At 39.4% G+C, this 72,089-nt stretch overlaps 3 protein-coding genes across 3 annotated transcripts; 2 read left to right on the plus strand and 1 right to left on the minus strand.

Annotated features, from left to right (window-relative positions):
- The first annotated feature begins 395 nt into the window (after positions 1 to 395).
- Positions 396 to 7,929, plus strand: LOC134666167 (very long chain fatty acid elongase 7-like). The gene is made up of 5 exons (XM_063523321.1): positions 396 to 510; positions 2,765 to 2,955; positions 4,045 to 4,119; positions 6,426 to 6,722; positions 7,678 to 7,929. The coding sequence occupies exons 1-5, from the start codon at positions 489 to 491 to the stop codon at positions 7,927 to 7,929; spliced, it is 837 nt and encodes a 278-aa protein (XP_063379391.1). The 5' UTR covers positions 396 to 488.
- A 1,114-nt stretch (positions 7,930 to 9,043) lies between these two features.
- Positions 9,044 to 27,065, plus strand: LOC134665689 (very long chain fatty acid elongase 2-like). The gene is made up of 5 exons (XM_063522642.1): positions 9,044 to 9,196; positions 20,408 to 20,598; positions 23,729 to 23,803; positions 25,612 to 25,908; positions 26,701 to 27,065. Exons 1-5 carry the CDS (start codon positions 9,142 to 9,144, stop codon positions 26,974 to 26,976), a joined length of 894 nt encoding a protein of 297 aa, XP_063378712.1. The 5' UTR covers positions 9,044 to 9,141; the 3' UTR covers positions 26,977 to 27,065.
- Positions 27,066 to 48,358: 21,293 nt separating this feature from the next.
- LOC134666278 (cytochrome P450 4V2-like) lies at positions 48,359 to 54,828 on the minus strand. Its single transcript, XM_063523432.1, has 8 exons — positions 54,723 to 54,828; positions 52,717 to 52,902; positions 51,897 to 52,093; positions 51,325 to 51,379; positions 50,742 to 50,934; positions 50,316 to 50,467; positions 49,511 to 49,690; positions 48,359 to 48,579 (listed from the first exon to the last, which is right to left on the minus strand). The coding sequence occupies exons 1-8, from the start codon at positions 54,769 to 54,771 to the stop codon at positions 48,410 to 48,412; spliced, it is 1,182 nt and encodes a 393-aa protein (XP_063379502.1). The 5' UTR covers positions 54,772 to 54,828; the 3' UTR covers positions 48,359 to 48,409.
- Positions 54,829 to 72,089: the final 17,261 nt, after the last annotated feature.

The raw sequence follows: 72,089 nt of genomic DNA on the forward strand, positions 1-72,089 counted from the left end.
AGTTAAACATTTGGGAGGATCGCTCCGCTCCCTATTTGGCTAGTCAGACTGAGAAAAGTCTACAGCGATTTTACAGCCCACGCAGTGTAAGTGTCATTTTAAACGTACATTTTTATGAAATGATGACGTGAAAATAACACTTGCACTGGGCTATCAAAATCGCTGCAGACCGTTCTTTGTCTAACTCTATCGAAGTTAAAATTTAATATTATTCTGATGTCAGCGTACGTTAAAATTCGTCTACCAGCCTAATTAATTATCAGACAAGGGGTCAACTCACTTTAGTTTTAAATACGCATATTAATTGCGTAGACAACAAATTCTGTGCGTACACCTAAATATATTACCTACTTAATTATATATGTAATAGATTTGGCATTCGGGCGTATAAAACGCCGTGCGGTGGTGGTGCCCAGATCAAGTTCAGACTTTGAAATAGTGTTATGTGTTAAAAAGCACTGGAAATTGTGCTATACATACACCATAACATGGATTGGTTTAAAGGAGCTGGTAAGTGAAGATTAATATGTAGTAAAGTACCTAAATAGACATTTCTCTAGACGTCTAGATTTTCTAGACGTTTCAGAAACCCTAGTGTAAATTTCACTCAATAGACGAGCGTTCGCGTTTCCGTTATGTCTATTTATAGTGTTCTGTACAAAACTTTGTTCACGGAACACTTATGGGATCACTTCGGTCTTGCAAATCAGTTAAATGCGTTTTTCTCAGAGACCGTATGACATAGATACCTAAAATTTGGAGCAGTTGTAGTAATTAGCACCACTAATTGATATATTACCTATAGAATCCTTCGCTTTGTTCAGGATTATATAGGGTTTCTGCTCGAGAATTCTCGAGGCGGGAAATCTCGAGAAATTTGTCCTAAGTCGAGACGGGAAAAAAATTCTCTATGCCTCGAGAACTCGAGTAATAAATCTCTTGTGATAAGTAAAAAGAAAACGCGTATAACACGTGGTGTGAATATAGTGTATTTCTTTACGTAGTTAAATTAATGTAAACAATGTTTTTTTTTTTACATTTTCAGGTACTTAAACAATTTATTAGGTAGTTAACCAACCAAATAAAAAACTGCCTTGATCCGTCCCCTAGCGTTCTGGCTTCAATCGATTTTCATGTTTTGAAACTTTTGAACTATCGTGACATTCATGACGTGTGTTTTTACTGAAAAATGTTATTATTATTTTTTTACTATTACTTATGAAAGCAAAATAATATAAAATATCGTATATGATTTGTTAATTGTTACATATTTGCCGTGATTTATTTTTCAAAATTGTTTCTCAATACATAACTTTTTATTACGACGTCAAGATCTCGTATCTTCTTTCTAATGCAAAAGTGAATTGCCTGCAGGACCTAGGATGTAACTATTAACAAAAACCTCAAAACTAAATTACTATTGATAAATTAAATCATCTCGATATATTCCTCTTAGCAAAATATCTCAATTGTAGCAGCTTCATTGTTACGTTCAGTAAGTATTTATTAAGAGCCCTTCAACGTGCACACTAGCGCCACAGCTAAATAATCGTGATTATTTAAATTTAACGAAATATATTGAAAAAAGGGGGCCGCTACGTACTGTATTGTGAATTTAAGTACCTTTTGAATACATTAAACTAGTTTTTATGTTGCTGGTTTCGTCGATCTGGGACCTCAAAACAAAAACGGCCGTTTTAACTTTAGACGCATAGATTGACGACAACCAGCAGTCGACAGTCCAGCAACATAAAAACTAGTCTGATGTATTCAAAAGGTACTTAAATACACAATACAGTAAGTAGCGGCCCCCTTTTTTCAATATCTTTCGTTAAATTGAAATAATCACGATTATTTAGCTGTGGCGCTAGTATGCACGTTGAAGGGCTCTTAATATTACGTAGTAAAACTTCTGTAAGTTTGTCACATCAAGTTAAATGTATTAAGATATACACTAGGTATATTAGCATATCACATCGCCGTCGCGCACGCCTGCACCTATAGTAGTATAGTTTTTGTTTGTTGTTTAATTTGTGATTATTGAAAAGAGCATTATGGTGACTAAAAATTTACCATACGTTTGATTATTGATTTCACCTACGATTCGCGTGAGTCTTATTTGTAAAAAAGCAAAAAAATGAAAATAACATGGTGTTTTTTACAACTTTCAAAATTTCTCGAGATACTCGAGAAACTCGAGAAATCCTGGTCGAGAATTCCCGTGCCTCGAGAAATCAAAAAGGCCGAGAAACCAGAAACCCTAGGATTATATGTACGCACTTGCCGTAAATATGTCATTAAGGCCCTGGTCTCCTATTTTATGCTGTACGCGGCGTCTGGCGTCAGCGTCAACGTTTTTGAACAAAAAAGACGCTGACGTCGACGTCTAAAACAGACCACAACAGTACATCTCTATAGTATTTAAGCATCGTGACGCAGACGCTGTAAGCGGCCGATGGCGTTTATAGGAGACCAGGGCCTTAGCTCCCTTGTGACACAATCTACTATTAATTACCTACATAAATATGTAGCTACTAAATAGGTTCCGTACCCAAAGGGTAAAAACGGGACCCTATTACCAAGACTCCGCTGTCCGTCTCTCTGTCTGTCACCAGGCTATATCTCATGAACCGTGATAGCTAGGCAGTTGAAATTTTCACAGATGATGTGATGATGTATTTCTATTGCCGCTATAACAACAAATACTAAGAACAGAATATAATAAATATTTACCATTTCTCATGTACTAATGTTGTTTTTTCAGTGCCCTACGTAGACGACTGGTTTTTAATGGGCACACCGTGGACACTATTCGCGATATGGATCGTCTACATCACTTTTGTACTCAAATGGGGCCCTGCCTACATGTCCACAAGACCAGCTTACAAACTGAAAAACACTTTAGCCTTATATAATTTATTTCAAGTTGGTCTGTCTTGTTACATCGTTTATATGGTAAGTCATCATCATCATCTCAGCCATAAGACGTCCACTGCTGAACATAGGCCTCCCCCTTGGACCTCCATTCGTACCGGTTGGAAGCGACCCGCATCCAGCGTCTTCCGGCGGCCTTAACAAGGTCGTCCGTCCATCTTGTGGGTGTGAGTCCTACGCTGCGCTTGCTAGTTCGTGGTCTCCACTCGAGCACTTTTCGACCCCATCGGCCATCTTCTCTGCGCGCAATGTGGCCTGCCCATTGCCACTTCAGCTTGCTAATCCGGTGGGCTATGTCGGTGACTTTAGTTCGTTTACGGATCTCCTCATTTCTGATTCGATCACGCAGAGAAACTCCGAGCATAGCCCTCTCCATAGCTCGTTGAGCGACTTTGAATATTGACATGAGGCCGATAGTGAAAGACCACGTTATATGATAAGTAGTAAAATGTATAATTATGTAATGTGTGTTATGTAACCTGTATTCAGGAGAAACGGTGGGCGCTTATAGCATTTAGTAACTGGAGATGTCATCGCTGTCATTTTCTTTACGAAACAGTCTGTCGATTTATGCGGGGGAGGGACGTCAAATGTATTGCTATTTCTACATGATTTGTACGTAACGTACAAATAGCCATGTCAGTCCATACAAAAGTTTGTACAATTGTGCAAGTTTTTCGGCAGAGGGGTAAGCTCTCAATGGCCACTCCAGTTATTAAATGCTCTAAGGGTGGGCGATTATATTTTGGAATATAATGTACACTGTTAACTTTACTTAACCCCCTCGTTATCAAATGTAATGTGTGTAAATGTATCTTGTTTATGTATGTATGTAGGTATGTAATTTGGCCACGAAGAGGGTAAGTAAAGTTTTGCCAACAAGGTCTATAAATTAAAGGAGAGAAGAGAGAGGAATTAAGGACTCTAGCTTGTAATATTTTTACCCACGGAGTTCACACAATGGTTTTTCATCACCACTGGCAAATAAACTCACTGGATTTCTATCCCCAGGCATTACACCCGCCTGGAAAGAGTACACATTACACATCACTCTGCCTATTTAGAAAGAATTTTCTATTTATTACAATAAATAAAATATTTTATTCACAGGGTACATATATAATGAGCAAAGAAGGCTTGGTGAGCTCGCATTGTGCGATTGAAGCGAAAGAATCTCAATCTTACGTAAGTTATTCCGTACCTGTTTTTAGCCTAAGTTATTAAATATTCGTAAGGTCGACTGGGATAAATGCAACTATGGGGTTATTGCGTCCATTTCAGTTCTTTTTTTAAACAGTGTAAATAATAAAAGCCGGGACCTTTTATCTAATGATAAAAGCTCGAGCTACTTGGAAATAAATCTTAACATATAGGGGGGCGTTTCAACCAATTGTATTCAAGATATAATACCGTATCATAACGTTTATTAAATCCCGGCTGATCTTACGATTTTTTATTAGAGTACCCACTTAACACACTATACTCAAATTACAATAAAAATATATCCTCATAGCAGGCGTGGCTCACTCCGCGATTTCGTCGCTTTGCACAGATAGCTAAAAGTACATCCGTTCCACACCAATTTTGGTGGCTAGCCATACGCCGCGCGTGGCGTCCTGATCGTTACAGAGGGGCTACCGCGAAAACAGAAATTCGCAAATTGCGGGGATCTTTCTCTTTTACTCCAAATGAATGCGCAATTAGAGTGACAGAGAAAAATTTCCGCAATTTGCGAAATTCGATTTTCGCGGTTAATACGTGACGTGTGCCCAGACGTGTGAGTGCCCGGGCGCAGAAACTCACTCTCTAGAGTGAGTTTTCTGTACCTAGTAGGGGAGACCGAGGTGAGTTTTGACAGATGAGAGTTGTGACATTGTCGATTTTTTAAAATCTAATGACTGTTAGCGAGCTCGCAACAGTATGTGTTTGTTAGCTCGTAACTTGAACTAACAAACGCGCGCTATTGCGACCTTGTTTTTAGTTAATAGATTCCAAAAAATCAACGATGTCACAACTTACCTCGGTCTCCCCTACTATTATTTATTCTGTGCTCATAGGTCAATCTTGTAAGGATTGGTGTATAACCTTCATTGTCTTTCACTGCTTGCCTATATTATTACGAGTGGATCGCCAACTTTGCAATACGCGTTTGCGTTAAGTCTCAATTTGTATGGGATTTTTGAGTTTACAAAAGGTTCCGCTTGGCGCGCTGTTCAAAATGAGACTTTACGCAAACGCGTACGTCACGTGACGCTATCGAATGAACACTAGAGTTTCTGAACTCTTTTAATGCCAGTACGGTTACCATCAGTTTGTCACTGACATAAACGCCGTCGAGAACGTAATTTACTTTCTATACATCCCGTTTGCACTAATATGCGAGTGCGAGCGAGATGTATAGAAAGTAAATTACGTTCTCGACGGCGTTTATGTCAGTGACAAACTGATGGTAACCGTACAGGCCTATCGTGCGCGGCGCGTCATCGTGAATCTTGTTGATATAATGGCTCCTCTACACGATGGACCAACGCCGGCCACTCCAAGGGACGCATTTATGCGTTAGAGGGAGCAAGTGATATTGCTATCTCATTCTACCGCATGGCTGCGTCCCTTGGAGTGGCGGGCGTTGGCCCATCGTGTAGAGCAGCGGTTCTCAAACTTATTTGGTGACGGAACCCTTTTGGAAAGCGAAATATTTGACGGAACCCCAAATTAAAAAATTTCGTTCGTCACTGTGGACCAGATATACCTATAGAAGTGCTGGTTTTTTTTTCTTATTATTACATGTATTTTCGCGGAATCCCAACAGAGGATTTGCGGAACCCTAGGGTTCCGCGGAACACACTTTGAAAATGGCTGGTGTAGAGGAGCCATAATATTTGACTGTATAGCCGCGCGCGTCATTAGAGTTAGACCAAGAAAAGTCTGCAGCGGATTTGATAGCCCACGGAGTGCAAGTGTCATTTATACGTCATAATTTCATAGAAGTTTGACGTTTAAAATAACACGTGCAGTGCGTGGGCTATCAAATCCGCTGCAGACTTTTCATGGACTGACTCTAATGACGCGCGCGGCTATACAGTCAAATATTATGGCTCCTCTACGCCAGCCATTTTCAAAGTGTGTTCCGCGGAACCCTAATAGGGTTCCGCAAATCCTCTGTTGGGACTCTAGACGTCTTTGGCTTGGCGGTCAAAGAGTTAGATTATGTCGCATAGTATGTAAATTTATTCACACAATAGGGTATTTTTCTACTAGTCAAATCAGTTACTTTTTTACAATTGCCAAAACGATTTGCTAATATGGAATTTATATGAAACATTACATCGTGACATCATTTACCACTCACCTACTTTTTATATTTCTATCCGATTTATTAAATAGAACTTGTGTTTAAAAATAACTCCTATCTGTGTTTTTCTAAATCTGGTGCTTTATTTCATGCATGGTGTAAAATAATTTATTATAAATACAGTATATTTCTATTTCAGATGGTGCGCGGCGTCTACATATACTTTCTAGCAAAGATATCCGAACTGCTTGACACCGTATTCTTCGTACTACGAAAGAAGATGAACCAAGTATCCTTCTTACACGTATACCACCATTCCCTCATGGCGATTTCTACGTGGTTTGCCTTGAAATATAATCCTACGGACGTCCTTATATTCTTGGGGACGCTGAACTCTTTCGTGCATGTTATCATGTATGGGTATTATGGGTTGTCGGCGTATCCTAGTATGACGAAATATTTGTGGTGGAAGAAGTATATCACGTCGTTTCAGTTGGTGAGTATCTTAACACGAAATCATTGTTTTAAATACGGAACCCTAAAAAGTAACTATCGGCGCGATTCGGGAAATGAATTAGAGATTAACTAGATACAATATAGTAAAGATATGTGACGTCCCACGTACCTTACGCTGGGCTCGATTCGGATTTTGAAATACACATCTATTAGACTTCTTTTAGACATCACCAAGATACGATAACGATATGTTTAAGATCTAACCTGTCAAATTTTACATTTGCGTGATTCTGGAGATACTCTTGAACGATTTTCACAGGATATGACATAGAGATCTAATTCACATCTAATAGATATCTTACTCTATCTAACGTAAAAGTGACATTGGTTGCCCGAATTGCGCTGCAAAAGAGAACTAGTTGATATCTAACGTATCTAGAATGGATCTAGTACGTGTCGTCTTTTGTGAATATCTTGAAGTTCGAATACGGCAGGCTTACGCTATTATTAACGTCGCTCCAATATTATAGCGGCGCTATGCGACGTAAGCATCAGTCGCCATAAGGTACCCTTTTGCCATGGAACGTCACATATCTTTACTATTTCATATCTAGTGAATCTCTAATTCATTTCCCGAATCGAGCCGTATGTACCTAGGTCGTTATACTATACTAACTGAATTAATAACTTAAACACTAAACACCTACAAGCATGCGTTGCCCCCTAGCATAATGGTATAATAATATACTCCGCCTGGTACTCTCTTCCCGTCTTTTCGTGTTCACGTGACTGACACAAGCCTACGTCAAACCACAAGTTATTTTTAAAAGTCGTTGAATAAATGTTGGTCAGTATGAGGAGTACAGCCTACAGTTTAATTTTTTGCTCATATTACAGGCCACACCCGGTATAGAGTGATTAAAATGTACATATAATTTGTAATTAAAATCAAGTATGATTCTGTGTGAATTATTCAAATTATCGTCTTGTTTCAGATACAATTTGGATGTATAACCCTACATGCTTTCATCAGCACCTTCGTTTCGAACTGCAAGACCTCATTCGTTCTGCTAATAACAATTTTCTTCAATTTAGGATTAATGATATACCTTTTCCGAGATTTTTACATAAAATCATATGTCAAAAATGAATGTAGCAAAAAAGGTCTAGATATTAGGAGACTTAGTCATAGTTTTATAACATCTTTAAATGAGCTAAGCCGGTCTGATGAAACGAAATCTATTTGATGACTCCCAAGCCAAGCCTGTATATTCATGTACGTACATTCCTACAAAAATATCAAAATAAAAATTGAGAAAAACTTAAAATTTGCTTTTTATTATTAAGGTGGTGGTACTAGTGCTCGACGTCCTAATGCCCAATAGAACACCCTGCTGTCACCTCTATTGACAATGACTTAAGGACAGGAGTGGTCATTCCTCCATACAAACGTACTCCTCGTTTTCCTCCGTGGTTTTTGAAGCTAGAGCAATGATTTTTTCAACATAGATTAATATTGTCAATATCTGTGTCGGACCGTTTTGCTTTTTTTGATATTTTTGTTTTTTAAGGCGCTAGAGCCCTTCAAAAATGGCCAAAATGGCCTAATTGACTATTCCGCAATGAGAGGCGTGGCATTCAAAACTGATATCAATTAGCCAAAAAAGCAAAACGGTCCGACACAGATAATTTCATAATCATTTAGATTTCCAAATTTGGTTACGATTGGTTAAGTTTTGGAGGAGGAAACAGAGGAGTACGAAACCTCGATTTTTGAGATTTTTACGCAGGATTTTTCGCCTTGTCCTTATCGCACTAATTTTAGGTGCCGCTTCCGTTAGCGAGACGGGTATATTTACCTAAAATATTTAAAGCTCAGCTCCTGTTTTGTCTTAAGTTTCAAGATGACGTATACTGGGACCGCGTCGAGCACCAGTACCACCACCTTACACACAGTTCCACTGCGTATATTTTTATGTATATCGAAATTTAGTAACTTTTTTAACCACTCTCCGGTGTCTGATTCATTTGGAGTAAGTACATCCGTATTTTGTACACATTCTAGTGCAAATAATTATCATGCACAGTCAGCTTGGTCCAACTCTCTGGTATTTTTCCAGACGAAATAAAATTATACCCATCGTTTTAAACAGCCTTGTTTTTTCACTCACTAAGATTTTTTATTATTGATTTGACGCATTAAATTCCTAAGCTTTTTCCGACACAAATCACCGAGTACAAAGTTCGGCAAACTTAATTGAGATCATTGTAAATATGCGTTAGCATGACATTGAACAATTTTAATAGGTCGTAATATGCTCAAACCTGTTTTAGGTAAGTATTTACGGATATAATAATGATTTGACCCGTCATTCGGACGCGAGAAGCGTTATAGTGCGGTCGGCGTCAAGGATATCAAAGGATTGCAATTTTTATAATATAAATTATAGTAATAAGTGATGGAAAATAGAACGGACAGCCCTTCCAATGTGGCGTGGTATTCTAAAGGAGTTGGTGAGTGATATAATAAAGATTTAACTTTTTATAGGGCTCACAGTTAGACCAGTAGACTGCAAAGATTTTAATAGCACCCTCAGTGCATGTGTTATTTACCTACGTCATAATTTCATAGAAGGTTGAAGGAATAACACTTGCACTGCGAGTGCTATCAAAATCAATGAAGTCTTTTCTTGGTCTAACTCTAGATATAATATGGCAAAAATTACCAACCTACATTATCTTTTTGTATCTTTTCTTATGGTAACATTCCATTTCTAAACGCAGCTGCATTACTGTCAATTTTACTGTGGAAATTGACAATGACAGCGACGCGTTCAGTACCGGTAGTGCAGCTGCGGTTAGAAATGGAATGTTACCATTATGCTGAATGTTTGGATGAGGCTAAATTGTGTATTTTTTAATCTGGTTCATTAAACAGTTAATATACTCAAATGCAAATCAGTAATTGGAATAAGCCAGAGCTTTCTAGTTTTCGCTAGAGTGGATTAATTGCATGAATATTTTGTAATTTAGACATGTTTAGATAAATTATGAATGAGAAAATATAGAACAATGAAAATAAAGGTAACTTTAATTCATAAAACTGTATTTTAAAATAATATATCTAAATATGGAAACTACTGTAGTGCCTCTCACCTAACTGGCTTATTCGAATTAAGGATGACACACGTTAGACCAGGCCGTGTCCGGATCGGAGCTTCCGGCGCACCGTTTTCTATGAAAAGTATCACGTGATGCCATGTCATAGAAAAGTAAGCCCCGGAAGCTCCGGCCCGGACACGGCCTGGTCTAAAGGCTCCTCTTCACGTTGGGCCAACACCAACACCAACGAGGGACGCATTTATGCGTTAAAGGGAGCAAGTGATATTGATACCTCATTCTACCGCATGGCTGCGTCCCTCGTTGGCGTTGGCGTTGGCCCAACGTGAAGAGGAGCCTTAACGTGTGTCATCCTTTATCGTGCATTTCGTTGGTACTTGTCCAAGACGCGCTATAACTAAATTAAATGATTTAAATATCGTTCATGTCACTACGTTCATCTTAGTATGTTTACAGAGCCAAAGTAAACTCGACGTCGTAAACTAAATCAATATCAATAAAATTATTGTTCGTGCATACAAATCCTTTATCTACGTTCTAAAACCAGGTATTCTTGAAGTTATTTTATGAGTGTTGTAAAAATTGTGTGATCTGAGAGTTCCAGAACCTTCGCAAAACTGACATACATTGTAAATTGTAATGTAATGTATGTATGTAATGTTGTAATGTGTGTGACTAGGTACAGTGTCGTTCAAAAGTGCAAGGATAGGATAGTTGTCAACTCGACCGTAATGCCTTAATATTACGAGATATTACGGTTGAGATATGTCCATTCACTTTTGAACGCCAGTGTACATCATCATAGGAATAGGGTTCGAAACCAACACATCCGTGGTAGCCTAGGAATAAGAGACGTCGCGGCTAAGCTCCAAGAAAGTCGGCTGAGGTGGTTTGGCCATGTCAAAAGGCCGCAATACGTAGGCAATAGAGCCCTTAGCTTCGCCTTACCAGCCCAAACAGGGGTAAACCAAGGCAGCGGTGGCGTAACGTCATCGCCAAAGATATAAACGCCTGTTAGCGGAAACCGATGTCCAGGATAGAGCGAAGTGGAAGCAGAAAAGTAGGAAAGCGGACCCTCACAGTATGGGACAATTAAACGCTAGGAGGATGATGATGATGACGTAGGTACATCATCATCATCATAATTAGAGCATGGCTCTTGTCGATGGAGTACGCGCCAGTTTTCGCGGTTCTCGGCCAGGTTCTTTAGGTCCCTGTAAGACACATTTGCTTTTGCTTTAAGTTGTTGTGTATAACTTGCTCGTGGTTTTCCGCTTCGTCTAATATATGACTTAAGCACTTATAAATAAATAACTATATAATTATTTTAATGATGTGGGTCGACCGGGGTGATTGAATCTGAAGGTCCTTTTGTAGATAATCAATATACTAATGTACCTACCTCATTCCCTTGCCTCTCATACGTCAAACCTTGCCAAGCAAAATGAAATTTTATTTCGTCAGCACAAAGTTCAAATTAGAATGGAACAGGAGACCTTTTTATAGGTCTCTGGGCGGCTAGAGGTTAAGGTACATCCACAATACAGTTGACTTTTATGGAGCAATACTGTGAAACACCGTAACATTATTTTCCATCGTATTCACCACAACTGATGAACTGCGGGCGCAGCATGGTTCCATTTTGATCGCCTGTCACTATGCCCGTCACTTTCGCAATTGCATAATTTTATTGTTAGAACGTGACAAGCTGGTGACAACGATAAAAAAGCTACCATGCTACCGCCGCTGGCCTAGGTTTGACTTGACATGAAAAACAGCTAAAACTTAAAATAGACAAGATTCTTCTTTTTCGCGTTATCCCAGAATTTTGCCACGGTGGATGAGCCTGGGGTCCGCTTGGCAACTAATCCCAGGAATTAACGAAGGCACTAGTTTGTACGAAAGCGGATGCCGTCTTACCTTCCCTTGCGTAGGGGAAACTAGGCTTTATTAGAATTAGTCCGGTTTCCTCACGATGTTTTCCTTCACCGAAAAGAAACTTCAATATTTATCAATACATAAGCGCCGAAAAACTCATTGGTACGAGCCGGGGTTTGAACCCGCGACCTCCGGATTGAAAGTCGCACGCTCTTGCCGTTAGGCCACCAGCGTTTCAAAAACTCAAAATAGACAAACATTACAATAAATTCTAAAATGTACACATATAGGTAGGTACTTATACTTATCGTACTTATGTAGGTAACGTTTTTGGGCCCGATTCGCATTTTGAAATAGACATCTATTAGATATCTTTTAGACATCACCAAGATACGATAACGATATGTTTAAGATCTAACCTGTCAAATTTGACATTTGCGCGATTCTGGAGATACTCTTGAACGATTTCCACAGGATATGACAGAGATCCAATTCACATCTAATAGATATCGTACTCTATCTAACGTAAAAGTGACATTGGTTGCCCGAATTGCCCTGCGAAAGAGAACTAGTTGATATCTAAATTATAACGTATATATGTAGAATGGATCTAGTAGGTACGTGTTGTCGTCTCTTGTGAATATCTTGAAGATCGAATACGGCAGTTTATCTTATTTAAGTAAAAATAGAAATACTTTGTATTCCAATCTGATGCTGGCCTTGAAGTATTTTTACACTAGTTATGTATGTGGGTCCATGCGTAGATGCGGGTTAAGGATGACTCACGCTAGACCGGGCCGGGGCCGAACCGAGGCGTCCGTGTCATTTTGGTGATCACGTGGGGTTGATCTCGGACTGTCTAGAACACAAAATGACTAGTGTAATATTTTGCCTATATCCCTTTTAGTCTACATCGCAAACGGTCTAGAACACAAAATGACTACAATTATTTAGACCTTTATTTAGCTACATTTCGTCGGTTTATCTTTACGTTAGCGATGTCGACGGAGCCCCGCTGCCGCGGGGCTCCTATTTCTGTGCTGTTTGGCCTTCGGCCATTTGAAGAAACCTAACGAACCTAACCTACCTATATGTGGTGATTTTGTGTTCTAGACCGTTTGCGATGTAGACTAAAAGGGATATAGGCAAAATATTACAATAGTCATTTTGTGTTCTAGACAGTCCGAGATCAAAGCATCACGTGGTTCTTTTCATAGATAACGAAGCGCCAAAAAAACACCAAAAAATGTTGACATGATAATTACGTCAAACTCAAGCAAATATGGAACTTGTAGTGTGTATTTAGGCTTCCGCGTGTAAATCGACCACAACTTAAGTATTGGAGGCTTCTAGAGTGAACTTTGTACTTGTAGCGACATGTTTGCTATCTCCGAGGATATAGTCAAGTCAAATAATTATAGTTTGCTCTCGGTCACACCAACCCGCAGTATTGTATGTGTGGCAGAGAGCATACTACTAATTAGCACGCAGAAAGTGTTTGATTTTACTAAAGTCACACTGCTCACTGATCATTTGTACTTAGACCTTATTATAAAGAATATAAGGTTCATCTATGGTTGAGTTATGGGTATGGTTTGTACAGTCGCCATCAGATATGTCAGAGCGGCCGAGGTGCTTAAAAATATCTGAACACGCACAGAACAGGGGCGTGTTCAGATATTTGTGAGCACCGTGGCCGCTCTGATATATGTGATGGATGCTGTACCAGATCAAGACTGTTGACGTACAATTTTAAACTTTATTGCTATTTATATAAGGTTCAAGGTTAATAGTGTTGGTACTAAGACGGCAAATAACGTGGTAGATGTATATTTGCAGAGGTACTTACGAGTACCTACGTGAATAATTTAGACAAATAGTCTTTATTAGGTCTTTTTGCGTTAATTATTTTGGTTTACGTGACAAAATAGGTAATTACCTCTTTTTCTAGACTCTTCTCATAGACATTTAAGGTGATGCTAATGCCCAATAGATAACACCTTGCTGTCACCTCTATTGACAATGACTTAAGTTTCAAGATGACATGTTCTTAACTGGGTCCGTATCGAGTATCGAGCACCAGTACTTTTACCTTACACCCATTATGGTTTGCGGAAAATACAAGTAATAATGACATTACTTTACATTACTTTTACGTAATGACATTACTAATGTCATATTAGTATCTCGCGGTTGGTGTAAATGTAATCGTTTTGAGATGTATAAACCAAACCGGTTATTTTAGTCTGTGCTAGGGGGTGTTAAAACTACTTAAAACCATATCAATATTAAATTAGATGTCTGGCGATAAGTGTCATAATAGCTACAAGTGCGGAAAGTAGGAAATTCGAAACAAATGGTGATAAATTAAAACACGACCGAAGGAAGTGTTTTAAATCGACACGAGTCGACAATCGCACGTGTATCTTACAAAGTTTTACAGTACATATGGCCCTTTATATTTTTGACATAAGCACGGAAAGTGCTTATTTCCGCGCTAGTGCGGGAAAGTAGCACCATATGTACTGTAAAATAATAGTTTCGTACATCGTGACAAGTTTAAAATTGTAAATATTATAATATAAAATTACACAATTACGTAACTAACTATAATAATTTCGCCTCCGTTGACTAATACTATTATCAATGTACGAATGTGGTAGTAGGTGTTAATAAGACAGTGTAGGTTGATGAACTGTACATACTTAAAAAAACCGGGCAAGTGCGAGTCGGACTCGCGCACGAAGGGTTCCGTACCATAAAGCAAAAAAAAACGAAAAAAAAATGCGAAAAGAAAACGGTCACCCATCCAAGTACCGACCACGCCCGACGTTGCTTAACTTTGGTCAAAATCACGTTTGCTGTATGGGAGCCCCACTTAAATCTTTATTTTATTCTGTTTTTAGTATTTGTTGTTATAGCGGCAACAGAAATACATCATCTGTGAAAATTTCAACTGTCTAGCTATCACGGTTCGTGAGATACAGCCTGGTGACAGACAGACGGACGGACGGACAGCGAAGTCTTAGTAATAGGGTCCCGTTTTACCCTTTGGGTACGGAACCCTAAAAATGATTAAATAAATATATAACCTACCTAATAAATACCTAGACCCTCCGGCCCGATCAAATATTACATATTATACGTTACGTATAGATAGGTACGGTATGGATTAGATATGTTAGTGTCATATCATATCTAAATCATATCGTATTTAGACGTAAAATTTGACGTAGCTGTGTTAACACGTTGATTGCCACATCACGCGACGTCGCGTGATGCAGTCCATTACCCTGTGCAGGCGCGGATCCACCGTTGTGGGCACGGTGGGCATGCCCACAACCCTAATAGGGTGCCCGATTGATTCCCCGAGTAGAATTACGCCGATTTTTGTTTCGCAGACGCTTTGGCAGAGGAACATTTGACAGAATTTCATTAGGTATAAAATAAATACGCAGAGTAGGTAGTCAGTTGATCGATAGGTAAGCAGACGATAAGTACGTAGAATGATCGTTGACTTTGGTAAACGTCAAAATTGCCCGAGTAAATTAACCATTGGCTGAAACACGGTAGGTACCTATACCTATATACCTATGAAGGTACTTAGTTAAATAGAACTACCTGTCATAAGTATTTAGTATCAGCTGACAACTCAAATTATTAGTGATACAGAATATAAACAGCATTTTTTTAAATTGTTAACTTATGGAGTCTTTTAATTGTCTTTGACTGTCATAAGTTTTAGAGCGCAGGTCTATATGGACATGGAAAGGGCTCCATAGACCTTACAAAAAATCGCATGCCATTTTTGGTAAAATTCCGACTACTTAAGTGTAGGGGCAAGTGCTCTACATGTAGACATTTTCCAGATTTTGGCCTTATTTTGTTCATAAAACATAAAATTCATAAACTATTGACAATGTCATAAACTTATTTATTTCTTTTGAATAATTATTAAGTATATAGTCTATAATTGCAGACTAGTTTTGTCACGTTAGCTAAATAGGAAGGAATAGGAATAGATATAAAATAAATGTTAAAATTGATATTTTTGTCCATAGGTACAACTACTGTTTGTATAGCCAGGGTTTGTACCTATGGACAATATTCTTGGTACAACTTTTCAGCAATTATTATGGACTTGATATTGTCTCCAGGGTCTACAAAGACCTCGGAATCATCGTTTAGTATGCAAAGCTTTAGTTTAGACGAATAAAGCTTGATTTTTTCGTTAGTCAGGGTGTCCTAACTTCGCTTCACTTCGGAGTTTTAAGCCCAGATGAAGATTGATACCCGGCCTTTTTGCGAGATTGTTAACAAAACATTCACAATTTTTTGTTAACAATATCGCAAAAAGGCCGATTTTCACAATATGCGATATTGATAACAAAAAATTTCGCGCTCGCTGCGCTCGCGTTTCTTTTTTGGTTCTTTAGATGACCCTGTATCTACATATTAGCTTGATTGGTAAATGAATAGAGTACGACCAAGAAAAGTCTGCAATGATTTTAATAGGCATACGCAGTGCAAGACATAATTTCATAGAAGTTTTGAAGATTAAAATAACACTTGCTCTGCGAGTGCTATCAAAATTGTTATTGTAAATAAATTAAAAACGCAAACTTATTTCCCCGTACTGAATATGCTGTGTGCAGAATTGACTGTAAGGGGCCCCGAGCCTCGCACTGCCTAGGGCCACATGCTTAATCCGGCCCTGGCTGATGCGTCCCTTGTAGTGGCCGGCGTTGGCCCATCGTGTAGAGGAGCCATAAGCAAATGCATTTTTTTAAGTTCACGATGGTAGTCTATCTATCGTTAGTAGTTCTTTAAATACCGGCAGGGTCCACAGGCAAAACCGTCCACAATACTTATATTTAGTGTGATTGAGTGCCACTTGACAAAAACTTTAAAAACAAGTGCGAGTTGGACTCGCCCGCCGAGGGTTCCGTACTTTTTAGTATTTGTTGTTATAGCGGCAACAGAAATACATCCCCTATGAAAATTTCAACTGTCTAGCTATCACGGTTCGTGAGATACAGCCTGGTGAAGTGGTGACAGACAGACGGACGGACGGACAGAAGAGTCTTAGTAATAGGGTCCCGTTTTACCCTTTGTTTTAACGTTACTCGACTGAAGGTTCATCGAGCATGAAAAGATTACTCTACCAAATTGGTCTGCTAATTTACACAGAAGCGATCTGAATGATATGTGAATCAAGAGTCTACCAAAAGTTAGTCGACCAAAAGTTACATCTACGAATAATTGACTCTGCGAAACCATTTTCGGCGAAACGTTGTAAGCGAATCGACGATTTGCTAAAAATTGGTCGGAGAATTATTAGGCTAGGTACCCCAGCTGAATACAGAGCCCTAATTATTTGCAAGAATTATATATTTACTTACAGGGGCAATTATTTCTAGCTTAATAGTTTTTAGCTTTTTAGCGTAGTAATCTATCTAAGTGTGTATAAGTAGACTGAAATAAATCGCTTGCGATCCCTCTGCGAATTTATTGGTCGGGGATCATCAGGTACCCTCGACTCGCACTTGGCTGATTTTGGAGTGGCTGTGACCACAACCTTTTTTGAGGGCTGGATCCGCGCCTGACCCTGTGGCCGATGACGCGATGTCGCGTGATAAACCCTTACAATTTTGTTCGCGCCGCAAAATAAGTAGTGGCCGTAACGTATTGGCTTATGGCATTAGTTTTGGTCACTAGAGAAGGGAATTTACCTATTCGACATTCGTTGGCCATCTCGGTATGTTGGCCATTTTTGGCTTGGCAATCAACGTGTTAAAGTTCGAAACGGGCCGACAGTAAGCTCAATACGGCTTGTGTTGTGAATACCTACTAGCGAAAAACAGGCTTCGATTAGTTTTATTTTTAGTTGATATGGTATTTTCCTATGAAATGTATCAAAGTGACGCGTATCTATAGATAGATTCTATGGTTTAACCACCAACGTCAATGATATAAAAACTTGTTGTTTTGTTGACGATAGATAATTTACCATGGGTTATTCACCAGCAATTATTTAATTTTAATGACCGCTAGTCGCGCGTTGTTTTTACTAAGTCCACATAGAATTCAACAACGCTAACATTTCACTGACTTGTTTAGCCTCGCTAATCTTCACGTACAGATGTAGTGTATAACTGTTTTCCATTGTATTTTCTCGAAAACGAAATTTGTCATGCTACTTCAGTCAACCTCAGTCCTTTTTGTATCGAGACTGACTGAAATAACAAGACACGTTCGCACGTTTCCGTGAAAATACGATGGAAAATAATTATACACTACACCCCTTATTCATAAACGTTTACTAAAGTTGACAAGCCGATAATAATCGTTTGTCCCTCTCCATCATACCAATACGTCGGAAAGGGACAAACGATTATTATAGGCTTGTCAACTTTAGTAAACGTTTATAAATAAGAGGGTACATCTGTAACTCGGCGGGCGACTTGTGGATAGCTTGGACGGACTTTACACGATAACGAACCGCGACAGCCGTAGCGATAAATATACGACAACTGTCACATATACAGTGTGTTATCTGTAACAGGAGCAATAAATTAAACTGTAGGATGACTCCTCAAACTGACCAACATGTAGTGTGCGATAAGCCACGCACACTCTTACGTATAGCCTTATTATTATATGTACGCTAGCACTTAGGAACATTATCCAGAATAAAGACATACTTATAACCGATTGGTTGTCTTAATTAACGTCCCACATCACATGGCGACCCTGCCAGTGCGGCCTTGTGCTGCACAATCGAGATTTCGTACTCGACTGTTTCCTCCTCCAAAACTTAACCAATCCTAACCAAACCTGGAAATCTAAATGATTATGAAATTACCTGTGTCGGACCGTTTTGCTTTTTTGGCTAATTGATATCAGTTTTGAATACTACACCTCTCATTGCGGCAAAGTCAATTAGGCCATTTTGGCCATTTTTGAAGGTCTATAGCGCCTTAAAAAACAAAAATATCAAAAAAAGCAAAACGGTCCGACACAGATATTGACAAAATTAGTCTGTGTTGAAAATAATCATTGCTCTAGCATTAAAAGTATCAAAACCCACGGAGGAAACAGTCGAGTATGTTTGTATGGAGAAATGACCGCTCCTGACCTGTTGGCTCTTAAGTTGTCTCAAAAATTTAACAACGTTGTATTGACATCGGTACGAGTAAATACTTATACTAGATTGAAATGGAAACTTTACTATGAACTGGTTATGAACCGGTTTTGAAATAATTCACGTTATTACACTTATTACTGATATAATAGTAGGTACTATTACTTATGATGCAACTTAGCAAAATAGGCTGTTAATAATAGTGCATATTTGTTAATGATATACATAGTTAACTTTTAAGTTAATTAATTGTTTAATGAGATCATGAAGACCAATCGGTAATTAAAAACGAATAATGACTATACTAATTTTCATACTTTCTATTTTTGTAACGGCAATTGAAACCGTTATGTATTCGACCAAGATACATAATTTTATTAATAAATGTTATTTTAGCCAATAGAGTAAGTTTAGTAAACTTAAGTGAATAGAGGTGACAGAAAGGTGTCATCTAATTGGGCATTAGCATGTCAAGCACTAGTACGTTTACCTAACAGAAAATGCACATGTACTTACTTATTATACAAAATGGGGAAGTCTACAAGGAAAACCAACTTCTTGTAAAAAAAACTTTAGAAGAAGTTTTAAGGTGACTTGATAAGAAACTGGTAGGTCTGATCAGTGGCGGAGCGTCAAAATAACTCAATTCCCATCGGTTTACCTCATTGCGCTTTTACGATAGTTCTATTAGAAAAGGAATGCCAAATGAGTTCCAGCTTGCCTAAATACTAACATAATAGGGTATTTGACTGTATTTAAAATAAATTATTTCACACCATGCAAGAAATAAAGCACCAGATTAGAAGATTAATAGAGTAACGTAGACAGCAGTTATTTTTAGGCACAATTTCTATTTTAAAACCCGTACAATACTATAAAGAGTAGGTGAGTTGACCGTGACGTCATATGCTAGTGTTTCATATAAATCCCATAGGAGCAAAGTCGTTGTGATAGTTCCTATTTATTGACGCGCCGCTTAGATATTTTTAGCATGATACAGTGGGGTCAATAACTTGAATACAAATATAACTAAGGCATGTGACCTTTAATCCGGTATGTTTATGTCAAAATTAAGCTCGTTTCTCTTTTTAGTTCTTAATTTGTGTGTACGAAAATATTCAGGTTTTTGGTTCCTACCTGATTATTTTAAACTTAGCTAACCGCCGATTTAAAGTACGAAAAAAATACAAAATGATATTTTATAATATGTTGTTTATATTTTTGCGGTAACTACCGTACCCAAACGGCAAAAACGAGACCATATTACCTATTACTGACTCCACTGTCAGTCCGTCTGTCTGTAACCAGGCTGTATCTCATGAACCCTGATAGGCAGTTGAATGTTTCACAGAATTTGTGAAAATCATCTGATGATGTTTCTGTTGCCGCTACAAAAACAAATATTCAAAACAGAACAAAAAAAGAATATAATAAATATTTAAGCGGGGCTCCTATAGGTACAACGAACTTGATATTTTTGCCTTTTTTGCGCAAAGGATAACTTACGTTAGACCGGGCCGGAGCTCCCTTGGCCGGTTTTTTTTACATACGTCACAATAATAATTAATTTGTTTCATTTTCAGTGGACTACGTAGACAACTGGTTTCTGATGAGCTCCCCATGGCCAGTGATAGCAATATGGCTGGCGTACATCGCGTTCGTACTCAAATTGGGCCCTTCCTACATGTCGAAGCGGCCCGCTTACCAACTCAAGAACACATTACTTTTATACAATATAGCTCAAGTGGTGCTGTCTGCCTATATTTTTAACTATGTAAGTATTTTTTTGTCACTCTTCTGTCGAATTACTAACTAGATGTCGCTGTAACGTGCGTGAAAAATCCTACTTCGCGGTGTTAAGGTTTTTGTCCAAGAAACATGATATCAATGGGGTTGGCCGTTCATTTGGCTGGCATTACAAATGGCGCTAGGCCCTTCCCTAATTGTGACAAATTCTAGAAAACTAGAAACAGTAAAAACCTATGCTGGCGCCATATATGCAAACCTCTGACAGTTTCCAACCCCAGTGATCTCTGACCGATACATAATATTATCAAGCTTTTATAACAGTTGTACCTGTTCGATTTGCTATATTATTGTGTCTAGACACAATCGTCTAGACGATGACCATGACAGCAAGGATCGACCATGTAATAGTTAACTCATTACCTTATTCGTAATGTGCCGTAGACTAAATATAGGAAGACATTTGAAAATTTATGCTAAAAAACCTGCCAAATGAGAATCAGACTCGCGCAAAAAGTGTTCCGTACCAGGCGTGTCTCACTCCGCGATTTCGTCACCTTGCTACAGGTAGCTAAAAGTACATCCGTTCCACCCCAATTTTGGGGTTTGCCATAAGCCGCGCGTGGCGCTGTCGCCACCTAGCGGCCATATCTGTCCTGATGGTACCAGACGCGTTTTGTTAGAGAGTGAGTCTTCTGTACCTAGTACTATTATTTATTCTGTGCCATTACGCAATAAAATCATTTTGTACTAAAAATCCATTTGTATTATGTGACTGTTTGTGTTCTAAATAAATAAAAAAAAAAAAAATTCTGTTGTATGGGCCATTTAAATATTTATTTTTTTCTGTTTTTAAGTAGTCTTTAATCTTTTATGATTTTACGTCACATTATACACAGACACTGAAGCTTAGCTTTGCAGAATGCAATACTATGCAAATGCATGCTCCGACACGCGTTTGGCCGGTTTTTCTAACCGATATCTCTTTTTCCGGTAGAGTCAAAGAACAAGGTTTTATTTTATTAAGTCAGTAGGAAATACCAATAATAAATATTTAGATAACCGGTTTCGATGCGGTACTAATTTAAATTCAACAAGGTTAATGGGTTAAGAGAACATTTTAATTAATATATTTTTAATAGTAAATTAGATATTGTTATGTTAATTAACAGACATCGTAAATTTTATAGCATTTATGGTGCAGCGGAAAGGTGTTAACGGAATTGGTATAAACAATTTCAACCCTTATGATTAAATAGCGTTAATAACGTTAGAATATAATAGAATAGAATAATGTTAACGTTAATGTTAACTTTACCATTTTACTTGGAATTATCTATAGCAATTCCGTTAACACCACACCGCTGCACCAAAAATGCCGAATTTTCTGTACAGGGTATTTAATTTAGTACTGTTTAACCGATTTGGGGCAATTAAGGAAAATAAGAAGTCACAGCGGTACGATAACGATCTGTCTGTAAGAAAAAGTAAGTAAGTAAGGGCAAATCGCCTAGCGTGGTACGGATATGTGATGCGGAGGGATGAAAGCCATGTGACGAGAAAGGTACCTATTACCAGGGGTGCGGAACTCCTGACTTCGGCTAAACTCGGCTCCGCTCGGCTCAGCATTGCTCCGAGCAATTATTAGGGTTGGCACCACTTGACTTCCTTTTGCGAGCACGACCACAGATAAGAAAATCACTTGAGTTTTGACAACCCTAAATAACCGAAAGGGATAGTGCCATGTATTAGAAAGGGATAGCATGATTCGACCCTGAACCGCTGTCAAACTCCGGTTTTGTAGGAAGTTTCCTTTCTGTACGGTAGTACTATTATTTATTCTGTGGTATTACGAACTGGAGGGAAGGAAGAGGGAAGGAGAACCGAGGAAAAGGTGGATGGACTGTGTGAGAGATGATATGAAACGAAAATCGAACGCAAATGATGAAATGACGAACGACAGAGAGGTGTGGAAGAGAATGACTTGCTGCGCCGATCCCAAGTGAATGGGACGAGGGCAAGAGAATGATGGTGATGTGTCAAAAGTGACTTTCTGGTTGAAGTAATGTCACTTTTGACACTGACAGATCGGTTTACTACCGCTGTGACTTCTTATTAAGCATTGTTCGAATCGGATCGTATAGAAAACACGTACCTAGATATGATTAGATTTTTTTATATTATTATTATAAAAAATAAGAGTCTAAAAAATTGGCACAACAAAATATCAATTAATTCTTATCATTAAATTTATGATATAAAAAACTAATAAAAAAAGTTACTTTTTCGTAAATCCGATGTTATCCAACAAACTAAATTAACGAGCTTAATCTCCTTCCGATCTCCTGATACATTAATAGATTGTAAGTCTAATGTTAAAATTAGATGGCCAATTAGTACAGTCGCCATCAGATATATCGGAGCGGCCGAGGTGCTCAAAAATATCTAAAAACACACTCTAGCGCCTTGATATTTTGATAATAGAGACGTGTTCAGATACTTGTGAGCACCTTGGCCGCTTTGATATATCTTGTGGCGACTGTACATACCACCTATACAGTTACATAATATGTAATAGAGCAATTAGACGTTCCGAATAACGTTTTTGTAGGGATTAATTTGTTTACTTGCCATGGTATTTCGACGCCGAATTGGGATACGCAAAAAAGGCAGTCTAGCTAATTTATATTAAAATGATACGGCTACCTACTGAAAATAAATGAATATAGGTACCTAAATGACATGACATGTTTTCGTGATTTTCTATTAACTTAAAAATTTGATATTCTGGTTGATATCTGCTTGCAAATACAGTGTAGGTACCTACAATTTTGTATCCGTGTGTTTTTTTTTTACTAAAACGTGAAATTCGGATAAATACAAAAATTTTACCTCAGCCCCCTCTTAAAGCGATTCGGCTTAATATGCTATGACACCCTATACGGGTATCACCAGTTTTTTTGACATTGACAGATACGCTCGCGTCTACGTAAATTACTTTCTATACATCTCGCTTGCACTAATATGCGAGTACGAGCGAGATGCATAGAAAGTAAGTTACTTAGACGCGAGCGTATCTGTCAATGTCAAAACTGGTGGTAGTGGTTCTGATCTACCTTCGTAATAATAAGTAAATAATGATTTTATATTATTTGCAGGGCGTAGATATTTTAAGAAGCTGGGGACTTGTGAGCACGCAGTGTGCCACCGAAGGAAAGGATTCACAGCATTATGTAAGTTCTATATTTTTTCTTTATATTTTTTTTTAATTGTTCGGCCATTAGCTGAAAATATCTTCAGTAATATTTTCAACACAAGAAAAAACAACAAACAAGAAACAAAATGAAAAACAAAATGAAATGGAAAACAAGATGGAAGGACGTAGTGCTAAAAGATATGATTGAGTGCAAAGTGTCCGAAAACGACGTCGAGGATCAGGCGAAGTGGGAGCAACTAACACGGAAAGCTGACGCCATCACCATGTGAGATATATAGCTAGGAAGAGAGAGAGAGAGAGACAGAGAGATCTTCAGTAAAATTTTGTCGAAACGTAACGAAACAAAAACATGAAAAAAAAAATCGGCCCTTTTATTTAGTCGTGTAAATTTCACTGTTAGGGATATTTTCCGAAAGTGGTCGTTTAGTCGTTATTTCTTATTTATACATGTATGGTATATGTTGACTTACCTCCATCTTTATAAACATTTTGTTACATTTCATTAAAGACGTGTCAATAGCGGCTTGGCCCACAGATCACCAGATCGCCGGACGATACCATGTCAGTTAAACGCAAAAGCTGACAGTTCCGAACAACTGACAGGCTGATATCATCCGGCGAACTGGTAATTATTACGTGTTGGTTCATCATTGTTCCTCCCAAATGTCTGGAACATCATTGTTCCGTGATGGGAACGATAAAAAACCGGGCAAGTGCGAGTCGGACTCGCGCACGAAGGGTTCCGTACCATAATGCAAAAAAAAAAAGCAAAAAGAAAACGGTCACCCATCCAAGTACTGACCCCTCCCGACGTTGCTTAACTTTGGTCAAAAATCACGTTTGTTGTATGGGAGCCCCATTTAAATCTTTATTTTATTCTGTTTTTAGTATTTGTTGTTATAGCGGCAACAGAAATACATCATCTGTGAAAATTTCAACTGTCTAGCTATCACGGTTCGTGAGATACAGCCTGGTGACAGACGGACGGACGGACGGACAGCGAAGTCTTAGTAATAGGGTCCCGTTTTACCCTTTGGGTACGGAACCCTAAAAACGATTATCAACTCTTTGTTAGACTTAAAGGATTTATTTGTGTGAATAACGCCATTATAATTTTCACATGGTTTGTTTTTTAACACTAATAAAAACATGTAATTAAGAGTCATAAAAAGGTCACATTGTTATAACCCATGCTGAGAAATACGAGAGGAAATATATTTACATTGTGTTAACAACTACTTATTACAAGATAATTATATTGCAGGTTGTATATTTTATTTAATAACATTCAAGTGAAGACAGTATGAACGAAGTCACGTGACCGCTTTTCCATACAAACTTAGTCCCCATATTCTTCTCTGAAACTTTTTAGAAAACATATTAACGCAATTTTATGTATATTTACCATATTCTGCCCTTCCGTTTATTTTTAATATTATTACAAGAGTTAGGAGCTTCTAAAAATCTACGTTTTTTTTTACTTCTTCTGGTTCAAAAATCGAAAAAGTCGAACAAAGTCGAAGCTCGGCTATAGTTAATATACATGCAAAAAATCGTGAAAAAATATTATCTATAAACGTTAATATCCAGGAAGGAAAATGGAGACTACGTTTGAATGTTAAAGCAGATTTTTTACCACTATCGTCTTAAAGGATGGCTCACTTTAGACCGGGCCGTGTCCGACCCGGAGCTTCCGGCGCGTCGTTTTCTATGGAAAGCATCACGTGATAGTCTGTCATGTCATTGAAAAGCGCCGGAAGCTCCGGCCCGGACATTGCCCGATCTAACGCGAGCCATCCTTAAATCATACGTTTTTTTTTTCAGATTTTACGCGGAGCCTACATATACTTCCTAGCCAAAGTATCAGAACTTCTCGACACAGTATTCTTCGTTCTCCGAAAGAAGACGAACCAAGTGACATTCCTCCACGTATACCATCACTCTCTAATGATGCTGAGTACCTGGTGTGCCATCAAATATAATCCGACAGATGCTGTGGTGTTTTTGGGGACTATTAACTCTCTGGTACATGTGGTCATGTATGGGTATTATGGGTTGTCGGCGTACCCTAGCCTAGCGAAGTATTTGTGGTGGAAGAAGTATATAACGTCGTTTCAGCTGGTGAGTATTATTTTTGGAAACGGTTTTATATTCCTTTATAACAGGGGGTCTCCAAACTTTTTTACCTGAGGGCCATATTGCCCCTCAGAAACTTTCGCGCGGGCCACCGTCGGTTTTCACGCCGGTGGAGGGTGTCTGGTTGCTGCTGTTAGGAACAGTTCCACTCTCAATGAATGCTAAACCCCTGGAACCTGGCTCCCGCGGGCCGGACAGTGGGCACTCACTTTGGGTGTCGGCGGGCCGGATCGGAACGCGTCGCGGCACGGATTTGGCCCGCGGGCCGGAGGGGCGGAGCCCTGCTTTATAATAAATGAATAATCGCTAGCTGGCATCCCCAGAGTAGTCGCCGCAGGGGCAAAGAGATGTCAGGATGCATGGATGCATTTTAGTGGGATTAGCGGGATCTTGTTCAGCCAAGGGAGGATTGGAAAGGGAGAGGGGAGGCCTTTGTCCAGAAGTAGGACACAAATAGGCTAAAAAAACAAATTTCTAATATTCCCAGTTATTTCTGGTCCTGTTCTTAAAATTAAGACTGAAACCCCCACTATAGCCTAACCAGTTCAAAAATTGTACTTGCAGTTGGTCACAACAAAGCCTAAGATTTATTAAGATTTACTAAGATATTTTTTTCACAAAATCAAAATTGTAATTAGTATTTAAATCCTAAATAGATTGAATCATTTATTTAATTCTGAATATCTACTTATATCCTAAATTGTGTAAGAGGTGCCCATGACCAGGATTTTTTAAAAGATTTTCGACATTTTTTAACAGGTTTTTTTTTCTTTTCAGATCCAATTTGGACTCATCACCATACAAGTCAGCCTAAGCGCCTTAGTTTCAAATTGCAAGACATCATACGTCCTGTTATTCACCATATTCTTCAACTTGGGTCTGATGATATATCTGTTCCGTGATTTTTACATTAAGGCATATACTGTAAAGAAAGTTACTGTAAAATCAAATGAGAAAAAAGAAGTGGCTGAAGACAAAAAAGGCTCCAAAGGTTACATAACTTCGATAATTAATGATGGTTCTGATCAAACAATTAAAATTAAAGGCATGTGACGATAATATAGAGATTATTTTAGTTTAATATTATTTATTGATAAGAATTAATTAAGTATGTACTTAATAAATTGTGATACTAAGCCTTTTTCAAGCTTTTTATTTGCTATATCTTAGTTAGTACAGTCACCTGCAATAGTATGTTACACGACGAAGGCCGCAAAAATATCTGACACGATCTTATTTGTAGACTCATAAGAGCGTTACATATTTTTGGGGCCTTCGAAGAGTAACATTTTATTGCTGGTGACTGTACAAGTGTACACACTACAAAATACAGATTATACCTTTGTCCTAAAAACAAGACAATTTCATGCAGAGCTTGGTCTGACTCTAAGAAAAATTCAGGAATTTTTAAAATTTCAATTTTTTTATGAAATATTTTTAAGAAAAGTGACAGAGTAGGTATAACGATGCTTTTAATGTTACCTATTTTATCCTACCCACCCGTTACCTACTCGTATTTTATATAATAAACAAATAAAAAATTAAAAAAAAACTGACAAAATGCATGTCTGATTACGGCTTTACCGATGGTTGATGGACCCTCATACAATATTACGATCTCTTCTTCTTCCTCGCGTTATCCCGGCATTTCGCCACGGCTCATGAGAGCCTGGGGTCCGCTTGACAACTAATCCCATGATTTGACGTAGACACTAGTTTTTACGAAAGCGACTGCCATCTGACCTTCCAACCCAGAGGGTAAATTAGGCCTTATTGGGTTTAGTCCGGTTTCCTCACGATGTTTTCCTTCACCGAAAAGCGACTGGTAAATATCAAATGATATTTCGTACATAAGTTCCGAAAAACTCATTGGTACGAGCCGGGGTTTGAACCCGCGACCTCCAGATTGCAAGTCGCACGCTCTCACCGCTAGGCCACCAGCGCTTTTTTCATACAATACAATATTACGATATGAATATGTAATACCAGTAACCCTAGAGTTTTCATTCAATAGCGTGACGTGATGTACGCTTTTGCGTTAAGTCTAATTTTGTATGGAATTTTGAGTTTCCAAAAAGTTCCGCTTGGCGCCCTGTTCATAATTGCAAAATTTTAGAATGTCTATTATCTAAATCTGCCTTGATTGAAATTCATTTACTTATGTATATTTTAACTAGCAATAATTAATCCCCGAATTTCATAAATTGTATAATTTTAGCTGAGCCCATAACCGGGATTATATTTCTAGAGGAAAGTATCCCTATTAATATTCATATTTCCAACAGTTCGTGAAAGGTTTTTAGCAAAATTAGTTCATTCAATTCGCTCATCGCAATCTTTTAGGGTTCCGTCAAAAGAAAAAAATGGAACCCTTATAGGATTTTTTTTTGTCCGTCCGTCTGTCTGTCAAGACCTTATTTCGACAGCGCATGGATGTATCGAATTGAAATTAAAACTATATAATATATCCTCAGGTTTACAGTCCCTTGAAGCGGTGAAGAAATCAAACTTCGAAGTAAACGTAAAAAAGAGAGTTTTCTACGAAATCGTCGTCTAGTGCAGCGGTCGGCAACCAGCGGCCTGCGGGCCATATGCGGCCCGCGAACCTCTCACTCGTGGCCCGCGAGCCTCCCTGGCTATTTTGTATGTAATATTGACAAACGACAATGTCTGATAAAGTCATAAATACTAACAAAGTGCGGCCCGCGTCCACTTCGTTAAATGCTATGTGGCCCTTGGCTGCTAAAAGGTTGGTCTAGTGGGTACCCACAACACAATCATATCTTACTAAGTTTACTCTGAGACTAGGTCTACTTGTGTATGATTGTCCCACAATATAATTATTATTTACTTATATTAAAAACAATTATAATAATACAATTATTATAATTATAGTATAATATGTGCTAATTTTACTATCTCCTTCAGACCAATTTACTCTCGCGGTTGGCCCTAATTTTGGCAAATATGGGTTACAATATTACTTCATTACGCTAAAAGTGAAATTTTACGGTTATCTCGTCATAATCGCAAGCTGCATGCCGCGATAATGCCCCTAACGCAGGTACCGTCTGGGGCCCCTAAGGCTGCCTTTCCTATAAAGTAGCGGTCGGCAACAGGCGGCCCGCGGGCCGCATGCGGCCCTCGAACATCTTAATAATATTGACAAACGACACTATCGGATAATGTCATAAATACTTATTAACAATGCTCGCGTCAACTTCGTTAACTAATATGTGGCCCTTGACTGTTAAAAGATTGCCGACCGCTGCTGCTGTAAAGAATACGTACGTATCTACCTACAGATGTAGTGCATTATTTTTTTTTCATCGTATTTTCTCGGAAACGTCCGTTTTTGTCACCCTATTTCAGTCAAACTCAGTATTTTTTGTAGGTACCAAGACTGACTGAAATAGGAAGACACGTTTGTACGTTTAAAATCATTACCTCACATCATCTCTAGTGGGTATATATCGCGAAGCAAAGGAATTAGATATCCTCATTAAATCAGTCGAGATGACACTTTTTAGTGTTCCGTACAAAACTTTGTTTACGGAACACTTATGGGATCACTTCGGTCTTGCAAATCAGTTAAATACGTTTTTCTCAGAGACCGTTTGACATAGATACCTAAAATTTGGAACAGTTATAGCAATTACCACCACTCATATTGTAAATAAGTCAAAACTGCTTATTTCGTATTAAAGGGGGAAATTTAGGGGGTTGAGAGGGGTAGGCTGAAACTTTTTTCATTTGTAAGAATCGTGTGGGGTACCATTAGAAAGCTTGTAAAAAGCGGCCAAGTGCGAGTCGGACTCGCCCATGAAGGGTTCCGTAACAGCAAGTAATATAATAAAATTGCGGTTTACGATTTATGACGATTAAAAAAAAACTACTTACTAGATCTCGTTCAAACCAATTTTCGGTGGAAGTTTGCATGGTAATGTACATCATATATTTTTTTTAGTTTTATCATTCTCTTATTTTAGAAGTTACAGGGGGGGGGACACACATTTTATCACTTTGGAAGGGTCTCTCGCGCAAACTATTCAGTTTAGAAGAAAATGATATTAGAAACCTCAATATCATTTTTGAAGACCTATCCATAGATACCCCACACGTATGGGTTTGAAGAAAAAAAAAATTTTGAGTTTCAGTTCTATGTATGGGGAACCCTAAAAATTTATTGTTTTTTTTCTATTTTTGTATGAAAATCTTAATGCGGTTCACAGAATACATCTCCTTACCAAGTTTCAACAGTATAGTGCTTATAGTTTCGGAAAAAAGTGGCTGTGACATACGGACGGACAGACAGACAGACAGACAGACAGACATGACGAATCTATAAGGGTTCCGTTTTTTTGCCATTCGGCTACGGAACCCTAAAAACCTTAAATATCTCACAAAAAAAATTACATCTTTTAAATAATCCTATTTCTACAAAACAGTTCTAGTTTCTAATCGTCTGGTAAGTCATATACCCAGTCCTATTCAATAATTAATTTATTCAAATAAATATTCAATTAAGCTTTTCTTGGTCCACCGATCAGCTCAAAGCAACATCATCTGACTTGCTCCTAAATTGGATTTCATTTAAAACAAAGATCCTTCCTCATCGAAACAGACAGTAAGTATCTCGGGCAAGATTTAATTTCGTTATTCGCGTTAAAGTCGGCTTTGTATTAAATAAATTGTCTTATTTTCCCTGTTTAATCAAATTACATCGCGTTGCCCAAACGATTGTGTTACAATGTATAAAGTATAAGGACCTTGGCGATAAAAAAATAATTAAAAACCGGGCAAGTGCGAGTCGGACTCGCGCACGAAGGGTTCCGTACCATAATGCAAAAAAAAAACAAAACGGTCATCCATCCAAAGTACTGACCACTCCCGACGTTGCTTAACTTTGGTCAAAAATCACGTTTGTTGTATGGGAGCCCCATTTAAATCTTTATTTTATTCTGTTTTTAGTATTTGTTGTTATAGCGGCAACAGAAATACATCTTCTTCTTCCTCGCGTTATCCCGGCATTTCGCCACGGCTCATGAGAGCCTGGGGTCCGCTTGACAACTAATCCCATGATTTGACGTAGGCACTAGTTTTTACAAAAGCGACTGCCATCTGACCTTCCAACCCAGAGGGTAAACTAGGCCTTATTGGGATTAGTCCGGTTTCCTCACGATGTTTTCCTTCACGATGTGTACGAAATATCAAATGATATTTCGTACATAAGTTCCGAAAAACTCATTGGTACGAGCCGGGGTTTGAACCCGCGACCTCCAGATTGCAAGTCGCACGCTCTCACCGCTAGGCCACCAGCGCTTTTTTCATACAATACAATATTACGATATGAGTATGTAATACCAGTAACCCTAGAGTTTTCATTCAATAGCGTGACGTGATGTACGCTTTTGCGTTAAGTCTAATTTTGTATGGAATTTTGAGTTTCCAAAAAGTTCCGCTTGGCGCCCTGTTCATAATTGCAAAATTTTAGAATGTCTATTATCTAAATCTGCCTTGATTGAAATTCATTTACTTATGTATATTTTAACTAGCAATAATTAATCCCCGAATTTCATAAATTGTATAATTTTAGCTGAGCCCATAACCGGGATTATATTTCTAGAGGAAAGTATCCCTATTTAATATTCATATTTCCAACAGTTGGTGAAAGGTTTTTAGCAAAATTAGTTCATTCAATCCGCTCATCGCAATCTTTTAGGGTTCCGTCAAAAGAAAAAAATGGAACCCTTATAGGATATTTTTTTTTGTCCGTCTGTCTGTCTGTCAAGACCTTATTTCGACAGCGCATGGATGTATCGAATTGAAATTAAAACTATATAATATATCCTCATGTTTACAGTCCCTTGAAGCGGTGTAGGAATCAAACTTCGAAGTAAACGTAAAAAAGAGAGTTTTCTACGAAATCGTCGTCTAGTGCAGCGGTCGGCAACCAGCGGCCTGCGGGCCATATGCGGCCCGCGAACCTCTCACTCGTGGCCCGCGAGCCTCCCTGGCTATTTTGTATGTAATATTGACAAACGACAATGTCTGATAAAGTCATAAATACTAACAAAGTGCGGCCCGCGTCCACTTCGTTAAATGCTATGTGGCCCTTGGCTGCTAAAAGGTTGGTCTAGTGGGTACCCACAACACAATCATATCTTACTAAGTTTACTCTGAGACTAGGTCTACTTGTGTATGATTGTCCCACAATATAATTATTATTTACTTATATTAAAAACAATTATAATAATATGTGCTAATTTTACTATCTCCTTCAGACCAATTTACTCTCGCGGTTGGCCCTAATTTTGGCAAATATGGGTTACAATATTGCTTCATTTACGCTAAAAGTGAAATTTTACGGTTATCTCGTCATAATCGCAAGCTGCATGCCGCGATAATGCCCCTAACGCAGGTACCGTCTGGGGCCCCTAAGGCTGCCTTTCCTATAAAGTAGCGGTCGGCAACAGGCGGCCCGCGGGCCGCATGCGGCCCTCGAACATCTTAATAATATTGACAAACGACACTATCGGATAATGTCATAAATATTAACAATGCTCGCGTCAACTTCGTTAACTAATATGTGGCCCTTGACTGTGAAAAGATTGCCGACCGCTGCTGCTGTAAAGAATACGTACGTATCTACCTACAGATGTAGTGCATAATTGTTTTTCATCGCATTTTCTCGGAAACGTCCGTTTTTGTCACCCTATTTCAGTCAAACTCAGTACTTTTTGTACCTACCAAGACTGACTGAAATAGCAAGACACGTTTGTACGTTTAAAATCATTACCTCATCATCTCTAGTGGGTACATTATATCGCGAAGCAAAGGAATTATATATCCTCATTAAATCAGAAATGACACTTTTTTCTAAAGGAAATGTCTGAAATGGAATATTTATAGCCAAAACAGTTACCTTCCGCCTGACCATGATTATCGATGCAAATTACGTATATTGAAGTGAATAGCTTATTGATTGAAGTTCATTAGATATTTGAATGTGTTTACCGGGAAAACCTGATGGCAACCGGTTACGTAAGAGGTAAAAAAGTATCGCGTAATATCGAGGGTCCGGTAACGTAGGTACACGACCGCGAAAGGCAGAGGGCATTAAATCGTACCTACATAAAATATAAGTATGTTCGATTGCCATTAAATACATAGTATTTGATGTACTCCTCAATTTAAGCTCTTGTGGTAGTGAAGAAATCCCAGGATAGTACTATCTTCTTGATTTATTAACTTAATAACTAGCTACAGGTATAACGTTAGGTTTTTTGGGAATCTATATAAAAATATGTGTCGCCGCTTTAGCTGTAAGGTGTAGTCTAAAGTAGGTACGCGGAACGGGGAGCCGTGACGTATGTGACGTCATGTGTCGTCAACTGCCGGCGTATTATGGATGGCTTTATCCATCTTTATCCACGTGATAAAATAACTATCACTTTCTAACACCATGGGATAGAAAGTGACGGACACCGTTTTATCACGCTGTCACGTAGACAAGAACGACCATCATATTCGTACTGGTCTTCGTACGATTACATATTTTGCGCCAACACATAGTTACTTTTTTTACTAGGGGATATATTTGTTGTATAACCCGTCGTGCTAATTAATATTGATACCCGAGCAAGCGAATGATTCCGAAATGGAATCTTGAGTCTTGCGAGTGTTTCAAGGCATGAGGGTTAAACAAACGTTTCTCCAAAAACGACAATTTGCACCAAACCAACGCGAGGAAAATACTTACCTAACTATAAAACACTAAAAATCAAATTAAAAGTAAACATTTATTATTAAAAATCATCACTTAAAAGTCAATCCTACTAGCCAACATGAGCAAACCACTCAAAAATTGCTTCAGATTACTTTGCTACTCTTGTAGATAAAATTAATCTTTCTCATCAGGTTTTGAGCCTTTAATAGCTGTATGGCAGGGTGAAAAAATGTATTTTGCATAGGTACCTAAGCATACCTACCTCTGAAGCGGCATTCAAGTATCACTTTTTGTGGCCCCAAACCTAAAATTACTTTATATTTCAATTTCGAGTTACTACGTTTAATAACATTATAACATCTTCAATTGTAATCCTAACAGTGTATTTAGGAAATTAAATTGACTTAATGGTTCAGTTTAAAGCAAATAAAGCATAATAATGTAATATTCATAAAATTGTGTAAGTACAATTTTGTTAAGCTGGCCTCCGGTTTTATATCCCATAGCCTCAGAGCCCATAGCCCAGTATTTAGGCCCCCCCACATCTGGCGTCTTTCGAGCGTCGGCGTCTACAATTCTATGGCCGCTGCTCGACGCAACGTCGACGCAGCGTCGACGCAACTGCGCAGCGACGTCATTTTCCATAGCGCTGACCAGACGCCGACAGACGCGGACGCTCGAAAGACGCTAGATGTGGGGGGGCCCTTACTCCATCACTTTCACATGGCCTAGTTTATTTTAGATTCCATCAACTCTTGATAGTCCTTAGACCCTGGGGGTGCTGCTGGCTCTGCGCTCTGCGTGCGATCCATGAGGCCATGACAGGGGCAAGGGCAGCATCCGCTCGGTATACCCCTTACATTTAGATCATTATGATGTCAAAATTGACGTTCAAATTGACCTTTAGGTTTGACTAGGTATCCGTAATAGCACACTTAAGCAACCATGCACACTCACACACACCAATCACATAGACACTTACATACATACACACAAACATCCAGAAGACTTATAGGCTAATTTTATTTAAGTAATTAGAATGTTAATTTTATTTAAGCTTTCCTTTATTTTTGCCGCCAAGCTCAAATGGGATTGGGCAGGACACGTCAGCCGTATGCCGGAAAACCTGTGGGCCAAAACAGCCACCCGTTGGGCCCCACAAATTGTAAGGCGTCACGGTAGACCTCGTCGGAGATGGCGGGACGAGCTTGACGCTTTTGACAGAGACTGGTGGGAGACTTCTGAGGATAGGGATACGTGGAAGAATAAGAGGGAGGCCTTTGCCCAACAGTGGGACAATAGGCTAATAATATAATATATTCCTTTATTTTTGTACATTGTATCCCTTGGCTCCTCTACACGATGGACCAACGCCGGCCACTCCAAGGGAGGCATTTATGCGTTAGAGGGAGCAAGTGATATTGCTATCTCATTCTTCCGCATGGCTGCATCCCCTGGAGTGGCCGGCCTTGGCCCATCATGTAGAGGAGCCGTTACTGAGTGCCACCTAGTCCATCCACTGGGCCTTACTGAAAATCAGCGTCGCGGTATGTGCCAGTAGCTGAGTGAGGACCATTTAGTGCAACTTTTCATTTTGTGTAATTATTCTCAGTTTATAGAGTTATGTTATTGTGCTAATAAATGCTTTGTTCTTCTTCTTAATAAATATTTTTGGCAATTTATTCAAACTCCGATCTTTAAGAGCCAACAGGAGTGGTCATTTCTCCATACAAACGTACTCCTCGTTTTCCTCCGTGGTTTTTGAAGCTAGAGCAATTATTTTTTCAACACAGATTAATATTGTCAATATCTGTGTCGGACCGTTTTGTTTTTTTTTGATATTTTTGTTTTTTAAGGCGCTAGAGCCCTTCAAAAATGGCCAAAATGGCCTAATTGACTATGCCGCAATGAGAGGCGTGGCATTCAAAACTGATATCAATTAGCCAAAAAAGCAAAACAGTCCGACACAGATAATTTCATAATCATTTAGATTTCCAAATTTGGTTACGATTGGGTTAAGTTTTGGAGGAGGAAACACAGGAGTACGAAACCTCGATTTTTGAGATTTTTACGCAGGATTTTTCGCCTTGTCCTTATCGCACTACTTTTAGGTGCCGCTTCCGTTAGCGAGACGGGTATATTTACCTAAAATATTTAAAACTCAGCTCCTGTTTCGTCTTAAACCTAGTTCAATAAGTATAAGTTACCATTCCAAGAAACAGCATGCATTCTAAATCGGTATATCCAGCGTCTGAGGGGCAGAGGCGTGTCCAATGAATATCTGATCAAGTGCGCTCTCGGTACCTATTCCGTAGACCAAGAGGTAGACCCGGAAAATAGTAGGTAGGTATATAAGTACAGTAGGCTTGTATAGTAGGGGAGACCGAGGAGAGTTGGAACATCGTCGATTTTTTGGAATCTATTGACTAGAAACTAGGTCGCAATAGCGCGCGTTTGTTGGTTCAAGTTACGAGCTAACAAACGCACACTGTTGCGACCTAGTTTCTAGAGGAGACTCTGTCACAACTCACCTCGGTCTCCCCTACATGTACTAAAGTCAAAAAGACGCAATTCGCTTCACAGTACCAGACTGAACTATTCTCTAATGTTCTGCTCTTCGTGTATAGTATATTTAGTTCGATGGTGCGGTGGACCATATGACTCGCTATTTGCTGTTGCTATTTGACCATCTGATACTAATTCCTATTCCTATATTCAAAGAAACTGCTGTCAAGCTTCCAAATCAAGTAAATATGCATAGTAGGTACGACTTTTTATAAGTACTTTGTTTTTTAGCATTAGACGACAATCTTGACGTGTCTTTAACCTAATAATTACTATTACAAAGCGTTTTTCAATTAAAAAGACACCTCAAGATTGATTAATGCTTAACCTTTTCTAATGCTAAATAAAACGGAGTTCTTGTAGAAGGTCCTCGATGCCCTATATACCTTGTATAATATATTCTACTTTTTTCGGAAGCTAACTCTTAAACTACCCGTGCCGCAATTGGAGTGTCCTTTCTGACAACTTGGTTAAAGTTTTTCTGCGAAACCTCAAGGGTACTGTTGCACGTGTGACGTAATTCCGGAAATAGAACATTTGAGAAGACACGCTTAAGGCCCAGTAGAGTGTTCTCTCACTCTCACTGAGTGAGTGAGTGAGTGAGTATCGAATAACTTGAACTCACATTGGCCTGATAATCAGCATTCGTATACGTGACCATATCCCAGGAGCTGAGGGCCTACCGCGAACCACGTTCAACTTGCTCCCTCTCTGTCACACTTGTAAATTCGTTCGTAAGTGTGACAGGGCAGCACGTCGAACGCGGTTCGCAGTAGGTCCTTTGATCAGCTATTCATTGGATCCCTGATGCAAGGGAGCGGAAGCACATTCAATGCAATTGCAATATTTTTACTTTTTTCCAATGCTCATTAAGACGTGTTTCACGTTGTCGCACAGGCAAATACGATCGATAAAACTCCCATGACTTCCTGAACCCCCAGTGTAAGAGCGTTTTCACACTGTCCGATCTGATATCGGATGTCGGAAGGAAGTAAAATGGAAGTTATATGTGATTCTCTTTATTTATTTATGCTTTTAATAAATCATTATTATTAAAAATAAAACACAAAAAATGCAAATAACGCAAAAAAGGCGGACCTAATGCCAATGGCGCTCTCCTGCAGCTGTTTTTGTCTTAGGCGCCTTCCGACATCCGATCGGATCCGAGCTATCAAAATCGCTGCAGACTTTTCTTGGTTTAACTCTAGAAACATCTAGTTTGTGACAAAAACACTAATAAATGCCCTTGCCTGGGACCCTATTCGAATCCGGGACCTCCTTCGTAGGTGACACCAACTGCAACGAGTCAGGTCACTCCCAACTAGGCCAGGAGGCCGTTGAAAGCTCAACGCAATTCTGGGCCCGATTCGGATTTTGAAATAGACATCTATTAGATATCTTTTAGACATCACCAAGATACGATAACGATCTAACCTGTCAAATTTGACATTTCCGCGATTCTGGAGATACTCTTGAACGATTTCCACAGGATATGACTTAGAGATCCAATTCACATCTAATAGATATCTTACTCTATCTAACGTAAAAGTGTCATTGGTTGCCCGAATTGCGCTGCAAAAGAGAACTAGTTGATATCTAAACTATTTGATATTTGATATTTATTGAAATTAAATTTTACAGCATTACAACTATAAAGTATCTAGAATGGATCTAGTACGTGTCGTCTCTTGTGAATATCTTGAAGTTCGAATACGGCAGTTTATCAATTTATCGTACATTATTGTCTATTTGCCATAGCTATATCGCCATATCAATGTAAAAGGATAAACTGTAATGCGAACAAGTAAAGAAATCAATACGCCTTTATTTACATACTCGTTGATAAGTGCCTACAGCTTCAGAGCCTGATATCTCCGGCTTTGGAACGAGCGTATTTTGAGGAACGATATTAAAATAATCTTTACAGGATTCTACAGAACCCCAAAAGTTCTTTCTTTGGGTAAACACACATTACTTACGTAAGTATGTATTTATGCAATGTGGAGTGCGATCATGTACGCCCAAAGGGTAAAAACGGGATCCTATATTTAGTACTAAGACTTCGCTGTCCGTCTGCCTGTGACCAGGCTGTATCTCATGACCCGTGATAGCTACTTGAAATTTGCACAGATGATATATTTCTGTTGCCGCTATAACAACAGCTACCTACTACATTGGTACAACAAACGTGATTTTTTTGCCGTTTTTTGCATAATGGCACGGAACCCTTCGTGCGCGAGTCCAACTCGCACTTGGCCTGTTTTTATGATATAGGAGGCAAATGAGTAGACAAATCACATGATAGTATTTACTCAACCGTCGCTCACGGACATCTGCAACACCAGAGGGGTCTCTTTTCACCACACCAACTGGTAAAGGCCCTCTTGATTGTTCAAAAACCGATAGCATATCGTATCTTTAGTAAAATTTTGACGTATTATGTTGAGCTGATTTAGACGGCACGTGAACTCGCATGCGATTTTTACAATGCGGATAATGGGTTACGTCCAATTCAACCGACCGATAAAAACCCGCAATGTGATGAAACTCGCATGCGAGTTCGCACGCCGCCGCCGTCTAAATCAGCTCAAGGTTCGATTCAGGTCGTAAGTTGTGGCTATACGTGCGCAGTTTTGACTAAAAACACTAAACTCCACCGACCATAACTGAATTGTTTTTGTACCCGCGCTAACGACGCCTAAATCAATTACTTACGTGGCGGAGGACAACTTTTCAGACAGAAAACAGAAGTATTTAAACGCAAACTGAATAAACGCCTGCACTAAAATCACAAGCAATGATTGAAATAGGAAGTCAAACATTGCTTGTCTGTTTATTTCAGGCGTTTATATGGCGCCTTTTTAGGGTTCCGTACCCAAAGGGTAAAACGGGACCCTATTACTAAGACTTCGCTGTCCGTCCGTCCGTCCGTCCGTCCGTCCGTCCGTCCGTCCGTCTGTCACCAGGCTGTATCTCACGAACCGTGATAGCTAGATAATTGAAATTTTCACAGATGATGTATTTCTGTTGCCGCTATAACAACAAATACTAAAAACAGAATAAAATAAAGATTTAAATGGGGCTCCCATACAACAAACGTGATTTTTGACCCAAGTTAAGCAACGTCGGGAGGGGTCAGTACTTGGATGGGTGACCGTTTTCTTTTTGCTTTTTTTGTTTTTTTTTTTTTGCATTATGGTACGGAACCCTTCGTGCGCGAGTCCGATTCGCACTTGCCCGGTTTTTTGAGACTAGGGTTTTGTAGAACCTACCGACATACCAACATACAGTCTATGTTAGATCTTTGTATATAGGTAAGTGTAAATGTGTAAATGTATCTGTGTTTCATAAATAATTAACTCTTTTTCTATCTTCACGTGTCTATATTTTTGTAAAGCTATAGTGGTATAAAGATGGAGGGATGACATGGACACAGCGTCCTTTACAAATTTCGGGAGGAAACATTAAATCAGGAGTCTTGGAAATCAAGGGGGGAGGCCTTTGCCCAGCAGTGGGGCACTCAAACCGGATAAGGGAAAGGTACCTACTTTTTACCGTCTCTAAAAAAAAAATGTTCTAGAATTCTAGATACGTGGCAGCGTGTCAAACTGTCCAGTCAAGTTCAAAGAAAAAGGAACATGCGATGCGCGCCGCAACCGTACACACGAACCACGAACTGTTTCGAGCTACTTTTGACCCCTTCACAACTTGAAAACTATTCAACCTGAAACCTGACCACACACCTGATTCAACCACACACCTGAAAATTTAGCACATTTATTCAAGTCTCTTAAGGTGGCCACTGACGAGCCTTCCAACAGTCCAAATAGCGTGGCTGCAATCCGAAATCGGTCCGTGAATGTCAAAAACGTACAATGTTTAATATTAGGATGCCGTCCATTTGGATGAATCCATTGTAACGGCATCCATTTGGAAGGCTCATCAGTGGTCTGCTTTAGCTTGTCTAGATTTATAGGTACTTAACTCTTACCAGGCGTGGCTCACTCCGCTATTTCGTCGCTTTGCAACAGGTAGCTACAAGTACATCCGTTCCACACCAATTTTGGTGGCTAGCCATATAAGCCGCGCGTGGCGCTGTCGCCAGCTAGCGGCCATATCTGTCCTGATCGTAACAAACGCGTTTTGTTAGAGAGTGAGTCTTCTATACCTAGTACTATTATGTATTCTGTGCTCTTACTGTATCGTACCTCATCCGAAAGGCCCATGTTTTCATCGTATCGATGCTTAGGTTTAATATTATAGCAAGCCCCCGTGATCTGACTTTCAGTTTGAATTATTCATACGCAGCCTCGTGCGAATACGAAGCTGTATCTACTAACCTGAGATTCACACTTTAGTCACTAGGTTTAGTGTATTATATTATGTTATGTAATTTATGGAAGCGCACAGAAGAGGTTAAGAAGCGAGTGTTTTTATTCGCCAACAAACTGTTCTGCAGTTTGACGAAATTTCAAGGCTGTAAAATTTCCACTTCACGACTAGGTGTTAATATTAGTTTCCTTTAAACGTCGCAATCAACATTAGAACCTACTGTTAATGTAAAAATATGGAAAATAAGATACATATTTCATCATGTTATTAATAATGAAGGGATGTTTACAAAAACAACATAACTGCTTAGAGCGGTTGACAAGAACATTGTTAATCGTTTCAGGTGTCAACCAGTGTAGTCAGTTATGTTGTTTTTGTAAACATCCCTTTAATTATACCTGTTAGTAATGACATACTTTCCGCAGTATTAGCATCGAAATGTACTATAAGTTAAAACACCACTTTTTTCTTTGGAAGTTTAAAAAATCCCTTATTCTAGACAAGAAAATGATAAAACTTATACAAGCTTATATCCTTTCTACTTATCCTTTTTCAACCAAAAATGTTTGTATATTCGCGCTTTTTTTTTATAATTCTTAATATAGGTATTCATTAATAACTCCTGTCTTAGCTGTCGCCCACAGGTGAAAATGCTTAAAATACCTGTTCATTACATAGCTACCGCGAGTGGTAACGAATAAAAAGCTTTATTTATACAAAAGACACAAAGAAATGATAAATGGGTTCAACCGGCGCCTGCCTTTTATCGTACACTCGTGTATAGACCACTTCACATACATTTTAGACTCTGCGTTATGATTTACTAGCGCACGCCCCGGCTTCGCACGGGTTACACAAAACCTTAACAAATTATACACCTGAACCTTTCTCATTAATCACTCTATTAAGGGTGATAGGTGAAAACCGCATGAAAATCTGTTCAGTAGTTTTTGAGTTTATCGCGAACATACATACACTCAAACAGATAGACGCGGCGGGGGATTTTGTTTTATAAGTTGTAGTGATGAAGCACTAAGGTCTGATAATAATTATCCTATGTCCTTCCCCGGGCCTCAATCTAACTCCATTCTAAATTTAACTGAATCGGTTCAGCAGTTTAAGCGTGAAGTGGTAACATACAGAGTTACTTGAACGTGTGCGTGTAGGATTTTTTTTACTTAACTCCGGCGAAACAAGATTTCGGTGAATCTGAAACTAACCGAGATTACGAAGGAATAAATATAAATTTGTTTGTTTAGATTATATTGTTTTTTCTATCTAACTCCACTTTAGGAACTTTTAACCCTCTTATTCATAAATGTTTAGTAAAGTTGACAAGCCGATAATAATCGTTTGTCCCTTTCCATCATACTAATACGTAGGCTCGTCAACTTCAGTAAACGTTTATTCAATAAGAGGGTAAGTATAGTTAGCAAAGAAAGTGGTCTACCGCTTTTAGACTCTATCAATTAGATGATATAGTCGAAAAGTGGTGGACCACTTTCTTTGCTGACTGTACCTATTGCCCACGTATGTATAACATAATAATATGTTTCGTCTAATAAGCAAAAGATCTGTGACCGTTCACGATCATTACGTGCTTCACTCTTGGAGTAATACTGTACCGGTATTTATTTAACATAAAGATAGAGAATACCGGACAAGTGCGAGACAGACGCGCACCGAGGGTTCCGTACTTTTTAGTATTTGTTAGCGGCAGCAGAAATACATCATCTGTGAAAATTTCGACTGTCTAGCTATCACAGTTCATGAGATACAGCCTGAAGTGGAGTCTTAGTAATAGGGTCCCGTTTTTACCCTTTGAATACGTTACCCTAAAAACATGAAAACGGAGCAGAGTTCAGATTTTACAATAATTTAAACTGACATCTAAACCATATTTAAACTATTTAAAGTTAGTAAGATGTGTAAAGTGTGGTATCTGCCTACCTAAGGGTGATTTGTCAAAAGCAAAGTACTAATAAATATAAGTACTTAAATAAATTGTCTCTTACCGAGTTACAAAAGACCAAACTGAAGGTTTGCCAAAGAGCGATGGAGCGCAACATGCTTGGGGTGAGAAGGATTGACCGGATCCGGAACACTACGTTGCGCACCAAAACAGGCATCGTCGACGTTGGGGTAAAAACCGCCAGGCTAAAGTGGGACTGGGCAGGCCATGTACGACGCATGCACCCACAGAGGTGGGCTAAACTAGCCACGGAGTGGGTGCCACAATGTAAACGCCGGCAAGGTCGGCCTAAGAGGAGATGGCGGGACTACCTGGACACATTTCTCAGCAACTGGACAGAGGCTGCACTTAATCGGGAGGATTGGAGGTCTAGGGGGGAGGCCTTTGCCCAGCAGTGGGACACCTTATAGGCTTTATAAAAAAAAAATTAAATTTTGACAATCAGAGTTACCGCTTATTAGGTTCTTGCGTCTTACATGGAAAGTACAAAATACAGTTTGTATCTTCTTCTTCGTGGTCGTGACCTCATGTCTGAGGGACGTGACTCCTATGGGTTATTCTTCCTACCACTGCTCTCCAGGCCTCTCGATCTTCGGCCATCTGCATTGTTGCCTGGAGCGAAGTCTGGGTAATATTTTGTACCACATCTGACCATCTACTGGGTGCACGCCCTCTACTCCTTCGTCCGTCGACACTCCCGGTAATAATGCACCTTTCTAGCGTGTCCGTGCCGCGTCTGACTGTGTGGCCGAAGAATTTGAGGACTCTTTGGGTACAGATGGTGGATAGCCTTGTGGTGATATTGAGCTCCTTTAAGATAGACTCGTTTGTGCGGCGTTCAGTCCAAGATATATTCAGCATTCTGCGCCAGCACCACATCTCGAACGCGTCTATCCTTCTAAGTGCCCGGGCTTTCAGTGTCCAAGTCTCGGAAGCATACAGGAAGATTGAGAAGATTAGGGTATGCATGAGCTTTATCTTTGTTTTGCGGTTAATTCCTCGGTTCCTCCAGATCTTCTCAAGTCGCTTCACTGCTGCTTTTGCCATCTGACCTCGCCTGACTATCTCCTGATCACAGTCCCCGTCATCGCTAATTTGTGATCCTAAGTAAACAAACTTGCGTACTGAATCAAGGTCACGTAGCTCGTTGGTTCTCTGTGGATGGCCGCTCCGGTTGACAAACATCAGTTTGGTTTTACTTCGATTGATCAGAAGACCATATTCTGCGCTGATGCGATCAATCCGGTCCAGTATATCGGCGAGTTCAGCTTCCGTCGAGGCTATGATTGTGGTGTCATCAGCAAACCGCAGATTATTCAGGAGGTAGCCGCCAATGCGTATCCCGCCTTGCTGGTTCTCTAAAACCCTACGCATGATATGTTCACCGATTAGATTGAACAATTGCGGTGACAGGATACATCCTTGACGCACCCCGCGTTCCGATTGGAAAGGTTCAGACACACACTCCCCTATCCTCACCCTGGATCTACCACTGAGGTAGAGGTTTTGGACCAGAAAGGTTAGGTGATCTGGCACCCCCATTTCGCTCATCACCTCGAACATTTTCTTCCAGCTGATGCAGTCGAAGGCCTTTGCATAGTCTATGAAGCACATAGCGGCACTGATGTTATGTTCCCTACACTTTTCTATCACCAACCTAATGTTGAGGATTTGCTCCCGTGTCCCTCTTCCTCTCACAAAGCCTGCCTGTTCTTGTGGAATCTGTCTCGCTATAAAGGATTCCAGTCTTTTGTTCAGGATGTGTAGGAGAATTTTGCTGGCATGCGAAATGAGCGAAATGGTGCGATAGTTTTCGCACTTGCGGGTAGATCCTTTCTTGTGCAGGGGCACCACAGATGATTATGTCCAGTCTTCCGGCCACTGGCCGGTTCTCCAGACTTTTAGGCAGATTGTGTGAATAATGTTTACTCCTTCCGGTCCTAAGTTCTGAATCATTTGCGTGGTAACTCCGTCACTGCCGCATGCTTTATGCTTCAGTTTCCGGATGGCAGACTCTACTTCGTGCAGGAGGATATCGGGCTCCCTTTCTGCGTAGTCCAAATATTCTTCCTCTTCGCATAAAGTGTTATTATCACAGTATAACTGCTGACAATATCCTCTCCACCTTTCCAGAATTGTCGTCTTGTCCATCAAAGGTGTTCCATTGTTGCTCTCTATGGTCCAGTGTTTAGGTTTAAACTCGTTGGTCAGGATCTTAACTTTTTGAAACATGTCGCGGGAGTGAGCCGTTTCAGAGCATTTTTCAATGTCGGCACAAATTCCGCCAATAAAGACCTCTCTATCTTTCCTGCAGAGCTTTTGGATTGTACTATGCAGGTTGGCGTAGCGCTTGCGATCTGCGTCCGAGCATAAACCACCTTCCTTAAGGGTTTTTCTCTTTTCGATCATCGACCACGTGTCGGCGCTGATCCATTCTGCTCTAGGCACTGCTGCTTTGTTTTTTTCCGAAGCTTGTTTAGCCACCTCCAGCATTGCGCTTTTTAAGCTAGCCCAGGTGGACTCTGGTGCGTCTAGAGGGTCCTGCCATGCCTCAGCAAGCCTATTGCTAATGCGTTCTTTGTACATTTCTAGAGCTGGGGTGTTCAGACGAATCGGTTTGTTTAGTGTCTCCCTTTTCGCCGATTTTAGGCGCACCCTGAATTTGGCTGCCAAAAGCTGATGATCGCTGCCACAGTCCGCTCCAGGTCGCGTTTTTGTAGCACAGATTGAAGATCTCCATCTTTGGCTTATCAATATAAAATCGATCTGGTTTCTGTACAATCCGTTCGGTGATGTCCAGGTATAAAGGCGTCTCGGGTGTTGTTGAAACCAAGTGTTCATTACCGTCAACTGGTTCTCCGCACAGAAGTCCAAGAGCATCTCACCTCGCTCGTTTCTGGTACCTAGTCCAAATTTGCCGACCGTGTTCCTCAGATGGTTATCGCCGTCCGTTCTACCTATCTTGGCGTTAAAATCTCCGAGTGTTATTACCGGTTCTTTCTTGGGAATGCCTCGTAGCGTTTGTTCCAGTACACCATAGAACTCTGTGATTTCCTCCTCGCTCGATGCTGACGTAGGTGCATACACAACTATCAGGTTTACAGGGTGCGGGTGTGCTCCAATTTTTACCTTCAGAATCCTTTCATTTATGCAGTCATAGCCCAGCACCTTATCTACCAGATGTCTCGAGATCAATGCTGCCACTCCACTGTGACTTTTCCGCGGGTTGCCCGACACTATGGCCATCTTTCCTGCAGAAGTCGTATAATGGCCCGTTTCTTTAATGTGCGTCTCGCTTATGCCCAATAAGTCTATCTTGTATTTATCCATTTCTCTCTCAACCGTTTCAGTTGTTCCCGGTTTCGATAGTCCCCTAACGTTCCAGGTGGCAATTGTGAGATAGCAGGGTTTTTGTTTGTTTTGGGTTTGTCCAATATTATCCTTCATTGAAGAACTCGGTGCAACAGTAGCATGTTTCCTGTAAGTCGCCTGCTGCGACGCTAACTTACGGCCGGTAGCAGATTTAACACCAGTTGGCCCGGAACCAGACTGGCGCCGGGCGTCAGCCGGATCGCTCGACAAATCCTTACTTTTAGTGACTTTACCCATAGCAGTTTTCTTGGGAATAGTGATTGCGGTAGTATCCCCATCCTTTCCGCATCAGTCTTTCAGAGGATATTTAGGTCCTCTCGGCCCCTGAAGCCGCCGGCAAGGCCGGATCGGGTTTGGTGCACGCCGCCCGAGACTCGGCGTTGGTGAATTTCCAGCAGTTAATATCACCTCTCTGCTCACCCTCACCCAACAGTTTGTATACGAAATCTTAATTCAACCATTATAGTCGAAGAGTTTGTGCGGAAAGAGAGAGTCGTGGAATGTATTGTACGAATTGGGCCCCGTATGTATAAATAAATAAATAAATAAATATTATAGGACATTCTTACACAGATTGACTAAGTCCCACAGTAAGTTCAAGAAGGCTTGTGTTGTGGGTACTCAGACAACGATATATATAATATACAAATACTTAAATACATAGAAAACACCCATGACTCAGGAACAAAATATCTGTATCATCATACAAATAAATGCCCTTACTGGGATTCGAACCCAGGACCATCGGCTTCGCAGGCAGGGTCACTACCCACTAGGCCGGACCGGTCGTCCGGATGTATGGAATGTTTCACGACTCTTCTCTTTCCGAACACACTCTAGTATTATTTAAACCTATACACGGGGTACTAAATCAACACCCAATTTATATCCATTCAATTTATACACTACCAAAACGAAAATTGATACAACAGTTCAACCAATATCAACAACCCTATTGCGACACAGATAAGAGCGTTTTCACATTGCCCGATATCGGATGAAAGCAAAAAGTGGGACATAATGTCTTTTTCTGTATTTATTTATTCATTTAATAAATAACTTTTATTCAATAAACGATAAATAACACAAAAAAGGCGGACTTGATGCCATACGGCACTCTCCTGCAGCAGTTTTTCTCATAATTATGCGCCTTCTGAAATAGCTACATATGTCGGAGCCCCCGCTGTCGGATCAATAATATTTGTTCTCACACCACCTATTCGGAAAAGAGTTTTTTTTCACTTCACAAAGTGGCACTTTTCCTCCCTGCTAGGAGGGATCGAAGTAACACTTTTCTGTTCTAGCACACTATTTTTGAATTTTTTTGCACATAATTTTTTTAGATTAAATAATCTGTTTCAGCTTCAGATTATATCGCCACTAAGATTTTTTTTTTCCTCACAGTTGATGTGAAAAGCAGTATGTGTCACACGGTATCAAAATTATTTCGTCTTGGGAGCTAAGACTTGAATCCCTCATCACGCTCAGGATTCTACTTTAGAATCCATCGCTTCATTCAGGATTCAATGTACGCCCTTGACGGAAATATATCATTTGTATCAATTGTAACACAAACTACTAATTGTGTGCGTATGTGTAATAGGTATAATGTTTGTTGTAGTGTGCGTGCCAGCTAAAGACGGCGTCCGGGCGCGCCGCCGCGGCCTCCCTACGCGGATGTAGGTTCCTACATCCGTCTACATCATATATCGGATCGGACAGTGTGAAAACGCTCTAAGGGTAATAATAGAGTGTATTCCAAACACCGCCCTATGGGAAATCAGTAACATACGTGAAAATATTGCGTTATCCCTACAAGTAAAAAGTCTATTGCTAAAAAACTTTTCTATTTAAGTTTTTGGGTCGAAGAAAAGGAAATATTTTTAGGATCCAATTACTTTTTTAATACTTGCTATTGCTCTTCTTTTGAGAGCTTTAAGAGTTTCTCTATTGGAGGTTAAAAGACGAAAAATATAAACCTAATTAAATAGGCAATAATATTTTTACGCACATTTTCGTGTTTTACATGATTAAAAGTAGGTAAGGTAAAAGTACTTTCCATAACTGGTATTTTCTATAATCTAACATTACTTATACTTACTTGGAAAAAATGAGAGATATTAATAACATTTTATACAAGAAAAAAAATCAGAGAAAAATGGGAACTATGTTTGTATAGAGGAAGTGGTCGCCCTCTTTCCTCTAAGCCTTACTGCGCCTTTTGCCCAACTCTAAGGTAGAGCAGTAAGTATATGCTCGTACCATATAGTATGTGCCACGTATCGTTACGGCTTGAACACGACATAGAGCGACTTGCGACGGCAGCAGTCATAATCATAGGTTGGAACGAGACACAGCGATCGGACCTTTCGTTCCCACCTATGGTTGTCGCTGCCGCCGTTGCAAATCGCTCAATGTCGTAGCCAAGAGGTTATGTTATGGCGTTTATCGCCAATGCAAAAGGCGCCGGTTCAATTCCAACAAGTCACGGGAGGGAATCTATTTTGGATACGTATTTATGCCACAGATCTTCGGTGCCTGTGCTCTATCCTTAAGGTATAACCAGCAGAATCCTTCATCATGACGCGGAACTTGGCTCTCAGCTCGAGGGTCGAGGGTAGCAGCTGATAACGGCGGACCAGCGCTGACAATACTGTCTTCATTGACATCATGGCGTACGTTGACCCTGAAATCATGAAACAGTGTGCTGCAAACTTGCATGGAGAAACTATGAATGAATTCAAACTGAAATAAATGTCATATACTAAGAAAAAGTGACCAAGGCCTCCAGTGCCCCAGGCTGGAATCGAACCAGCGTCCTCTGCTATCGCGGCAGGTGCCTGAACCACTCGGCCACCGGGCCACAGCGGCATTAGTCAAATTTTTCCAAGTATAAATGCACTTCTTACTGAAGGCTTGTGGCGTCCCGGGCACCACAAGCCTTCCTGGCCTGGTGGGCCTGGGGCACTGGAGGCCTTGGTCACTTTTTCTTAATATGACATATGACATTTATTTCAGTTTATAATTTATATAGTAGTGTTTCTACTTGATAAAAACAAATTAAAATATTTTCTGAAAATAATTTGATTTGTTCAAAATACTTCATAGTATGAATGAATTCGTAAAGTCGCCATGCACTTTTGTGGCTGATGATACAGTCAAATCCAATATACTTAATTTAGAGGCAAGGTCCAGAGCTAACATACTATGTTTCATAGAATTAAAAAAAATGATACAAAAATAACATTACATTATAAAGTTAAGTTAACAACACAAAGAAGCGCTATTGGCCTAGCGGTAATAGCGTACGAGTTTCAACCCGTGAGGGTTTAAACCCCTGCTCGTACCAATGAGTTTTTCGGAGCTCATGTATCTACGAAATATCATTTGATATTTACCAGTTGCTTTTCGGTGAAGAAAAACATCGTGTGGAAACCGGACTAATCCCAATAAGGCCTAGTTTGCCCTTCGGGTTAGAAGGTAAGAAGGCAGTCGCTTTCTTAAAAACTAGTGCCTGCGTCAATTCTTGGGATTAGTTGTTGTCAAGTGGACCCCATGCAGGCTCTCATGAGCCATGGCAAAATGCTGGGATAAAGCGAGGAAGAAGAAGAACTTACCAACACAGTTTCTCAATGAGTAGCTGAAAGGCATGAACTGGGCGGGATGCTTCAAGGGTCCCTCCAGGAACCGCTCTGGTCTGAACACATCGGCATCTTCACCCCAGTATGCTGGGTTTCGGTGCATGGCGCAGAAGTTTATGAGGATACCCACTCCGTTCACTAACTTGGTGCCAGTTGCTGTAAAGATTTGAGAAATTGAAGGTAAAAGAAAATATTTGGAAGGTTGATTCGGTCCAAATTATTATTTTGAGTGAATTATTTTAACACATTCGTCATACACTTTTAGGGCTGATGGTACATACATTGTATGAATGAATGTGAATGTTTGGAGATAGATAACTTTGCTTCAGTAGCGCTTGTAACAGCTTTCCTTCTTGTAAGTACCATATAAGATTTATTTTGATACTGTGACAAACAATGAGATTTTCATTGGTAATAGATTATCTACTGTTTTAAGTCATTTAACTGTGGTAACTTTTAATCCAGATTAAAACATGACGAAAGATACATACGCAGTTCCACGTCGTTTAGAACTTCCCTCGCAACTACTGGGACGGCTGGGTAAGTCCTCAGGGTCTCTTTTATTACGGCCTGTAGATATTTTGACAGGGCAGATCTTAAACTGTAACCTTTAATCTGTCTGAAGATACATACGCAGTTCCACGTCGTTTAGAACTCCCCTCACAACTACCGGGACAGCTGGGTAAGTCCTCAGGGTCTCTCTTATCACGGCTTCTAGATTTTTTAGACGGGGCATATCTTAAACTGTTCTGAAACCTTTAATCTGCCGAAAGATACATACGGAGTTCCACGTCGTTTAGAACTTCCCTCACAACTACCGGGACGGCTGGGTAAGTCCTCAGGGTCTCTTTTATTACGGCCTCTAGATATTTTAGACGGGCCAAGTCTTGCACTGTTGCTGGGCGGTCGCTATCTCCAAATACATCTTGTAATCTGTAATGTTATTTTGTATTATCTATTGAAAATAGTTATTTGTTAGACAAAGTTGTTTAACTTATTGAATATTAAAAGGTACCTGAGCAAGATAAGAGATACCTACCAAAATTTCTAAAAATATATTTTGACTTGTTCCCTAAGTTGTAAGTCCAAACTGTTGGACAATTTAGTATGTGTTCAAAGCAGTGATAATAATTTCTCCAAACAATAATGTTTTGAATCCCTGAATGTTTGTATAGGTACATTATACAGACAGCACTCTCAAACTCACTCTTGATACACTTTCTCCTGAACCTCAGGATACCTGGACATCATCACCGCCGTATAAGCAGCACCAACAGCAGATGTATCCGTGCCAGCTAAGATGATGACCAGCACCTCTTCACGTAACTCTAGCTCAGTGTAGCCTTGAGGTCCACCCGAGGATTCGATCAGCATCTCGAGGAATGTACGCATTTCTGACTCTGAAAAAACAAATGCTAGTCGAGAAGACAAATTAAAAGAATTAAAAAGTGAGGCTTAAATAAATAAACCTTCTGCTTTCAGAAATCGGTAAAATTGTAGCCAGAATTAGATGGCATGGAAAGATATAGGTACTTAACAGTAATTTTAGCAAAATTTGTTAATCATCAGGTCACAATCAAAACTTAATAATTACTACCAACAAATATCAGAGCCATAGTGAACCGTACTAGTAACAAAACAAGTTTGATTTTTTGTTTAATTACTTATTTTTATAAAATTTATATAAATTATATTGATCAAGGTCGACTTAGTAGTTTCAACACGATGGAACACAGTAACACTTATGTGCTACATGAAATTAATTCTAAATGAAAACTTACTATTATTACTCTTCGTCCCGTCACTGTCCCGAGTCGATAGTTCCTTCCGCTTCTTTATAATTAACTGTAAGAAACAAATGAAATACCTAATAGAGGTAAATTGACAAGAATGCCAAAATAAGATCTCAACATTGAGGTAAACTACTTCAAAACTGCGCGCCTGAGTGAAAATACTGACTTTTGTGCAGTTTGTGTGAGTTGCGTTACTTAAAAGATTCCTTTGTATGTAAGAGCAGGCGCTTAAAAACCCGCAGTTATGAAATGGTTTATCTCTACCTAGTAGACTATTTGTCTGTCAAGAGGGCTACTGATTAACAGTTCGCCGGACGCTCGCTCGCTTTCGCTGTCAGTAAAACGCAAAAGGTGACAGTTCCTAACAACTGACAGGGTGATATCGTCCGGCGAACTGGTAATCTGTGTGCCACTTCAGGTAAATTTAAGGGAATATCTAAAAGACATACCTGTGTCTCATCCCTAACTCACAAGAAAATGTTCTGAATTTGAACCGTCTTTCTACTTGATTTTTAAACATCTTAATAACTTTATATTTAATACCTCTTTTCTAATTAAAATATTAATACCTCGTCAATAAACCGAAACATCAGATCCCTCTTAGCAACAAATGTTTTATATCTCGACAATCGTTCATATACGCAGTCCAGATACAACCAAGGACAGGTGAGCCGTTCTGACAAGAGATGCAGTATTATTTCGAAAGCCTCTAAAAACGGATGGTCTGATTGCTGCTGTGAGTTCAAGTCCACACCCAAGCTGGTTTCTGGAAACAAAATACGTACCTAGAAAATATTTTGTTAAGAGCATAAAAAAAAGGGACCCCCTTTACTTTTGTGTGTTGACTCTCAAGCATGCTATGTTTAAATCCGTCGCCACACCAAGATGCAAGGTGGGTGACGTCATTACTAAGCTAAAATGGAGTTGGGCGGGACATGTTGCTATAGTCGCACCAATAAAAGTCTGAAGCGGATTTGATAGCCCACGCAGTGTAAGTGTTATGTATACACCATAATTTCATAGAAATTTGACGTTTAAAATGACACTTGCACTGCGTGGGCTACCAAAATCGCTGCAGACTTTTTACGGTCTAACTATAGATATAGTGACAAGTGGACCAAAATGTTAACGGATTGGTGGCCGCTTTCGGATGGAAGGAGCGCCTGGCCTTCGCTGGCTCGTTGGTTGGACGACATTCGGAATATCGCGAATCACTTGAATGAAATTAGCTGGTTTACTAGCCGCTGCCACTGCTGAGCATAGTCCTGTGATAAAGGGCTGATATGATGATATTGATGATGCTATTATGCATGCATGGGACCATACTTTTTAAACTGTTACGGCTCGGAGCCGTACTAAAAGAAGATGCGGTATATCTTAATAACTTACTACAAATAGCATCAAATGTGTAAGTGGTAATATATTTCCAGAAGGAGAAGTCTCCATTGCCGGCCTCTCTCGCTAGTTGCTGGACCATAATCTCACTCTGCTCGGCGAAGATAGGCACGAAGCAATTCAGGTTCTTTAAGCTGAATATTGGCGCTAGGATCTTGCGGCGAGGACGCCAAATGCTTACTGGAATAAATGGAAAATAAAAATAAACCATTCGTTACCACTAGGCAGTAGGTAGGAACTAACCTACCAGATTCAATGTACGTACTAACTAATACGGATTGTTCGATGTTAAGTATTTTAGGTACCATCGCCCACACTGTTATCTGACAGTTCATAAACCTTATTAAAAAGGCATAAGGTCCACCGATGGACAGTTAAGAGTGTTCCAGTTTGTATTACAGGTGTCTATTAGTAAAATTTTACACCAATCGGGTATATAAACAAGGATATTTCCTTCAAATATTATTATTCTGAGCACAACTTGCACTTAACGGAAGTGTTCTTAATTGTGTTTGTGAACTGTCAATACTCGTGCTTTGTTGCGGCTTTTCTTAGAACAAGAACCAGGGAGACATTCGAACATGACATGTTATTAAATCTCAAATTATATTATTATTTAATAATCATATTTATTTCAATAAATATTATAGAACTATGTCAGACATATCGACTTATTCCTTGAATGTGCTGCCGGTACTAGACGACGATAAATACAATATATTAAAAAAAGGAGATCCGGATAAATACTTAAATACCTTGATGATAAATCAGGAACCAATATCCATACTAATCCATACTAATATTATAAAGCCGAAAGTGTATCTGTATGTCTGTTAAATACCTCTTCCCGCTTAAGAGCGGTTTCCCACTACGTCCGATCCGAATCCGATCCGAACCCGTGAAAATATGGTCAGTTAGTAGCCGTAGAACTATTTCAGTTCTATGGTAAGTTACGCACCGCACACGTTGAATGACGGAAAGAAATCGGATGACGGAGATCGGATCTAGTACGTAACTTACCTTAGAAATAGTTCTACGGCTACTACGGACCATATTTTCACGGGTTCGGATCGGATTCGGATCGGACGTAGTGCGAAACCGCTCTATGCCGCTCAACCGATTTAGTTGTAATTTGGCATGGCATGGCATGGCAGCCGGGACCTCCTATTTCGTTAGTTTTCCATATTTGAACTCAATTTTGATATTATTTCTGAATATTTCTATATTAATTTCATATTAATTGTTGAGCGCTTTTACATCTTATACTTATGTATATTTATTGGTGAAAGCGAGCTGCACTGCAATGAATTTCAAATCGAGATCAAATTTTCTAAATTATAATTCTGCATTTAGACATGAATAAACAGTGAACGTTTGCAGTCAAAGTTAAATACGTTAAATAAATGGTTTTGTTTAAAATGTTGTAAGGAAATCTAAGATGTGTTACATCCCTACAAATATTTTGAGAACTAATATTATGCAAAGGTATATGCGTTGTGTCCTTATCCGCATTAATAATTTTTTACAAAGTGAATTCTGCATAGATGCATTATTCTGTCCTCTTGAGTACCAAAGCAAATTATTTTTCACACCACCTATTCGGAAAAGAGCTTTTTCTTCCCTGCTAAGAGGGATCAAAGTGGCACTTTTCTTCCCTGCTAGGAGGGATCACAGTAACACTTTTCCGTTCTAGCACACTATTTTTTCATTTTATTGCACATTATTTTTTTAGCTTAATAAATAATCTGTTTAAGCATCAGATTATGTCACCACTAAGATTTTTTTTATTTTCCTCATAGTTGGTGTGAAAAGCAGTATATGTCCACGGTATCAAAATTATTTCGTCTTGGGCGTTAACACTTGAATAGGGAATTCGGTATTCTATTATAGAATCCATCGCTTCATTCAGGATTCAATGAACCCTTGACGGAAATATATCATTTTGATCCCTTGTAACACAAAGTACTATTGTTTTTGAATGTTTTTTTTATTCGTATAACCTGGTGCAAATATGTTTCCGTTGCCCACGAGTTCTCTTATGAATTTCATAGTAGTGTCGTCTTTATCCAGACAAGACTTTAACACTACTTCTGCAACGACAGGATCGGATATCACTGTAAAAGAAATTAAGATAGAATAGAACCAAGTTAACAGAAATATTGTTAAGGGTTCCAGACCTCACAAGAGATATTAAGTAAATTTAATGGTAACATTCCATTTCTAACCGCAGCTGCACTCCTAGTACTGAACGCGTCGCTGTTATTGTCAATTTCCATAGTAAAATGAACAGTAATGCAGCTGTCGTTGGAAATGGACTGTCTTGCTGAAGACAGCAACAACTACTAATATAATTATTTTTCAAGTTCAACCTGTGTAAGATCTGTATATTTGCAGCTCCTATATAGGAGGCAAATTAGCAGTTAACCAGAGGAGTTGCAAGTACGTTGCCGAAGTTTAAGAGTACCCTCATTTCTTGGCCCTGGTTTTTGTTGTTATGCCTCTTTGATCACTCTTTAAAACTAGTTATATGTATATGCATATTTTAAGATATATTACAAAATAGTTATGCATTTAATCAACCATTTACAAGTTAACGAGAATACCAATGCAACTTACCAACATACAGTTTATTCACCATCCATACTGAGGTCATACCTCCAAGTTTGACTGATATTTTACCCAGCTTTTGTATCAATTCCATTCGATCTGAAATGTAATCATCATCGTCATCTCAGCCATAAGACGTCCACTGCTGAACATAGGCCTCCCCCTTTTTTATGGGGGGTGAATGACGGGGGAGGGACGCTGCTGCCCGTCCACCGGTGGTCTTGGACGTAGTTTAAGGACATACCCGGGTCCGGGTGAAATGTAATATAGCATCTGAAATGTATTCTGCAACGAGATATGCAGACTTGTCTTGGCCTAACTTTCATATTATAATTGTAAGTTTGATTGTAACTCGTGAACAATGATAAGCCAAACATCAATATGAATAAGACCTCCTGGGAATGAATCAGCGTATTTTGTATTCTCGGCAGATGACATAACTACGTCACCCCACGAATAAAATAGTTAATAATTGTATTTATGAATTGTTAAACACTAATGACCCTGCCCTGCATGCCGAAGATCTCACGAGTGATGAAATGGAAAAAATCTAAAATTGTTGTGACAAAAATATACATATTTATGAGAGGGTAATTTAAATTTCACGGGAAACGATTGAGAAATTCGACACGCCGGCATATTATATGGATGGTTTTATCCCCGTGATAAAATACCTACTGTCTTTTTAACACCGCGGAATAGAAAGTGTCGGCACGACGACGACCATCAAATCTACAATAAAGGAAAACCGTCGGACATCCGGAAGAAATTTTCCTCAAACTCGCTCGTCCTTCGTGCTCGTATGGTCAGTTATTTGATTTGTTTCCTAGTCAAGAATTTATTAAAATAATTAAGCAATTTTACAAGCCTTTTTTATATTCCATCTGCCTCATTAAGGCTTGAATTACGTAGATACAAACCAGCATTCATTGCTAAGTAGGCGAGTTGTAATTGAATAAGATTCTGTGCAAGATGATGAACACTAGCTCAACTAAGTACTTCTGCTGCTGACTGTTTACAGATCAAAACGAAAATATTTTGACATATCGTCGTTGCGCTTTCCAAAGCTGATATTTGTGTTCGATTTTTGATTGACAAATAGTTACCTAGCAACAAAATACATAAGGTAATTAATTCATCTGATTAAGATCTCGCACATACAAGATTTGGTAAGCGCAACGACGATATTTAATGTTTTTGTTACGAATTTGAGGACTAAAGGTAGAAGTCCAACAGGTCAGCATCGCACGCATCGGACGCATCGCACGCAATGGAACAGTGCACGCTGCACGCACTTGTGTGACTTTCTATACAAAGAATATTAAAATCTGTTGGGTGCGATGCGTCCAATGCTTGCGATGTGGCCGTGTGGGTGTCTACCTTAAACCCAGATTTCAGATTTTAATTCATGTTTGCGAAACGTTCCGACAAACGCATCGTTACAGTTTTAACCTCGATAACTACATACATCCTATTATTACTTAAAACAAGCATTCACGCATTCGTCTTGTAGTTAAGATACACAATTACATAGTAGGATGATAATACTCATTATTGTTTTATCCACTGTAAATAACATACCTTCATCACTGCCAGCGAACAAGTGCGCATGACCAATCAGGGGCAATCCAGGCAGACCACAAGGCACGTCCCTACTAACCCTGTGAATCCTACGCCTTTCCCACCTTGAATACACGGCCCAAAGTCCCGTAGCAACCAGCACGAGTAGCCACAACATTTTATAAACGTCTGTTGAGTTCTAGTGCTGAATTAACTTTGAAGGGTCAATGTTGGAACAATCTTTTACAGAGATGTCGAAGCGAAGCAGAACATTTGTACGATTTACATTGACCGAGTCGAGCTGGATGGACTGGCGGTGCAGTGCATCAAAAATTCAAAGCCGACACATTCATTAGTACCAGTGGCTGTGTGAGCTATAGAGAGTAGACCTCGGCCTCGTGAGCATTAAATATATGGCCCCGCCCTTTTTGATAAATTTCCTATATAACACTGAATCGACAAAAAAATCTTTTCAATAAAGAACATGCTTGTAAAATTTCACGAGAATCGGTTAAGAATTGCGACCCGTAGGGGAGAACATCCGGACATACGATAACATTTTTGCCCAAGCAGAAGTAAAGACTTCGCTAACGCTCGATCAGTAAAAAGAGCTGGCCCTATGTTGTTGCTCTCCAATTTAGCCTGTTTTGGGCTTTCGTCTTTACGTTCTGGACTGGTGTGAGTGGTGGCAACCCGGACCAAAAAGTACACCTATTCATTCTAACGAATCTAACATTAGGTACCTACTTCCTTTTTCTATATAGGGTACCAAGAAATTTTAGGCAAGCCGGTGGGAATCGAGTTGTACGGAGACGCCGCCGCTGGTGGCTACAGTACCATGTTTTCATCTGTGTCCTGTGGACAAAACGACATAATATAGTGGTTATCAGAGGTGATGACCCGTGAAGGCAGCCAAGACCAGCCCATCTCCATCCACGAGGACTCACCCGCGTGCCAAGGTACGTAATCTCATTGAAATGATTTGAACCTCAGATTCCTTTAACCTTAGCCAATTCCTTTGGGGAATGGTCGTCGTCCGGCGCGGTTCATATGAATCGTCCATAAGTACCCTATACAATTATTTATATTGTTAATTCTTCTCGAGAACAACGAATAACAATCAGCTTGAAGGAATAATTATAATCTTATCAAGGAATCTAACACGTAAAATGTATTTAAATTACCAATAACAATACAGTAATTTTATACATTTCGCGTTTGCGTTAAATCCAGAGGTTCTGATTTTTTGCAGACCTGTTTATGATGTTGGCTCAATGAATAATACAAGTTGGTGACTTCGAGCGCTGAACGCAACTTTGTCAAATATCGAAAAATCCGCGAAAAATACGGTTTTCTTTTAGATTTGGGCGATTATAACCCTAAAGGACTAGTTTTTGATAGTACGTTCGTTAGACGTTTTCAAAGAAGACTAAATTTGCTACAATACTAGATTAGAACTGTCTCTGTAATTTGAATAGTTTTCGAGATAAAGGCTTTCAAAATTTTGATATTTTTGAAATTGAGCTCGTACCTGGACCTGGGGATCCGACTTTTCCCCTCCCTTTTTAGGGCTTAGGCACGATACGATCTCGTAGCTACTGGGCCAAATCAGCTTTGTTTGACCTTAAGTACAATCGTGCCAAGCGGCATCGCCTGAGTCAAAAGTGCATACTCACTGCACTCACTTAGCTTACGAGCTCGATTTCAAAAATATCTAAATTTTGAAAGCCTTTATCTCGGAAACTATTCAATCTACAGAGATAGTTCTATCTCGTATTGTAGCAAATTTAGCCTTCTTTAATAACGTCTAAGGAAGGTACTATCAAAAACTAGTCCTTTAGGGTTAGAATCACCCAAAACTAAACAAAAACCGAAATTTTCGCAGGTTTTTCGATTTTTGACAAAGTTGCGTTCGGCGCTTAAGGTCACAAACTTGGATTATTAAATGGGCCAACATCATAAATAAGTCTGCAAAAAATCAGAACTACCGGATTTGACGCAGAAGAGGCACGTTACAAAATTCTACATTTTCACTGGATAATAACTACTCCTAGCCCTGCAGCCCTGGACAATTATAGTAAAGTTTTAATGATTTTCCTCAGTCAGTTGGGTCAAGTTTAAAGATATAATTTCAGATTAGCCCAGACCTTGGTGAATTGTTAACTACATTCATATTAAAATTAACTTTTTAAGAGCCCTTCAACGTGCACACTAGAGCCACAGCTAAATAATCGTGAATATTTAAAGTTAACGAAAGATATTGAAAAAAGGGGGCCGCTACGTACTGTATTGTGTATTTAAGTAAGTACCTTTTGAATACATCAGACTAGTTTTTATGTTGCTGGATTCGTAAATCTATGCGTACCAAGTTAAAACGGCCGTTTTTGTTTTGAGTTCGTTTTATATTGGCGAAATCATCATAGAAGGAAGATATTAAAAAATGATTATGATGGTGAGGTCCAAGTAACTGGCACTACAGTTTTAACCGAGTTATAAAACGGATGTTCTGTAAGAAAAAAAAACGTCTGCTTATACATTTTCTTGTCATTTTACTTGTAAATGTATATAATGTGTAAAAGGTAAATGTAGTGTATAACGCATAAAAGAGCTCAAGGATGCTAACGTAATCGCAAGAATGAAAACATAATTATATCATTACAAAAGATAAGTGGGGGAACGTATTCGGAAATATAGAATAACATTTTAATCCGAGCAATTCGTCACCAAGCACGACATTAAATATAATTACAGATGTAGTGGATAATTGTTTTCCATCGTATTTTATCTGGATCAATGCCCCACAGTCTCCTCTAATGAAAGTAGTTTGTGTCAAGATAATATCGCCATGAGCGCCTAACCCGTTCGGTATGGCAAAATTTCATAGACCATACCTCAGCAATGTTTTTAAAATAAAATTAGGCAATATTTTCCCAATAGCATATTTGTTTAGATCAGCGTTTCTCAAACTTTTTTGGTGACGGAACCCTTTCGGCAAGCGAAATATTTACGGAACCCCAAATTAAAAATTTTCATTCATCACTGTGGACCAGATATTCCTATAGAAGAGCTGGTTTTTAGTATATTTTCGCGGAACCCCACACAGAGGCTTTGCGGAACCCTAGGGTTCCGTGGAACACACTTTGAGAATGGCTGGTTTAGATATATTATGTTTATAATAAAAATAGGCAGAGGTAGTATCGCTAAAACAAAACTGTAGATGTAGGTATTATTATGTTTATTGTTCATTTTGCAACAAGGAATTTAAAACAAGTACTTATATTACATTTCAAAGAAAAAATTAATACGCAAAAATTGCAAAATTATAGTCAGAAGCGACAAATTATCACAAATTTTAATTATTGTCATAAAGTAATAGTTAAAATCAATAACTAATAAATTATAGATTTTTAAGAGAATAATAAAATAAAAAACCATAACGCCAATTTTGCGGTCAATAACTCAAATACGAAAGGTCGAGGGGCCCACTGATTAACAGTCCGCCGGACGACATCGGCCTGTCAGTTGTTCGGTCAAAATTTTGTTCTAACTGACAGGCCGATAAGTACCGTCCGGCGGACTGTTAATCAGTGGGCCCCGTCACGAGCGACCCTAAACTCTATCTGTTAACTCTGTGATTTTTGGTATAACATAGGTATTGAGGCTAATACGAGTATATACTTACCTACCTACACGTTTAAGGGGACTACAAAGTTTCCTAAGTTCCTGTTGTTTTAGTACAATGAGTTCCCTCCAGAGTTCTGTATACCCACTGGTCATTACCCCCTTTCCCCCCACTCCCCGTGTGGCGGGAGCGTGCCTAGAATTCTAAAACTGCGCTTACAAAAAACCAATATAAAATTTCGTTTTCCAACACTTTTATAGCTTGAAGATAAGGCTCAATTTCGAATGGCGTAAAGAAAGTAGTTTCGGAAACTATTCCGTGGTATTGATGCTTATGAGTATGAACTTAAGGTTCATTTTGGGACGATGTTTATAAAACATAAGATGGATGTTAAGCAGAGGTCACTTGTTTACCGGCTGGTATTTCACTGTGTTAATAAAAGGGCATAAGGTTATAGGATAGTTATGGTTGTTACGTCATTTCGTGGTTAAAACAGCCCTGCAATCACAGGTCTTTAGGGAAGGATATAAACAAGATGGTCCTTAGTTAACGTATCAACACTTACCTACAGATAAACATTGACGTATATCTCAGGACTGGCCTTACGGGCAATAAGGATGGGGCATGAATGGGACCAGTACAGCAGTGTGACACGCTACAACGATATTGGTTGATGAGTTCGGATCACGTGCGCAAGTGGTCGCAGGTATGCGTTAGGCTGCACGATTGGCTCCAAATTCGTGAGTTATGGCCCGATTCGGATTTTGAAATAGACATCTACAAGATATCTTTTAGACGTCACCTAGATACGATAACGATATGTTTAATAAATAAATAAATAAATAAATAAATATTATAGGACATTTTTACACAAATTGACTAAGCCCCACGGTAAGCTCAAGAAGGCTTGTGTTCTGGGTACTCAGACAACGATATATACAATATATATAAATACTTAAATACATAGAAAACAACCATGACTCAGGAACAAATATCTGTATCATAATACAAATAAATGCCCTTACCAGGATTCGAACCCGGGACCATCGGCTTTATAGGCAGGGTCACTACCCACTAGGCCAGACCAGAGGTCGTTACCGGTTTAAGATCTAACCTGTCAAATTTGACATTTATGCGATTCTGGAGATACTCTTGAACGATTTCCACAAGATATGACTTAATTCACATCTAATAGGTATCTTACTCTATCTAACGTAAAAGTGACATTGGTTGCCCGAATTGCGCTGCAAAAGAGAACTAGTTGATATCTAAACTATAACGTATCTAGAATGGATCTAAGTACGTGTCGTCTCTTGTGAATATCTTGAAGTTTGAATACTGCAGCGACATCGCTGAACTACCTAGTATCATTATTAGTGCCCGTAAGGCCGTTCTGAGATATACTTCAATGCAAATAAATAATGAACAGGGAGAAAATAAAGACGAGTAGATTAGAGAATAAAAGTATTATAACTTTAACTGACAGATGTCATTACTGTCGCTGTCTAGAATTTCCTTTTTTATTCGTTCACGTTGGGACTTCCGGTCGTCCTCCATTTTGGTGATGGAGTCTCGTTAATGTTTTTTTTTGTTTTTTTCCTCATTAATGTTGTTTAAAGTGAACTATCCATAGCTTATTGTGCAGTAAACTAATGTGAAACGGTGCAGAAAATCAAGTTAAGGAATAATCATGAAACGCGTTTAACCATTCTGTAGTCAAAAACCGGCAGTAATTTCTACATACTCCGTCTTAATTTAAAATTTGTAATGTTTAAATGTGACTTTAGAATATTTGAATCTTGATAAAATTAATTTTATTTCATTACTTATCATATTCAATTTATTTGACTTGGTGTGTGTTATTTTGTAAATTTATGATTAATTATTTATTTTTTATTTGTAATATATTGTGTCGGTATATGCAATATTTGTCTGCAATAAACGTTTACATTAAATTATTCCTATCATTAACAATTTTGGCACGTTTTTGCACAAATCTGCTACTTATTGGCACATTATTTACTATGTTTATGCTTTACCATTTTCCAGTATTATATATTATTCAGCATAATACCTATAAAATCACTAAGGTGCCACAGCCTTTAGTATGGAATAAATTACCTTCAGGCAGTTAATTGCACGTGAACCACCGGATCAGAGGCATGAAAGGGCTTTAATTAATGATTAGGTATTAAAGAGGCTCCCGGAATTTAGCACAGCTGTTTGGCCGATTCTGTACCTTTGATACGGTAATTTTATCAAGCAGGTACGTCTGCGGGCGATTCTACGAGTAGGTACCTATATTTTTTTTTATATATTAAAGGAAAATTCCAGCGGTTCAGGCAAGGCAACTCAGACCCGATAGCTCTTACGCTGCGTCTTACGTAGGCGAATAACTCCCGAACGCAACGCGGCGCGGCGCGGCGGGCCCAAGGCGTTCGCGTTCGCAACGAGATCGCCCACGTAGGACACTTCTATAGGTATCAAGGTATTGATTCACCCCGCGCCGCATCGCTTCGCTTCGCGTTCGCGTGTTGTTCGCCTACGTAGTACTCTGCGTTAGCTTACCAGATGCGTACGAATATTTCCATTCCTCGTTGTTTGTTTGCATGCCTTACGGATCATTCTAAGATATGAGTTGTATTTTCTAGCCATTTGATTAGAGTAATGAGGCTTCTGGAATTTAGCACAGCTATGCTTAATTCCAGAAGCCTGTTCGCATGTCCCTTACGCATGCATCAATCAAGGTCGTATCAAAATAATCAAAACCGTGAAATGAGTACCGGTCTCCAGCTGTTAGACATAAAGACTCCAGCAATCCCGGGTTTACGCGATCGGTATAAATAAGTGGGAATTAAACGGAACTCGATTCTTCGTGGAATTCCCGAAATATAATGGAATCGGAAAAAGAGGGTTTTGGGAACATCTATTAAACGGGCCCCGGATTCTAATTTAGCAATTTGTTCCGGTTTTAGTCTTAGGTATTTTGATAGGACCTTGGAGATTGCTTTATTCTGATTGGTGTAACGTAGTACATTTTTCTAAATTCAAAATAAGTATTTTGGGTCGATTGAAAATTAAAAGAAAAATACCTCTTCTTATTTCAACGTTTTTAACGGTGTCCAAAACAAACCTCATTGATTGCATTTCTATGCATAATCTGTTGCATTCAGATGCATCTCTCGATGCTTATCTGTTGTCGGGGTTGTCATATGACTAAAATTAATTAAAACTTGAGATATTTATGTTGTCACTCCAGGAAAACTTTGTATGAAGTAGGTAGGATTTATAAGATAAAAAACAATTTTGATTTAAAACAAAACATAGAAATTACAGACTTACAAAGTGGCTCTGGAATGAAACAATATTAGATTAAATGGTAAAAATATATTTCTTAGGCTCAGGAGTGATATTGTCTAAATAATTCAGACAGAATTTTCGTGGGATTTGTGTCTTCAAGGGACTGCCACCCTACCTTAGGGCTCTCAGGGACTCCATATTGGAGATCATTCGAGAATGATAGGCACATTTGATTTGGGAACCCCTCTGGGGACACTCGCTCGCAAGAGCCCAATTTGTGGGAAGACCACACTTTCGGCATGGTGGTCTGAAAGATGGAAACGGCTTGAGTCCTTCGGAAGCTCCACTGAGTGAGTAGAAATTAAATTTCGTGGTGATCGACTCCACAATGGCGCGAAACGTTGTGGGTTTGTTCTTAACCAAATTTTGGTTCTTTGCAGAGAGACTCCTGCTCGAGGGAAGGGAGCGCTCCGCCAGAAGGCTTAGCAGCTACCAGTGCGGTGAGCCAAATTTCCAATGGTTTCATCTCTTTTCTAGCGGCCATAAAGGGCGTAGGCTAATATAACCTTTTCTCGGTTTTCAGGAGCCGGGATTTACTGATTTATTCATTCATTTATTTCATTCGTTGAGTAATTTATCTCAAAAGCTTCAAAAATCCTAGAAGTCAATTTAGTTTTGGAGACCTCCTGGAGCGAAGAATTTAAACACGCCATCTACCTCTGCCACGTCATTTTGGTACCACGTGCGCGGCCCCTGAGCTCTACGTCTCCGCTCAGCATCTAGCTTCACCGGGGAAAGCAGCCTGTCACCCCGCTGCATCTGAGGAACGTTTAAATTCTGAGGTCGGTCCTTTCCATGATTTAATTTAGTAGGGCATCAGCGCCAGCTGCAAAGTTTAGAGTAAATTTAGAATTTTGAGCAACCACTAAAGTAAGATAAAGACATTTGAAAATCCTGGTACATAGTATTTAGTATAAAATAAATTAGTTCTTAAATAAGTAGAATTCTGTGTGAAGCTTTATCCTGGACCTGTTAAGCGGCCCAGCTTTCCACTGAGCTAAGTTCTAAAATTAGGTGTCGTCAAATCAAGTTAAAGGTTCACACAGATTCGCAGGTTAGGATTAAATCACTAACTTACCACTGGCAAGATCTTAGGATAAATAAAGTTTCTATAATATAATTTGTGTTCGCTTTTTCATCTCCCAAATTAGGTTCCTCTAGCAAGCAATTTTAGACACCACATTTTTACTAAGTATTTAATTTCATTTTTTTGTGCTAACGTGCTATAGCTTTCTTTGAACAAGCCGGAGCTTTGCAATTTATTTAACCCCTTTAAAATAGCACGTTTCACTGGCGCCCTGGGTATAAACTTGCTAAAGGAATCTTGTGAAATTTCATGTACCAGGAAAGTTGTGAAATATTTACTGTGTTAATCACCTTTTTGTTTAGTCTTGGTTGCTCTCTATTCATTAAATAGTCTTTAGATATAGTAATTTGAGGATTTGATTGCAATTTTGCTGGTTTGATGCAATTTATTTGATGTTTTTTAGAAGAGAAAGTGACAAGCAATTTTTTGATTTTTGAGGTTATTGCCAACCGTAAAAATAACGTGGTTTTGTACTTTGCACCAAGTACATGCTAGGAAATTTCACTCATTTTAGATACCAAGATTTAATTTCAACATTTGTTTTAGATTTGTGTTGCTATTAAGCGTAAAATTGAAATTTAAAAAGGTTTTTGTGCATTCTTTTGTAGTACGGACTTATTACAAAGATATTCGAATTTGAGAAATAACAATTAATTTCGAGTACTTGCTTACATTTCCCTTAAATTTCTTTAGTGTCAGCTCATTGTTACATATTTAAAGTAAAAAATATTGAATTTCGTTGGAAGTATTACCTTCTTGGAAGTTTGTGGTATTGTTTGGAACCAATTTCATAGTAGCTTTCACTTTGCAAATTTAAAAAGAAAGTTGACGTTTGAAAGTGTACACCTGTCAGTTAGAAATTATTTTCGGTAGGAAAAATACTTTACTCATTAAGGATTACAGTTACATTATTTGTAGATTAAGATTGGTTTAAAGAAAATAGTACACTATTTAATATTATTTAATCTTGTTAGAAAACAACATAGTGATACAGTCATACATACAATACATATTGTTAATACCAGAATTTTCAATACAGTAGTTTATACACTAGTTAAAAATGGAGCGCAGCATTCAATTTCACAGTCTTTTGAAGGATGAGTTGATTTATGAGGTTCAAATTCGGTCGGAAACGCCTGCAACCACGGTTGACGCTTTGAGAAAGCAACTTAGGTCTCTTATTTTAGAAGCGCCTAGCGAGGACATAGTGGAGACTGAACTGTCAGCGGAGTCAGAGCTAGGCATTGTCTCGGAGAAAGTGATCGATTTGGCTTCTATTGTTGACAAATATTGTGAGACAAAGGAGAGGTATTCTTTAAGTCGCGCTAAAGCCCTCGGCTACCATATTTATCACCGTCTGGCTAGGGTTCAGCCGGAACGCAACCAGACATTGCTAGAACTGAAGACTAGTTTGCAATCCAAGCTTGAGAGTTTATTGGCGAAGATTGAGGGTCCAGGTTCAAGTTCAGCAACACCCAGCGGCAGCGCGGAGGTTTCAAATCCAAATCCTTTGGTCTCCGGCAATAATTCTGAAATGTTAACAAGCGGTATTAGGGAAATGCAGGTTCAGTGCTCTAGTGATTTAAATATTTCAAAATGGCAGGTTAAATTTAATGGTTTGACAGACCCGCGCTCATTTTTGGAGCGTGTGGAAGAGCTTAAGGAAGCAAACGGGGTTTCAGATGCCAAACTATTTAGGGCGGCACCACATTTATTTGTAGACTCGGCACTGTTGTGGTTTAGAGGTATCAAGGGTTCGGTTTCAAGTTGGCAGGATTTAAAGTCACTTTTGTTGGATGAGTTTGTCCCCGGTGACTATGATTTTAGGCTGAGACAGGAAATTCAAGCTAGAACGCAGGGGGAAAACGAACCCATCCACTTATATTTTGCGGTAATGTCAGGAATGTTTGCTAGATTAAAATCAGACTTACCGGAGGAGGCGAAACTGGACATCTTGTTGCACAACATTCGCCCACATTTTACTCAGCAGTTGGCATTGGTAGATATTAAGTCGGTCGCCGAACTGAAGGCTTATTGTCGCAAGGTTGAGTTTTCACAGCAAAGGGCGAAATTATTTGTAGAACCGCCCAAGGTCAGCGAGCATACACTTTGTCGTGATCATGTTTATAAAGGCTCCAGTGCCAAGCAACCTCAGGTGAATGCCATCGCTGCTAAACAAAGCTCAAGCTTCGCGACCAAGTCGGATAGTTCCTTTTCACAGCGAAAACAGCAACCAAGGTTTTCGGACGCGAAGTTTTCGAAACCACATCGTGGAGTTTGTTACAAATGTGGTAAACCGGATCATAATTCTAAATTGTGTAAAGAAAAGCCTAAATTAAATTCGTATAGCTGTTTTGGTTGTGGGAAAGCAAATACAATACGATCGGAATGTGAGATCTGTCAAAAGGGTAACGTTACAAAACCAATGCAACAACAGTCAAAAAACGCCTAAGGTTGAATCGTAGCAAGTGTCAATCGAATCGATTAAAGTTTAAATCGATTGAACAAAATAAAAATGCTAGTTCGATTGCTACGATTCTGTTTGCTCCAAATAAAGACGATATTAGACCATATTTAAAATTTAAAGCGAATGATTTTGAGATTTATGGATTGGCCGATAGCGGTTCAGCATTGTCAGTTTTAGGGAACAATGCACATTTGGATTTTGTCAAATTTGGTTTTACATTTCAGGAAGCGTACTCTAGTTCGTGTAGGGTCGCAAATGGAGTAAATTGCGAGTCGATTGGGTACATTTTTGTCCCGGTTACGTTTGAAAATACTACAAAAGTAATAAAGTTTGTAGTAGTACCCTCGATCGTAAATTACGTTATTTTAGGGTATGATTTTTGGAAAGCTTTTGATTTATTGCCTGAATGTTTAAAAAATGCGGAACACATGACTCCACCTGAAAATTATTTTAGTTGTAACGGTTTAAGTGCAGAACAAGTACACACGATTCGGTCTTACGAGCATTTAACTGCGGCCGAGAGGGAACTCGCGGACACCGTCGTAGGGAAATTTAAAAACATTTCGTTCGAGGAGAAGGGGCTTGGCAGAACCAGCTTGACGGAGCATGTTATCGATACTGGGGATGCCACGCCCATCAAAACGAAACAGTACCCGTTATCGCCGGAAAAACGCGCTGCTTTAGCCTCCGAGTTAGACCGCATGTTAAAATTGGACGTAGTTACACCCTGTGAGAGTCCGTGGAATAACCCGGCTCTTTTAGTTAGGAAACCTAACGGTGATTGGCGATTTTGTTTAGATTGCAGGAAATTAAATGCGGTCACAAAGGGAGATTCGTATTCCATTCCGTATATACCCCAGATTTTAGATAGTTTGAAGGAAGCGAAATACCTGACCTCGATCGATTTAAGTTCCTCATTCTGGCAAATCCCGTTAGCTGAAACCTCACAGGAAAAGACAAGTTTTTGCGTACCCGGTCGTGGAATGTTTAAGTTCAAGGTCATGCCTTTTGGTCTCTGCGGCGCATCTGCGCGTCAGCAGAGGCTGATGGACAGCCTTATTGATCACAATTTGACAGGTGACATCGAAACCGGTTTAGCTTTTTGTTACATCGATGACATCGTTATTTGCTCATCAGATTTTCAGACGCACTTGCTTTTGCTAAATCGTGTGTTGGCGAAGTTGGAAAAGGCGAATTTGACAATTAATTTCGAGAAATCTAAGTTTTTCAGGCAGTCCATAAAATACCTCGGTTACGTCGTGGACGAGTTCGGGTTGCGTACTGATCCTGACAAGGTTTCTGCCGTTCTAAACTTCCCCACACCCACGAATGCGCGTGACGTAAGGGCATTCTTAGGAACGTGTTCCTGGTATCGACGGTTTATCCGAAATTTCGCATCGATAGCCGCTCCTTTGAATAAACTTACGTCACAGGGCAAGAAGGCGCCACCTTTCGAATGGTCTGCGGAAGCAGAGGAAGCATTCAAGATTTTGAAGAACGCTCTAGTGACGGCACCCATTTTGGCGGTACCGGATTTTAAAAAAGAATTTTCAGTACATTGTGATGCGTCTTCATACGGAATCGGTGGAATGCTTTCTCAGACCATTCAGGGGGTTGAGCATCCGATCGCATACGTTAGCCGCGCCCTAAACAAAAGTGAGCGAAACTACAGCGCCACTGAAAGGGAAGCTCTTGCGGTCATATTTTCAGTGGAGAAATTTCAGGCATATTTAGGCTCACGCAAGTTTAAAGTGATCACGGATCACGCGTCACTCAAATGGTTCATAAATCTTGAAAACCCGTCAGGGAGGTTAGCTCGTTGGGGTTGCAGACTGTCTCAATTCGACTTTGAGATTGAGCACAGAAAGGGATCGCTTAACGTTGTGCCTGACGCACTGTCAAGACTCATGCAAGTAGATGCAATAAACGTGACAAATGATGACGTTGAGCCAGATGAATGGTATGATAAGATTTTAAATGGTTGTAGATCTTTTCCCGCAAATTTTCCAAATTTTTGTTTAAAAGACGGGAAACTTTTTAGACTTTCAAAGTCAAAGTATAATTTGTTGCGAGAGTTCGATTGGAAGGAAGTGGTGAAGAAGTGTGATCGTAAGAGAGTTTTGCAGCAAAATCATTGCGAAGCAACTGCTGCGCATTTAGGTGTTTTTAAAACTCATCGCCGGTTGGCGTTGACTTACTTTTGGCCCGGTATGTATAAGGATGTAGTCGAGTTCGTAAAAGCGTGCGATGTTTGTGCAGCGTACAAGCACTCGCAGAAACCGACTGCAGGCCTCATGGGACAGCCAAAGGTATGTCGACGACCATGGTTGGTAGTTAGTATAGATCTCGTCGGTCCACTGCCGCGCTCTCGCGCAGGTTATACATTTTTATTTGTTGTTACATGTTGCTTTTCGAAACACACACTGCTATTTCCACTTCGCCGCGCTACTAGCGCTTTGGTGGCGAAGAATTTTGAAAACCATGTCATTTTGGAACATGGCGTGCCTGAAACCGTGATTGCAGACAATGGAACGCAATTCACGGGATCAGAGTTTAAGCAGTTATTGAAACGCTACAACGTACCTAACATTTTTTATGGCCCGCGCTATACTCCGCAGGTAAATTTAGTCGAGCGTTATAATAAGGTAGTGATGACCGCCGTAGCGTCTTACGTAAAGGACAATCACCGTACATGGGACGAAAAGCTGCACCAAATCAGGTTTGCGATAAACAGTGCAGTAAGTGAGACCACCGGGTATTCTCCTTTCTTTTTAGTGCACGCTAGGGAACCCGTCATTAACGGCTCGTTTTATAAAGATACTGATAAACAGTACGATGTGGGTATGCCTAGAGAGGAGTATGCAGGCGAATTTGGTTGTATGAGAGACATTTTTGAGCAGGTTAGGTTACGTATGCTGCAAGCACATGAAACAAATGCCAAATATTATAATTTGAGACGCCGAGAGGCGAAGTTTTCAGTAGGGGATATTGTTCACAAGCGTACTTATACACAAAGTGACGCCTCTAAGTTTGTTATGTCAAAACTCGCACCTAAGTATGAACCGTGCAGAGTTAAAAAGGTTTTATCTCCTTTAGTTTATGAGCTTGAAAGGCTGGATGGTCACCCAATTGGGTCGTGGCATATTAAAGATTTTAAGTAGGAAATGGAAGTTAGGTTTTGAGGTGGAAGTTATCTCTGGACGCAAGACCCCGAGTCTCTTTTGGCTTGTCGTCTTGCCGCCAGAGTTGACAACCACTATCACCTACCTCTCATAACATAACAAAAACGGTTGAGATCGTTAGTAGTGTTAAATATTCGGTAAATATTTAATTCACGAATTTTGTTCGGAACGTGGCGAACAGTAAAACTGTTACGTTATTATATTTGCATGGGCGATGAATGTTTGAATCTGTTAGTGCGTGATGTATGTTAGGCGCGATCGAAGCTGTGCTCAGTCTCAGAGCGATTTGGACTATAGGACTTAGTATGGTTTTAGAGTTTGGAAGAGTTATCCTTGGACGCACGATCCCTCGTCTTGTACCAGTCGTCGTGCCGCCAAGGACGACAAACCACTCACCTGCTAGGTACCTCTCAACCCCAACATCGGAGCTATCTTTAATATGACCAAATGGTAACGCATTGTTACGCTTTGTCCGGTACTTACCATACCCGACAAACATCGAAATAGTACTCTGTTTTTTTAACTTAGTGTATTTTTGTAATTCACGTGTCGGTAGGCGTAAGTCCTAATGATTTTTTTAGTACTATTTCGCATGTTGCCGTACCTCGTTTTTTTATTTAGGTATACCGTATTTTTTGGGGGTGTTGTGCAACATGATTTGGGACGTTTCGTTTCCTCCGACAAGTCAGTCGGGGACAAATTTTTTAGGTAGAGATTAAAACTCAATTTAGCAACTTTGATGGTTTGAAACTTAGATTTTGTTGGATTGTTTTCCGGTTTGGATTTATGGTTGTTGGAGTCGGGTGATGGTTTATTGCCCAGACTTCATCATTTTGCCCGGACAAGGAGAGTCTATATTGATGAATGCTGAACATCGGTCCTGGCGGTTGGAATTGGCTTTCTCAGTACAACTGCAAGCTTTTTCCGCGTTGTGCTGAGAAGGCCAACGGTTTGTTCACTGGATAGTAAGGTATAACGGAGGTTTTTTCTATGTGTTGCGCAGATGGCCGCATAGTTTTTTTGCACCTTCCGTATGTTAACGTGGGTTCGAGATTTTATATTTGGTCGTTGGTTTTTAGATTCGGTTGATCCATGTTTATAGAAACGTTAGATTTTTTTTCAAGATATATAGAGTAGAGTCCTTAAAGACTCCTGTGGAACGAAATCTCGAAGCCGCGTTAGGTTTTTGTTCAAATTTGAATAGCTTGTTTATTAGGTTAGTTTTCTTGCCTTTGGTGTGTTGTTGGTCTGGTCCAATAAACTAATTTGTAGGATCCGAGTCGCTGAGGACAGCGAGCGGTTCACCTACGTTGAACCTTAAAATCGGGGAGGGGGGTATTGTAACGTAGTACATTTTTCTAAATTCAAAATAAGTATTTTGGGTCGATTGAAAATTAAAAGAAAAATACCTCTTCTTATTTCAACGTTTTTAACGGTGTCCAAAACAAACCTCATTGATTGCATTTCTATGCATAATCTGTT

This window comes from Cydia fagiglandana, chromosome 7 (genome assembly GCF_963556715.1).
Source record: "Cydia fagiglandana chromosome 7, ilCydFagi1.1, whole genome shotgun sequence".
Classification (NCBI taxonomy): domain Eukaryota; kingdom Metazoa; phylum Arthropoda; class Insecta; order Lepidoptera; family Tortricidae; genus Cydia; species Cydia fagiglandana.

Coding starts and splice junctions, on each gene's coding strand:
- LOC134666167 (XM_063523321.1), top strand. CDS start 489: ATGGATTGGTTTAAAGGAGCTG. Junction 511..2,764: donor GGATTGGTTTAAAGGAGCTG/GTAAGTGAAGAT, acceptor TTGTTTTTTCAG/TGCCCTACGTAGACGACTGG. Junction 6,723..7,677: donor ATATCACGTCGTTTCAGTTG/GTGAGTATCTTA, acceptor GTCTTGTTTCAG/ATACAATTTGGATGTATAAC.
- LOC134666278 (XM_063523432.1), bottom strand. CDS start 54,771: ATGAAATTCATAAGAGAACTCGTGGGCAACGGAAACATATTTGCACCA. Junction 52,094..52,716: donor CACATTTGATGCTATTTGTA/GTAAGTTATTAA, acceptor TTTTGTTTCCAG/AAACCAGCTTGGGTGTGGAC. Junction 50,468..50,741: donor CAGGAGAAAGTGTATCAAGA/GTGAGTTTGAGA, acceptor ATAACATTACAG/ATTACAAGATGTATTTGGAG.
- LOC134665689 (XM_063522642.1), top strand. CDS start 9,142: ATGGAAAATAGAACGGACAGCCCTTCCAATGTGGCGTGGTATTCTAAA. Junction 20,599..23,728: donor CTGCCTATATTTTTAACTAT/GTAAGTATTTTT, acceptor TATTATTTGCAG/GGCGTAGATATTTTAAGAAG. Junction 25,909..26,700: donor ATATAACGTCGTTTCAGCTG/GTGAGTATTATT, acceptor TTTTCTTTTCAG/ATCCAATTTGGACTCATCAC.